Source organism: Prunus persica, chromosome G4, assembly GCF_000346465.2.
Source record: "Prunus persica cultivar Lovell chromosome G4, Prunus_persica_NCBIv2, whole genome shotgun sequence".
Classification (NCBI taxonomy): domain Eukaryota; kingdom Viridiplantae; phylum Streptophyta; class Magnoliopsida; order Rosales; family Rosaceae; genus Prunus; species Prunus persica.
Genome location: NC_034012.1, coordinates 22,284,303 through 22,356,391, shown reverse-complemented (window position 1 = coordinate 22,356,391; position 72,089 = coordinate 22,284,303). Strand labels below are relative to the sequence as shown.

Below are 72,089 nucleotides of genomic sequence, written 5' to 3'. Positions count from 1 at the left end.
TCCTCGTTATAGGTAAATTTTTTTCCTCCTAAGGAAATATTTTAGGTGGACCCGATATAACCAATCCCATCTAAAATTAGAATTAGATAAAATAAATATAGTACTAAATGTAATCCAAACTAGTCCAAATCAAACTTGTATAAAAAACGACCCCCAAGGAATAACCAATGGATACATACACCGAACAAAATCATTATCTTGTCGGGGGTCTAAAAGGGGCGGACATTACGTGAATCACATGATTTTTGGAGGACAGGTGTCATTAATACACGTGGAAGAAAACGAGAAGATAAAATTTGGGATGGGTAGATGATTCAGACTTGACATGGCATAGGCATGGGTGTAACAAAATAATACGAGGATTTTAGTGTCGTGCCAAAACGAAAGGCGTCTTCTGATTTGGCACTACAACTGACAGGCCACTCTCTCTCTCTCTCCTATATCTCTGAGAAACGAGAACCCAGAAACGAACATAGACATTTGTACCATTTTGGTTGGTCTTGTTGAAATGCATCAATGGATGAGGAAATCAGGGACCATTGTCAACCATTTCAAATCTCTGCTCTTGGTTACCAACAATCTCAGCTCTTGGAGGAGTTACTCGTTTGTTAAAAGATCTCAATTTGCTGCTTCATTTGCTCACAATCTCCCAGTCGCTGATAGAGATTTCATCAATTCATCAACCCATTTCTGCCCCCGTCGCTTTGAATCCGTGAAATCAGAAAAGATAGCGAATAATGTTGATGACAATCAGGTATTGTTAAAACCCCAAAGCTCAACTCAATTTCAGCTTCCTATATAACTTTGGAGCCTGCAAATGTGTCTTGAATTTTATTTTCTTTAAATTATTGTAAGTGCTCAATAATTGGTTGGTTAATCATAGAATAGAACCTTAGTTTTGCATAATCCACACACATTACTCTTTCGGTTTGAGTAGGCTTCTACTGTCTGTGGTTATGAACACTGAAGCGTTCTCCTTGTGCTAAAATGCGGCACTGATTTACTGGTATTAGTTTTTTTTTCGATTTTTATTGAATAATTTGACCCCTTTTCCAATTTCTGCAAATTTGGTTTCTACAGTTTTTCAGTATGAGTGCATAAGATGCAGCTTTCGCATCGCACCTCTGGTTTTTCTTACCGAAGCCAAGTTTTCTGTAAAACATAAGCAATTTCATTGAATAAGTTCCAGCAAATTCAGCAAATTCAAAATTAAGGACTTTTTGAACCAAATTATATTTTCCTCTCATCTATTTTGTTACCTTGGCATTTGATTGCCATCACTTTGTGAACATTGTAACCTCAACTTTAATGCGTGCTGCAGAGAACTATAAGCAAGCACCTAAGTTTAATACGAACTAGGTAAAACTAAATATGCACCTTGCAATTTTTTCTCGTTTCTCTGACAAAAGGGTATCACAGCATATGGAAAGAATACTCCAAAAGGTCACTTGATCTGTTGTATACAACCATGAAATAGTTTGCTATTGTACCTACCTGGTGATGACTTTTGGTCTTGTTACTTCTCAGAGATTTACTACTGCACTTTAGGACCTGTTGAAGTGCTATAGGTATCTTGAATGAATTAGAAGATGAGACATTCTTCCATAGTTTCTTGAATTGCTTCAGAGAGGACCCTTGAGCTTTCACAGCACACATATATTCGCTAAAGATCTCTTTTTATGACAGGCTTTAGAGCTTCCAGAAGGAAAGGTGAAATTCACTCCTAAATTGAGGTTCATATCTGAGACGGCCGATGAGAGGGAATGCTGCTATCGGGTCCTTGATGAAAATGGAAACCGAATTTCATCCAGCAACTATGTAGAGGTATTGTACTCCCCCTCTGCCTTGCTTCCAATAAGGAGCTTTTGTGTTCTTCTTGATAAACGTAAATAAAACCCGTAGGAACCTTATGACTTATGGGTTACCAATTTAAATAGGTCAGTAAAGAAGTCGCTATAAAAATGTACACCGACATGGTTACTCTCCAGACAATGGACACCATTTTCTATGAAGCACAAAGGCAAGGAAGGATTTCCTTCTATGTGACCGCAGCTGGAGAAGAGGCCATCAATATTGCATCTGCTGCCGCACTCAAAATTGACGACATTGTCTTTCCTCAGGTTTCCACCGCATATACGCATATAAGAACTTTCTTTACTATGTACATGTGCCACACCTGCAATCCTGCTCATTAAGATTTTAATTCTTTTTGGCTTATCAGATGATTCAGTAGCTTTTCATGTGAGGGGTTGAGAATAATATGAGAGTTTTCTTTGGCATGCATGCAGTACAGGGAGGCCGGAGTGTTATTATGGCGTGGTTTCACCATACAAGAATTTGCAAACCAGTGTTTCAGTAACAAAGCTGATTATGGGAAAGGCCGGCAGATGCCAATCCATTACGGGTCTAACAAGCACAATTATGTCACTGTAGCCTCAACTGTGGCGTAAGATATAAATTTTTTTATCCAGGATTATTTTTTTGGGGCTGAACGTTGTCAATTGTTTCACTAACTCATAAAGATCACACACCACAAATAATTTATTTGGCTTTCCAGTACACAACTACCGCAAGCTGTTGGTGCTGCGTATTCCTTAAAGATGGAAAAACAAGATGCATGTGCAATTGCGTATGTTGGTGATGGTGGCACTAGCGAGGTAAAATACTACTGAACTTTAACCTAAAAACTGCCACCACCTCTTTCCCTTTTTAATATTCCTGAGGTGAAAATATTTGAACGAGTGGAACATGGTTAATTTTTTTTTTTAATGGAAACATTATATTCAAAATAGGGTAACAAAACACAGCAGATGTGGGTAAGGGATCCACATGAGAATGCACAAAACAAGAGAAACTGCTGCCTTGGGAACAAAACACCTAAGGAACAGCTAAAGGCAAAAACAAGAAAATGCCGCACAAGCAAACATCAAATCACGGCCCCTAATAAGTCTCGCATAATAGACGAAACAGCCACATTTCTAAACACTGGAGTGATGGACGCCCACAAGGCCGCCCAGAACTTCACTCTGTCCCACAACTTGCTCGCCTCTACACCTTTATAATCATCAAATATTCTCCTGTTGTGCTCCATCCATAAATTCCAGATCTAACACCATCCATAAATTCAAGTCTAGAGGGAACCAATCTAACACCATCCAGGATATCCAGTAATCTAATCACCTCATCAATCTCCCCCACAATAAGATTCCTTCTCAAGTCGAGATTCCAATTATGAGGGTACAATCCAGTACTCACAAAGGAGGAAATGCTGGACTGTTTCTTCCTAGAGAGAGAGAAAAGTGTAGGGAAAACCTCTTTGAGCACACCTCCCCTGCACCAATATCTCACACTATCCCCGCCACCCACTACAAAAACACACCCTTGAAGGAAAAGGGTACACCCTCTGGAGATGTCCTACCATGGTTTACGGCACGAGCCAGGGGACACAAAGTTTGCTTCCCATCCGTTAGAACTCATCCCATAAATACTCTTAATTACCCTATGCCACAGAGAATTCGGTTCATTTGGGAAACGCCATAGCCACTTGGCACATAAGGCCGCATTCCTGGCTTTCAAAGGAGTCACCCCCAAGCCACCATTAGTTTTTGAACTACCCACCACCTCCCAGTTCACCAAATGTCTTATTTTCCCATCATCCATACCTTCCCACAAGAAGTCTCTCATTAACTTCTCCACAGTTTGCACCACCCAGGCCGGCATCTTATAGATAGGGATACTACTTAAAACCGCCTGAATCAGAGTAAGCCGACCCCTTTAGGATAAACACGCCTTTTTCCATTTCTGCAACCTTTTTTTTCCACATTTTGCACCACCGGATTCCAAAAACTAGCTCTAGGATTCCCGCCAAGAGGAAGACCCAAATACGACATCGGCCAAACTCCAACTTCTCAACCCCAATCTTCAGCCAACCTGGACAGCTCCCTGTCGTTATAGTTGACACCAACTAATGAACATTTCGGTTTATTGATCTTCATCCCTGATGCAAAACAGAATAAGTCCAGCATCTCAAGTAAATTATGCCAGTATTCCAGCTTGTCCCCAATAAGAAATATAGTGTCGTCTGTGAATTGGAGGTGAGACACCTCCACCCTCTCATGGCCAACTACGAGACCATTGAACACATCCAGTTCTTGAGATTTCTCTATGAGCCTACTTAGAGCGTCAATCACCAAGGTGAAAAGGAAAGGGGAAACAGGATCCCCCTGCCTCAAACCTCTAGAAGCTTTGAACAGTGGAACATGGTTATTAACTCCTCCTATGTTTCTGTTATTTGAAATATCATAGTATTTGAATATATGTATCGTATTGATGCCAAACTAAACATCATTTCAATATAGTTGTAAATCCACTTTAGTAACGACTTAGTGTATTTTGCAATAACCCCAGTTGGAGTCTAGTTAGAGGGGAGATGAATTCTTTTGGAGAGATGATAAAACAAAATGGAATGTTTGCAATTCACAGTGACAGGCATCACTTTAATTTATAGGTCATTGGTTTTGGTTATTTTGTTTCTAATATACCAAATAATGTTAGGGCGATTTCCATGCTGCATTGAATTTTGCGGCTGTTACGGAGGCTCCGGTTATATTTTTCTGTCGGAACAATGGATGGGCTATCAGTACACCTACTTCAGACCAGTTTCGGAGTATTCTTCCTCTCTGCTTGCTCATGCTTGTAGTTTTTGATATTTGTATCACAACAAGTCTCTTGGTGACTAGAAGCAAGTAATGTTTTTATCCTTATTTTTGGGTGGGGGGTTTTGGGGTTTCTTCTATTTTCAGGTGATGGTGTTGTTGTCAAAGGTCGGGCTTATGGAGTTCGAAGCATCCGAGTAGATGGTAATGATGCACTTGCCGTGTATAGTGCAGTTCATGCAGCACGTGACATGGCTATCAGAGAACAGAGACCAATCTTAATTGAGGTATAAAAAAAAAAGGATTCTTGTTTGATTTCTGGTCTCGTGAGGCATATTGTTGAAACGTAGATTCTTTAACTTCTGATGTTTGGTTTTGATTTTTTTCCATTGGCAGGCATTAACATATCGAGTGGGACACCATTCCACCTCAGATGATTCGACCAAGTATCGTCCAGTCAAAGAGATTGAATGGTGGAAAATGGAACAAGACCCTGTAACCCGATTTAGAAATTGGATGGAAAACAACAGTTGGTGGAGTGATAAGGCAGAATCAGAGGCTAGAAACAGTGCGAGAAAGCAGGTAAATCCTACTATTATGTCTGGAACAACTTGAAAAACAACAAACAATTAGAAATCAGAAACTCTTCTTCCATTCCTTAGTTCATCATTCTCTCCAGCTCAAAAACTATTAGTGATGCCACAGTTGAGGCAGTGCCTCAAAGCAGGAGGAATGACGAGCTTTATGCTAAAAGTTATGAGAGATTTTTTCCAATATTAAAATAAAGATTTTTTTTGTTAAATATAATAAGCCAGGAATTAGATGAACTCATTGAAATAACACAATAGAATCCAGCACTCAGAGAATATTGACTTTTACACGGAGCTTGAGTTCGTTTTAAACAATTTTTGTGAGGTTCTTCAAAAGTTAGAACGTTCCTTTTTGTATGAGAAAGTTGTTTCCCTGGGTACATTCCGGCTTCCCATTTTCTATTTTCTAACCTTTTTGCAAACTTACCTTCATCAAAATTTCCAATTTTAGGAGCACAGAAGGTAATTATGCAATTTCAAATTCTTTTTTGAAAGCTTTTTCCTCTAAAGCTGGCACAGTCATGCCAAAATGATAAGTTGCCTAGCTCATTTATCTTTAATAGTGTAGCCATGAAGAATTATATTCATCGGAAGATAGACTTATATAAATAATGAGAAATTTATATTGTTTTCCAGTAACTTTTTAAATGTAGTTTCAAGAATTTGTTAAAAAAACCTAAACAAAACAAATTTAGGGTACGGCACCTAAATTAACCATTAGAAATTAGATGAAAGTTCATGCATGCTCCATGTGGTTAGTCCTACTTACACAGAATTCCTGTAAAAATAGAAAATTTTCATTCATTTGGAAGAAACTAAAACAGAAAGTATTTAAATCTTCTAATCCTTCAAAACTTGTTAAATTTGAACAGATTAGAGAATTGTTTATTTCGATTTAAGATCATTCCTTTGTGTTGCAGATATTACATGCAATCCAAGAAGCAGAGAAAGTTGACAAACCTCCAGTTGCTGACATTTTCACAGATGTATATGATTCTCCCCCTTCCCATCTCTGTGAGCAGGAGAAATTGCTAAGAGAGGCGATTAAAAGACACCCCCAGGATTACCCATCTGATGTTCCTCTCTGAATTTATCTCATTATACATATATGTGCATACATCATACATGCATAAATTATTTAATTAAAAACATATTGACTTTGACTTTGGCTGTTTTCCATTGACTTTAAGTCTTGAATATGGATATGATTGCTGAAATATACAGAAAGGGAAGAATATGTATAAAGATTACGTAGGTGTAATTTGATAGAAAACTGAAAATATCTAATGAAAACTACGATTTAATAGAAATACAAAATATTTATATTTACTGTTATGTATTATTTTTTGATAAATTTTGGACAGATAATTGGACTGGGTTGGGGCCTTAGGAAAAGTTCATGGTGAATTTTTTTAGGGTCAAACTTTCATTGTAGGTCAAAGGTGTGGGTTGGGGTAGGGATCTAGTCTTAAATTCTTTTGAGATGCAGATGTTAAATTCTTGGCTATATATATTTGCTGCAGATGTTAAATTCTTTTGAAGTTGAACGTCGAGTCATAGGCTCTCGACCTTAGATTTTGGCATTGTAGTAGAAATTGTTGGTTCTTGATGTATTAGTCTAGAGATCGAGTTTAGCATCAAGATTGAAGCTCTTGGGTAAATGCAGTAGCCTCATGAACAATTCAAGGACATAATTTTCACATCATAATGCAAGTCTTTTCGTAATCCTCCAGCAGAACAACTTTCCAATAGAGGCCAATCATTAAAACTCGGAAAATTTTATGCAAAATCTTCAAATCCGGTCGCTTTGTAATCTCTATTTATACCAATGGTGGTCGATTCAGACCACCTAGCTGAAAACTGGGAAGAGAATCTGAATTCTCAACGAGGAAGGAGAAACCAGTCTAGGATCTCATCATCAAAATGAGGTTGCACCAAGGCAACGAAGCTTTACTATTGTTCTTAAACTGTTGTAGAATCTCTTGAAGAGTTACCTCAACTTGCTGTTGATGTGAGTTAACCTAACAAATCAAGGAGATTTATTTCCTAAGTTAATTAGGTGATTTATTTCTTTTTTATATATATATAGTTGACAATCCTTGTATAATTATGAGATATTCTCCTATTTAATTCATATATTTATTTTCCTTGTAAAGCACACTTGTAAACTCCTATATATTCTTCCTTATGGAGAAGAATACAATCATCCAAAAATATTCAAACCATATTTATATTTTAGCATGGTATCAGAGCGGCCGATCCTAGGTCATCTCTAAAACCTCATGTCCTCAAATTCAAACACAAACCCTAAATCAAATTCCTTAACTCATATCCAATTCTGAAATCAAAATCCCTAAACACATACCCAAATCTCATATCGTTTCGCTTGTAATGGGCTACACACCATTTCCACTCACAGGAGGATCTTCCACCTCCAACCCTCAAATTGTCACTATTCAAAGTGACAACTCCTCGCTCCCTGCTGATGTCATCCTGAATGAGACCAACTATGCCTTATGGTCTCAGGTCATAGAGATGCGGATTGTTGCACGTGAAAATTTGGGATACCTAACCGGTGCCATTCTGAAACCTCATGAGCTCTCTCCAACCTGCAACAAATGGTGTATAGAGAACTTTCGGGTCAATGGATGGCTAATCGACTCTATGTCTCCAGACTTTATGGGTCATTTCATTCGATTAAGTACCACCAAAGAAATCTGGGATGCCATCAAGAATACCTACTATGATAGTGGAGATTACTCTTATCTTTTTTATTTGAACAAATGGGCGTTCACTACCAAATAGAATGGTGCAGCAGTTCATACATACTATAGCGAGTTGCAAGGCATCTTTCAAGAAATTGACTATCATTGCACCGCCAACCTTACTGTACGCCACGCAGAACTCGATCATCTCTGCATTCACCTTTTTCTTGCAGGTCTTGACCTTGAGGTTGATCAAGTCTTAGGGGAAATACTACACAAAGATCCTAAATTAGACATTGATCAAACTTTTGCTTATGTTCATATAGATGCTCCACAAAGAATGTCCGTGATTGGTGCTTAGGAAGCTTCTGTCATGGTGGCTCAAAGTCAAAAGGGGTCTCAGACTTCTACATGTAACTCTTCTCATAATAAGGCCTCGACATCTCGTCCAAAGAAGAAATGCACCCACTGTGGAAGAGACAAACACACTCGTGCTGGCTGTTACGAATTGATTGGGTACCCTTGATTGGTGGGACCACTCTAAAGCTCTACGAAGGAATATGAGCAAATCACTCAACACATCTTCAGAAACAGATCTTGTAAGTCGTGTTGTTTCGGCTATACCGGTTTCTACATTTGCCTATATATCCACGACATGTACCAAAGGTTATGTGTTTTAACTACTTCATCCAAAAAAAAAAACACATGGATTATTGACTCAAGAGTGAATGACCATATGACATTTGATCCTCGACAAATTATCTCTCATACATCATCTCCCCAGTCGGTGGTATCTAATGCTAATGGTATCCCCTTCCCCCGTGATTGCGGAAGGTTCTCTATCTCTCTCTCACTCCCTCAATTTGGATTCTATGTTGATTGTTCCATCCTTTAACCATAATCTACTATTTGTTGCCCAAATTACTATGGCTTTAGATTGTATTGTAACCTTTTGGCTAACTCATTGTCTTTTTCAGGACATCTTTAGCAGCAAGACGATTGGTTGTGGTACTAGGAGGGGCAAACTCTACTACTTTGACTTGGGGCCTGACAGTGAAGCCAAAGTCTGTCAAACTTTCAGGATGGGGGGAGCTAGTGTTGAGAAACAAAAAGACAAAGTGTGGTTATGGCATAGGCATTGGACATGCTTCATTTGGTTATTTACAGAAGGTATTTCCATCCTTATTCTCCAGTTTTGATATTTCCAGTTTTAAGTGTGACATTTGTGACTTGGCCAAGAGTCATCGTGTTCCTTTTCCCTTAAGTTCAAATAAAAGTTTGGTTTCTTTTTCCCTTATTCATTCTGATTTTTGGGGGCTTGCTAAAATTGCCACTTTAGCATGGGCTCGATGGTTTGTCACTTTCACAAATGATTGCACCCACATGACCTGAGTTTCCCTTCTCAAAACCAAAGGGGAAGTCAGTTTAAAGTTTCAATAGTTCCATAAAATGGTGGAGAGACTCAGTTTCATGCCCAAATATAGGTTCTTCGTTCTGACAATGGTGAAGAATTTCTCAACCATGATCTCAACAAGTTCTTACAGGATCATGGCATCTTACATCAACACTAGTGTACACATACTCCCTAACAAAAGAGGGTGGCTGAGCGAAAGAACTAACATTTATTGGAAGTGGTTCATGCCTCCTTCATTGATACCAACATGCCTCGGTCATTTTCGAGAGAGGTCATCCTCTCTGCAGCTTACCTTATCTTGAATTTTCAAACTCCTTTTCAAACACTTCACCACCATATCCAAATACCTCCCACCCCAAAACTTGAACCACAGGTTTTTAGCTGTGTTGTATTTGTACACTTACATGATAACCAACGAAACAAATTGGATCCTCAAGCAGAAAATGTGTTTTCATTGGCTCTCCCCCTCATCAGAAAGGCTACCGATGATATCACCCCCAAGTCAGAAGTTATATACCTCCATGGATGTAATGTTTCGAGAACACAACATATACTTTTCAGAAGTACTGGAGGAGAATCTAGAACCAAAAACCCCGAAGTTTCTGGATTTTTTCAAAGCGGAAGAGTCTCAGCTTAAAAGCGACCAGTCGCCTCCACCCAATTTTGAACATCCTGAGACTCTACCACAAAACGACCAGTCACTAGTGCCAAACGACCAGTCACCTCCATGTTGCCAAAATCAGGAAGACGAAGTTTACCTGTTTTCCGAGATTTTGCCGCGCATGACCCATCTTCAGCTATAGTACCACACCAAACACATGCTGAGGAAGTCATTCAGGTAACATCTCCCCTTAAAATTGATAACACTAATGAAATATATCAGGATAATTTGATTTCAGAAAGCATAAAGGATGCAAATACCCTTATATACCAACTTCCAGATAGGAAGAACCATGGTAAACCTCGATTATAGTACGAAGCAGATCCTAAACCAAAAGGAAAATAGCCTATCAATAATTATATATCTCTAAGCAGATTATTAGAGTCACATGTATACTTTGTAAAGCAGTTGGCTGATATATATGTCCCAAGCAGTGTGAATGAAGCACTAGAAGACTCAAAGTGGAGAAACCATGAAGGAGGAAATGCGACCTCTCCAGAAGAATGCCATATGGGCGCTCATGCCTTTACCTCATTGGAAGAATATTGTAGGATGCAGGTGGATCTATACTATGAAACTGAAAGCATATGGATCCATTGAAAGATATAAAGCCAGATTGGTGGCGAAGGGGTATACACAAAAGTACGGGGTGGACTACAAGGAGACCTTTGCCCCATTAGCCAAAATCAACACTATCAGAGTCTTACTATCTCTAGCAGCAAATCTAGATTGGCCACTACACAAGTTTGATTTAAAAATTCCTTCTTACATAGAGACTTGGAAGAAGAGGTATATATGGATTTACCATCATGATGTAATCTAGCTCCTCACAAGAGAGATCAACTTTGCAAGCTCAAAAACTCATTATATGGATTAAAACTGTCTCTCTGTGTGTGGTATGGAAGATTTACTAAGTCTATAAAGTATTTTGGATACACTCAAAGTAATTCAGACCACACCCTTGCCTATGTGGATGACATTGTTATAACTAGAAATGACGCAGGAGAGAAACAAAAGCTACGAAAGTATTTGTCTTAGGAATTTGAGATGAAGGATCTAGGACCTCTGAAATACTTCCTTGGAATTGATGTAGCAAGGTCAAAGACTGGTATTTTTTTTGTCCCAAAGGAAGTATGTGATGGATCTACTAACTGAAATAAGAATACTAGGATGTAAGCCTGCTGACACACCTATTAAGATGAATCACAAGTTGTGTGAAGACATGGACCACTTGCCAACCAATAAGGAACAATACCATCTCCTTGTTGGAAGGTTGATATACTTGGTACACACATGACCAAATATTGCATATGTTGTGAGTGTATTTAGTCAATCTATGCATTCACCTAGTCTTTCTCATAAGAATGCAGTTGATCGGATCTTAACGTACTTGAGGTCAAAGAATGGAAATCTCAAAGTTATTGGATATATAGATGCAAATTGGGTTGGATACATTACAGATAGTGTCACGCCCAACTCATAGATTTACGTAACCTTGGGTTAAGACGTGATTCACACCTAAATTATAGAATTTAATAAACACTATAACTAACATGTGAAGAAACTTAAATAAATAAAATAAATATTTCACCTAGAATATTCAGCGGAAACGACAACATCTGAAATCTTAAAAATTTTACATTATTTTACAAGTTAGAACTACTCGACAGTTCACTAAAAGAGTAGTTCATTATTCATCCACAAGCTATGTACACAATACGATCTATAGATATGTCAAAATCATCACAAGCTCTAGATTTCAGGTTCGGTACCTGCAAAATCTGTTAGGGGATGAGAGAAACCACAGCTCAGTAGGGACATAAACCTTTTTACAGGAAATTGATATAATTAAATTAAGTGACATACAATCACACAGCCAAATATCACATTATTAATAATAATGCATGAATGCTCTTCATCTAATCCTGTTAATTCATATAACTGAACAAGCAGACTTGCACATCCCATACCATGCTTATACCACTTGGTCTCGAATGCCCACTTATATGAACTAACACCAATTTCAATCATCCCATAATTCCCCTTTTGTTAGTCATCTTGTCTAACTCCCTGTCGCCAGTCCCGAATCACCCAATAAAACTATGTGCACTGTGGGATCCCTGAGACCTGGTACCTGCCAAGAGTTAGACTCAACTACACAAAAGATTATTTCCATTACCCTCTTTTCCATCATTATTTCCTCAATCCAAAAAATCTAACCAATTTCCATGACATGATATAATTATACTTTTTGCATATCCCATGTATCTCACAACAATGTAACCATTTAAAACATCACCAATGTATATACAATTATGCTCACGAAATTTAATTAAATCAATCTTTGTAAAAGGCCCCCAAGAAACCCCCTACCTTGACACCAAAGTTTTTGCTAGAAATGCAAGGTGTTTCCCAATTTTCCACCACATTCACAAATTTAGTCTCCCACTATTTTTCTTGACAATTCTATTTGACAGGACCCGATCCAAATTCCGCTTTGGAATCCGAGTCAGACCCTGTGCGTGTCCGACACCTGGCGAATGTCGGGCACAAATGACCTATTTGCCCTTCAATACCAAACACGATAAAATAATAAGGTTAACGTCTACCGAAAAACCGGCAGAGTTTCCCTTGTAACTGGCTCAATACCAAAATATTTTCACCTGCCAAAACAAGTATAAATATACAACCAACTGCCAGCATACATCTATATACATTCCAACAGTTCAACTCTCAGTCTAGGGCAACATATCAGAGCGACTACTAAGAATTTACAAAGGAGTGAATCCTTTTACAAACAAAAATCCTACATCAGAAGAAAGGCGCGGAAGATGGGAAATGGCCCGGTGGTGGATTCCTGTGCACGTCTACTGCCTGGGGGCGCAAAACAACAATAAGGTTGAGTGGACCCAAAAACAAAGTTTAGAAAATAACATATGAACATACTAACCCCACTGTAAAAACAGTTATACAAACTAGCTTATTTTCTTTATTTCTGAAATCAATGCATGTATATAATTATATACACTTGAAAACAATTTAAACTATCACCTAGGTGTACCCTATTTCCGTCAATTCCTTGTATCCGTCAATTCCTTGCATCACCATGGGTGACGCATACTCGCAGGTCTCAGTGACACAAGGTCAGCCCGAGCCGCAACTCGCAGGATTCAGGGGACCGTAGTCCACCTTTATCCGCATTACTCGCTCCACATGAGTTCGAGTATCAAGGAACTCGTGGGGCAACTGTCAAGCATGCTGACTAAATCGAAGGCAACAAATATAATCCGAAGGCAACATTTAATGGGTACAAGGTGATTTAAGAAAATATAAAGTGTTTCTGCTGCCATTTATCTGATAATTAACGAGAATATCTTTTCCTATATGCTTTAAAGGAACTTTCACTCGGCAGCATGCAACATAAAATATTTTACAGAATAAAACAGCTGATAACTGAAACTAAACTGCTTAAAGTCATTTATGAAAACAAAAAGTCCACTCGCTGATAGTCTGAGCTCGCTGGACCTCTTGAAGGTCCCTTCTGCGGGTCAACTGGTGCCCGGGTGCCTGATTCAATGACCATAATATTCTATTAATACAATATAGTATTAAATTAAAAAACCCTACCCCCGGCTCCTAACAGTACGTGCGTCAATTTAAAGTGATCCCTATGCCCATAACAGCTTTCCTTCCACGTGGGATAGTTTAGCGATATCTTGGGACTCAAAAAGCGCTAAAGTCCAAAAAGTCAATCCGGAACCCCACGGGTCCATAACCTCACAATATGATCCGGAAGCCGCTAGAAGGTCCAATATATTTAGGACACATGTCCTGAGGGTATTGGTGTCGATCGGACGGTCGGATTGATCACAATCCTGTAATCGCATAATTTCTAAACCCTAGCCCTAGGGTTCGCGTTTTCGGAGTATCCGGGACTCTGATTCACGATCCGTCGAATCCTACACGTTTCTAAAATTATCTAGAATAACATATCTGAAATTGATTACGATCCAACGGCTCAACAGTATTGAACCCGATAATCGCACAATATGGAAAATCCGTTCGAGCCTCAAACGGTATCCAAATTGAGATCCGCGAATTCCTACGCGCTCGTGACAACCTAAGGATCGCATCAGGACACAGTGTCACTGCACCACCCTCGCCCACGCGCCGCCGCACGCGCCGACAGCGATGGGTGTCCAAAGAGATTACGCATCGCCGGAAAATCTCAAAACTAAGGCTCCAAACTCCTATCCTAGGTATAACACCATATTTGGAACCACTTTTGTTCTTGGACCAACCCCAGAAACGGACCGGAAGTGGCCGAACACGGAGGTCGAAAACCGGCCAAATTCCAATTTGAAAACTGAGCTAGCTACGGTCCAATTCGATGCAAACCTACCCAACCATCAGCTATAGCATGAAAAATAGGTAGAAATCCATACCTTACTCGACAAATTTGGAGGAGAATTGAAGGAGAACGAACGGGTTGAAGTTTTAACAAAACCGGCGGAATTTCTGCCGTTTCCGGCAACTGGCGAGTGGCTCGCGGGGGGAGTGAGCTGCGACGTGAAGGCGAGGTCGGGCCGGTCAGGTTGGTACCGGTGTTGGGGCTTGTGGTGGCCGGTAGTGGTGGTTCTGAAATCTGGAGGGCGTCGGAAGGAAGAAAAACCAGAGAAGGAGGAGGACTCGCGGGGAGAGAGAAAGAGAGAGAGAGAGAGAGAGAAAGATGAGGTTTTTATAAAAAATCTGATTTTTCAAATTACCATTTTGCCCCTCATGATAATTTAATCGTATTTTCTTCGTTAAAGCTCCGATTCGAGCTCACTTCGTGTCTACGAACTCATGTCGTCGTGCTCTACGCAACGGTGTATGTGAAATTGTCAAATTCCTTTTCGGTCAAAAAGTCAACTTTTCGTTCATAATTTATTCCAAGGGCAAACTTGTCTTTCCGCATAATAAATTACTAATTAAATATGAATTTTAGGTTTGGGTCATTACACTATTTCTTTCTACCTCTATTTCTCTCTCGCTTTCTATTTTATTTCCTCGTTCTATTGCCTCTACACTTTTTTTGAAGAGGGAAATGAGAATTGAAGAAATAAATGTTGTATTTATAGGACTCCGAGGGTAGTAGCTATGAGATAACTTCAATGCTTAAGGATCATCTCCTTATTTCTTAAAGCTCAAGTAGCTTTTCCTTCACTCTAAGTCAATAGAATGATAAGAAGAAATACAATGAAGACACGTATTGATGACTCAACCATCTAATTCATTGACATCTAATTAGTTTGCAAGTAAACCATCTAATGCATATTTGATTGACACATGCTAACTACGTGAAGTATTTAAAATAACTCAATTACACGACCATGCATGAAATTCTAGATAGTTATGGACAAAATCCTACTACCATTAACTAATATTAATATGAAAAGCAAATTTTAAGAAAATCATCAAAACCATTTAATTAACAAGAATGAATTTGCACTAGGAGCAATTAAATAAAACATAGACTTCCACAAAATGATTATAATACTATAATTTATTATAAAAGTATAACAATTATAATTATATTTTAATACTTACCAAAGTAATAAAATTTTAACATTTCTAAGAATAAGGATACTCACAATCTATCCCCCTTAAAGAAATTTCGTCCTCAAAATTGAAACTTATGTATTCCCATGTAACCAAAGAACTTTGACCAATGGTATTGTTTTCATACGTAAAACTTGTTCCTTGTGATCCAAAATCTGTATTGGTCTTTCCTCAAATGATAGTTCTTCATCTAAGTTGAGCTCTCCTCAATCTAGAACATAGGTTGGATCAGGCTCATACCTTCGAAGCATAGAAACATGAAAAACATTATGTATATTCGAAAGTTGAGGTGGTAATGCTAGCTTATAAGCTACTTCCCCAATCCTTTCTAAGATTTCAAATGGTCCAATAAACCTTTGTGCTAATTTTCCAATTTTTCCAAATCTTTTTACTCCTCTTCATGGTGAGATTTTAAGAAGCACATAATCCCCCACATTAAAACTTAATGGTTTCCTTCTTCGGTCAGCGTAGTTCTTTTGTCGACTTTGAGCAGTTAAGAGACATTGCTTGATAAGTTTAACCTTTTCAGTTGTCTCTTGTACCAAATAAGGTCCTAGCAACACAGTTTCTCATACTTCAGTACAACATACAGGTGACCGACAAGGTCTTCCATATAAAGCTTCATAAGGTACCATTTGAATACTAGATTGATAGCTGTTGTTGTAGGCAAATTCTGCCAACACCAAATGATCTTCCCAACTTCCCCTAAAATCTAGAATACATGCTCTCAACATATCCTCTAAAATTTGAATGGTTCTCTCTGACTGTCCATCAATTTGAGGATGAAAAGCAGTACTAAAATTTAGTTGCGTACCCAACGCTTTCTATAAACTTCCCCAGAATTTAGAAGTAAACTTAGAATCTCTATCTGAAATAATCAAAATAGGAATCCCATGTAATCTTACTATCTCCCGAACGTAAAGCTTTCCAAGACTTTTAGTGGAATCTATTGTTTTGACTTGTAAGAAATGTGCAGATTTGGTCAAACGATCCACTATAACCCATACTGCATCTCGTTCCTTTGGAGATTTAGGTAAACCTGTATCAAATTCCATGGTTATATGATCCCATTTCCACTCTGCTACTGGTAATTTCTATAATGGACATGACGGTTTTTTATGTTCAACTTTCACCTGCTGGCATGTAAGACACTTCGCTACAAATTTTTCTATATCTCTCTTCATGCCACTCCACCTAAAGTTATGTTTCAGGTCATGATACATCTTTGTCCCTCCAGGATGAATTGTATAGGATGAATGATGTCCTTCTTTCAGAACTTCCTTTCTCAGACCAGAAATTTCCGATACATACAATCTATTCAAATACCTTAATCCACTGTTTGCGTGGATTTTCCATCCATCTAGTGTCTCTCCAGTTGTAATCTTAGTCCGAATGTCTTTAGACACAGAATCAGATTCTTGTGCCTTAATTATCTTTCCAATCAAAGTGGGGTGAGTTACTAAATTACATAGATATGCACAATCCTCATGCATACCTACGTACAAGTCAAAATCATAGAGAGACTCTACCATCTTCCACCTTTGATCATATAAACTAGCTATGATTTCTTGGGGGTTTCGACTTAAAGCATCTGCCACCGCATTAGCTTTTCCTAGGTGATAATGTAAATCAAAGTCATAATCTTCTAGATATTCCATCCAACGCCTTTGTCTTAAATTCAACTCCTTCGGAGTGAATAAGTACTTCAAACTCTTATGATCCGAGTAAAGTTCAAAACGTTCCCCATATAAATAATGTCTCCACACTTTCAATGCGTGAACAATGGCTGCCAGTTCTAGATTGTGTGTCAGTTAATTCTTCTCATGTAATTCCAATTGACGAGAAGCATAAGCAACAACTCTGTCAGATTGCATCAAAACACATCCTAAATCATGTAATGATGCATCAATATACACTATATAACTTACACCTTTTTCTGGTATAATTAACATTGGAGCTGATGTCAATCGAGTTTTTAACTCGTGAAATGCTTCCTCACATTTATCATTCCAAATAAACTTAACTCCCTTTTGTGTCAACTTGGTCATTGGATTAGCTATCCGAGAAAAATCGTTTATAAACTTTCTATAATAGCCAGCCAAACCAAGAAAACTTCAAATCTAATGAACATTTTTCGGTTCTTTCCAATTCAACACTGCTTCTACTTTTGCAAGATCCATGATGATGCCTTCTTTTGAAATAACATGTCCCAAAAACTTTACTTCTGTCAACTAAAATTCACACTTACTTAGCTTGGCAAATAAATTGTGTTCTCTCAATGTATGTAGAACAATTGATAGGTGTTGTTCATGTTCTTCTTGAGATGATGAATAAATGAGAATATCATCAATGAAGGTCGAAAAACTCGATTCATTAAGTCCATGAAAACGCCGGAGCATTTGTCAATCCAAAAGGCATTACTAGGAATTCATAATGTCCATATCGCATTCAAAATGCAGTTTTCAATACATCTTCTGCTTTTACTCGTAATTGGTGATAACCAGAGCGAAGATCAATCTTTGAGAAGTATCGGGAACCTTGCAATTGATCAAATAGGTCATCAATTCTAGGTAATGGGTACTTGTTCTTGATGGTGACTCTATTCAGTTGATGATAGTCAATACACATCCTCATACTTTGATCACTTTTCTTCACAAAGAGTGCAAGAAAACCTCATGAGGAGGTACTAGGACGAATGAAACCTTTTCTTTCAAGTTCTTGAAGTTGTGTTTTGAGTTCTTTTAACTCTGTTGGTGCCATTCGATGTGGAGGTATAGAGATAGGTGATGTGCCAGGATAAATAACTATAGAAAACTCCACTTCACCTTTCGGGGGTAATCCAGATAACTCTTCCAGGAAAACATCATTGAAATTTTTCACTATAGGAATAAGCTCAAGTTTTGGATCCCCCAGATCCTTATTGGCCATGTGAGCAATTAATCTCAAATAATTACAATTTCTATTATCCAATATTGATTTAGGCTTGCAAGTATTCCTATTTCCATAAAAACTGAATGTTTTCCCTTTGCTGAGAGTCATAGTCACCATCTTTTTACCACAATCAAGAATAGCTTTAAATTGGGTAAGCATGTCCATCCCTAATATTACATCATACACCATGAATTTCAATATCATCAGGTCAACAACAAGTTTATGATCTGATATCTCTATTGTGCAGGATCTACACAACTTATTAACTTCAACACATTTACCCAATGGAGATCCAACCATCAACGAGGATTTCATAAATTCATATTCTAATCCAAGAATAGATGCAAAGGACACAGATATGAACGAATTTGTAGCACCGGGGTCAAACAATATTCTAGCCCACAAGTTGAAAATTAGAAATGTACCTTCCACCACAGTAGGTTCATTCTGCTTTGCCACTTGTCCAACAACATATACTCATCCTTGAGTGAGTTGTTCTAGTCTTCTTGCTGCTCCTTTCGCCCTAGGCCTTTGTTGTGTACATTATCCTCTTGGCCGTTGTGCCTGTTGATTAACAGGACCTCTAAACTGACTCTGTGAAGCTTGGTATGGAGCATGATACTATGTTTGTGGAGCTTGAAGTTGTTGTTGTGATGCATGAAACTATGGTTGTGGTTGTGGTATAACAGGTATCTGATACGATTGTAGGTGAGGACAATCCCTTCGGTAATGTCCTATATGTAGACAATGATAACAAAATCCTGAGTTTTGAGTTGCCTTAAATGATCTTGGATTTTGATACCGGGAACGAGAGGGGAAAAATCTTTTACGTTTACTACTTTGTCTCCCATTAGGATTCTTAGGTTCAAAAACTCTCTTAGAACTAAGTATTAAGGCATGATCAACAACTTCAGCATACTTTTTCAATTTAAAAAGTTCCACTTTCTCCTTGACCTCTAGTCTCAACCCTTCTTCATATTTCTTTACTTTTGCAGACTCATCAGGAATCATGTAAGGAGCAAAAAGCATAAGTTCTTCAAACTTAGCTTGATACTGTCCCACAGTCATATCACCTTGATAAAGATTAGTGAACTCACGTACCTTCATGGTTTTCATAGTTTCAGGAAAATATTTATCCAGAAATATTGTCTCAAATGCAACCCAATTTGCAATCTCAACATCAGGCATAGCCAAGACAAATTCCCACCAATGATAAGCTTGTCCTTCCAAATAGGTAGAACCAATGGTCACTTTCAGGTTTCCAAGAACTCTTTGTTCATTCATCTTTCTCCTTATTTGTCTTAACCTACTGCCATAGGGTCGTGTCTTACGAAATTCTCCTTGAATCCTCTATTTGATCATCTTGTGTTTCCTGATGGGGTTCGTGGTTATGTTGATTTGTCTCACGAATAGCAGAGGCCATATCCTGAATGGCTAACATTATTCTGATACTACACTCACATCCTTCTCATTTTGTCCTTCTACTCCAGCCATCTTAACAATTGAACCTTTACCAAATAATTCCACAAGATTTAAAATATATATATATTCTATAAGAATTATATTAAATAATATTAAATATTTATAAACTATACTAAAAATAAAATTAAAAAAAATCAAACATGCCTATTAAACATTTATAAGTTGTTACAAACCTATTTTACAAAATTTAACAAAACAGTCAAAAACCTATGTTACAAAGAACTCCCTACTCCAAGACCTCCATAAGGCTGCCCACAAAAACTTTACAAATCCACCATACTTAAATCAGCCTGTTAGGTTCACACTATCTATTTTATTAGTCAAAATTTTTGAGAAAATCTATTCATCATCATAACTAATATCTATAATTTCAACGGGAGGGATAACAGGCTTGGGGTATTCATTTTCATCATCAAAACTCAGATTGATGACAGTCGAATCAAACTTTTGTTGTTTAGTGATAACCACTGAAGCAGCTGACGCAATTGACTCAGCAAATAGAGCATCAAGGTCCAAAAGTTCCAAATATGCTTCATCTTCTAGGTCTAAGATATGGGGTAAGTTTAACGCCTGTGATTCTGGAACATATGGTAAGTCTATCCCTGGTGGTGGCCAAATATCAACAGCTATAATTGCAGCATCTTCTAACACCGGGTCGTAAGTGTGTGCTTTAATATTTAACTGATATTGACTCCTAATATTGTTGGCCTGCAATCGATGTCTAACAACTAGTCTCTGCATCTCTGGTATATAAAACATCCTTCTATATCCTGTATCTATAACTTCATTAACTACGTCCACATAAGCTTGATTGTTTAGACGACTGTAGTATACTTCTTCGTCTACTGGGATGAGGCCATCGGGTCCCATTTGGAACCCTATCCATGTATCATTACTCTGATCAAGTTGCATCATAAACATTAATTTAACAGGTCAGTGAATAACAAAACAATTTAATGAAATTGTAAAACTAGGCTCTGATACCAACTTGTCATGCCCCAACCCACGGATTTACGTAACTTTAGGTTAAAACGTGATTCACACCTTAATTATAGAATTTAATAAACACTATAACTTAAATGTAAGAAACATTTAAATAAATAAAATAAATATTTCACCTAGAATATTCAGCGGAAACGACAACATCTGAAATCTTAAAAATTTTACATTATTTTACAAGTTAGAACTACTCGAGAGTTCACTGAAAGAGTAGTTCATTATCCATCCACAAGCTATGTACACAATACACTCTATAGATATGCCAAAATCATCACAAGCTCTAGATTTCATGTTCGGTACCTGCAAAATCTGTTAGGGCGTGAGCGAAACTACAGCTTAGTAGGGACATAAACCTTTGTACAAGAAATTGATATAATTAAATTAAGTGACATACAATCACATAGCCAAATATTACATTATTAATAATAATGCATGAATTCTCTTCATCTAATCCCTTTAATACATATAACTGGACAAGCAGACTCGCACGTCCCATACCATGCTTATACCACTTGGTCCTGAATGCCCATTTATATGAACTAACACTCATTTCAATCATCCCATAATTCCCCTTTTGTTAGTCATCTTGTCTAGCTCCATGTCGCCAGTCCCGAATCACCCAATAAAAATCATGTGCACTGTGGGATCCCTAAGACCTAGTGCCTGCCAAGAGTTAGACTCAACTACACAAAAGACTATTTTCATTACTTTCTTTTCCATCATTATTTTCTCAATCCAACAACTCCAACCAATTTTCATGACATGATATAATTATACCTTTCACATATCTCATGTATCTCACAACAATATAACCATTTAAAACATCACCAATGTAAATTCAATTATGTCAACATTGTTCAAATAGTTAACAACACGTAAACACCCAATAACAAGGAATGTCAACCAAACTGTAATACCATGCATAATATAATGCTCACGAAATTTAATTAAATCAATCTATGTAAAAGGCCCCCAAGAAACCCCCTACCTTGACACCAAAGCTTTTGCTAGAAATGTAAGGTGTTTCCCAATTTTCCACCGCATTCACAAATTCAGTCTCCCACTCTTTTTCTTGACAATTCTACTTCTTTCTACCTCTATTTCTCTCTCGCTTTCTATTTTATTTCCTCGTTCAATTGCCTCTACACTTTTTTTGAAGAGGGAAATGAGAATTGAAGAAATAAATGTTGTATTTATACGACTCCGAGGGCGGTAGCTATGAGATAACTTCAATGCTTAAAGATCATCTCCTTATTTCTTAAAGCTCAAGTAGCTTTTCCTTCACTCTAAGTCAATAGAAGGATAAGAAGAAATACAATGAAGACACGTGTTGATGACACAACCATCTAATTCATTGACATCTAATTAGTTTGCAAGTAAATAAAACAAGTAAACCATCTAATGCATATTTGATTGACTCAATGCTAACTACGTGGAGTATATAAAATAACTCAATTACACAACCATGCATGAAATTCTAGATAGCTATGGACAAAATCCTACTACCATTAACTAATATTAATATTAAAAGCAAATTTTAAGAAAATCATCAAAACCATTTAATTAAAAAGAATGAAGTTGCACTAGGAGCAATTAAATAAAACATAGACTTCCATAAAATGATTATAATACTATAATTTATTATAAAAGTATAACAATTATAATTATATTTTAATACTTACCAAGGTAATAAAATATTAACATTTTTAAGAATAAGGATTCTCACATATTGACGTTCTACATTGGGTTACTTTACATTCGTTGGAGGTAACCTTATCACTTGGTGGAGTAAAAACTAAAATGTGATTGCTCGATCTAGTGCAAAAGCAAAGTATCAAGGTATGGCTCAAGGAATTTGTGAATTATTGTGGATGAAAGGTCTTTTGACAGAATTGGGCTTTAAACGGGATGAGCCTATGCAATTACATTGTGACAACCAATCAGCAATCGATATTGCTCACAATCCAGTTTAACATGATCGAACAAAACATGTTATGGTGGATAGACATTTCATCAAAGAAAATATTGAGAATAAGATCATCTGCCTACCCTTTGTAAACTCAGAAGATCAGTTAGCGGATGTCTTGACAAAGGCTGTCTTTGGACAAGTGTTTCATGACTCAGTTACCAAGTTGGTCATTAGTGATGTGTATGAACCAACTTGAGCAGGAGTGTTGATATGAGTTAACTTAACAAATCAAGGAGATTTATTTTCTAAGTTAATTAGGTGATTTGTTTCCTTTTTTCATAAAGAGCATTTTTGCTTACCACTTTAACCCAATGTGTACCATCACCACCCTTCTCAACACTTGACACGTGTTTATCAGCATAATCATGGTTTCATAAATATAAAAGCAAAGAATTAACTATAGTTAGGCATATTGTTTGAGCCAAAAAGCAACCACACGCCGGCCCACTTCTTAGAAAGGGCCCACGAAACAAAAAAACGGAGGATTGGGCTTTGATTTCAAAACTAAGCGGAAGCCCAAAAGCCAGAACTAGAGGCCCATGATTTTTCTTGCAAATCAACCACTGAAAATAGATAAAAGAAATTGAAAAAAGGTTTGATGGGGCCCAGCTGTTGGTTCACCACTAAAATCTCAAAACCCAGAGCGCAAAGACAGCAAAGATCTTTTTTTGGAAAGCCTATTTTTAGAATTCACGTGACTACCTGACTTGGAAAAGTCAACAATATCAACTGGAAGTGATAAGAGAGTTAAAATTGGGGCAGCTATAGAAAATGACATCTCTGAAACTCTGCCAAACAGAAGGTCAAAATCCCATATATATTTGTTCAAAGGTATTTTTTCTGCTCCAAAGAAAGGCACTGTTTTCAAGAGATAAGTAGACTGCATTTGGGAGATAAGCAGGAAACAGGAAGTTGTTCAAACTAGAGAAGCAAACTGACCATCACGATTGAGCTCTCACAAGGAGCAATTGGGGATTAAAGAAGGATTAACTTTTCTTATAAAAAACAGAGAAGTGATTGACTTAAAGAAACTGACCATCGAGAGCTTATCTGCCAAAATTGATAAAACCCCTCTTTCTTTACATTTTAAAATTGAAAGATCTTTTAAGAAAATCTACCGCCCATTTCTAAAAAATCAGAAACCCTACTCCAAAGCATTTCTTATAAATATAGGAGAGGGTGAACAGAGCAACACACTCAATTCATCAATCAAACAAACAACCAAAAATCAACCAAAGGCAAAAACTCAAAATGATCAATTGATCACTGAGAATCTTCAAACAAATTGGAGCAACCAAAAGCTCATTTGAGCCACAAAAGAAGCCAGCTATAGATCAGAACTTCCAAGTTCGGACTTAGAGAAACAAGACATTCAACACGAGACTTCTCTCGTTACAAATTTTATTCAGCAAAAGCCAAGACAAGCAGAGTTTGAGTTTTCAAAAATATGAAAACCTCAACAAATTTTACAGTGTAGTTCCAGCTTACTAAGTCCTCAAGTCCAGCCACTTCTGCCCCTTTAGACTAAAGAAGCCGTAGTTCTGCCCGCTCAAAAGCCTCCCAAGGCTTGAAGTAGATTAAAGCTCTGCCAAAATTGAACTTTAGTATCAATTTACAACTGAAGCTAAGCAGTTGAAGTTGTTAACAGCTCAGTCCAGCACAGACATACTCAGTCCAGTCCAGATCAGAAGTTTCTACCCATGCAGAAATGGGATTCCAGCTATCTTTTTGTCTTTCTAGAGTTGATTTTTTTCCTTCTTAATTTTGTAAAAGGCAATTCTACCTAAAACAGTCCACTTTATTATCATCTATTCTGGCCAAAACTACCAATTTTATATTGTGATAAATTATGAAGTCCTCACCAGCCTGAGGCAGAAAAAGAACTTACTTGGGAGATATTCCTCACCCAAATTCATAATCGCTTGTTTAGAAATCAGTAACTTGGGGCGCAAGTTATATGTTTCAAAGAAGTCTGCTAGGATTTTTATTGCTAGCAGTGGCACGCTCGCACACCAAAGAAAGTTGGCTTGTTGACTAGTCAATGGTTTTCAAGGCAATGGGGAACTTTGCCCTTCCATCACAGGAGTAAACATAAAACGGGTGAACACATATGGACATATGTCAAGTGTTGAGAACGATGGTGAGGGTACACATTGGGTTAAAGTGGTGAGCAAAAATATTTCCTTTTTCATATCGTTGACAATCTTTGTATAATTAAGAGATATTTTCCTATTTAATTCATGTAGCTATTTCCTTATAAAGCACACTTGTAAACTCCTACATATTCCTCCTTACGGAGAAGAATACAATCATCCAAAAGTATTCAAACCATATTTATATTTTAGCACTTCCTTCGTACCTTGACTTACTATGACAGGCTATTCTTATCGAATCCCCTGATTACAAATGAACAACAGGTGACTTTTCTATGCACAAGGGTTGGTTTATAGGATCCAATGTGCAATACAAACTTACTAATTACAAATGAAGCGAATAACACAATTTTACATAATGAATCCTAATATTCATGTCACCCTTGACTAGGGTTGTTCGGTTAAACCGCAATAACTGAAAATCAATGATTGTCATTGACTAGAAAGTCAATGAGATTGTGGTTGAACAACCGGATAGATCAGTGCCGGTATCGAATACGGTATCCAGAAACCCACATCGTTGGCTACCGCAACCGACTGAGCATATTAAAAATAATATAAATAAATAAATAAAATTGAAAACTCCATAGAAGTTGCAGCAACAAAGAGTGAGAGAGAAAACAGGGAGAATGAGAGACATAGAATAAGGTTCTGCTAAAAAATAACAGAGAAGAGGGAGAGAGAGAAAGTCAAAGACAAAGGAGGAGAGTAAGAGAGAAACATGAGAGAGAAGAAGAAGAAGAAGAAGAAACGACGCTTTGATCTGATGGCAAAGAAGAAGAAAATTAGGGTTATGAAAAAGACCAGCAAGCTTTGGGCTTGCCATCAAGTTTTGGGCCAATGGCCCAATATATTCTTTTATTTTCAACTATAAAAAGGCCCATCACCCAAACTCGTTTTGGCCCAAACCCATAACAATAATAAAACCTAAATCACCCTAACCCCAAACCCATAACAATAATAAAACCTAAATCACCCTAACCAACCCCACCGATGTCTTCTCTTTCCCGTTGTAAATAATAAAAACCTAAATCACCCTAACCAACTTCTTCTTCTTCTTCTTCTTCTTCTCTCTCCCTCTCTCTCTCTCTACTACAACCTCTCAGTCGGTTGCCCGTTCCTTCATTTCGATGCGGTAACCAGACCAAGAACAACCCTACCTTTGACAAGGAGCATTCCTACAATATGACTAATTACCGATAATCTCCTGCATATTGTTCTGACTTTTTAAATCAAACTAATAATATGGCATCTTGGTTAGACAAGATATGCAAATAAATAGGAAATTACCCACTAGTGTAGTGATTTAGAGCAATTGCTCCCTCAGACAAAGTCTAGGTTCGAACCCTAGCATATATTGTGTGTGAGTTTTGAATATTATCGCCCCAAATGAAAAAAGCATTCGATTCCAAAAAAAGAATCGCCTTTAGGCCCAATTTGATTCATGGGAAATGAGATTTTGAGATGAGAAATCAATTACTTTCCCATGTTTGGTAAGTCCAGGCATGGGAAATTGTTGCTTGGCTTATGGAAAAGTAAGGGGAAAGTGAAGCCATCCTCCTAACTTGGGTTTTCTCTTCATGGGAAAGTTCAGGGAAATGAACCAACATTAAATACACATTTTTCATGATCATTTTGTCCTCATTAACAATTTAGAATTACAATATATCATTAAATAAATTCTTTTTTTTTTATTTAATTTAATATTGGTATAATTGAAAATTTATACAAACTTTGTTTGCCATTTCTCCTCAAAACAAACATGAGAAATGAAATAAAATGTTATCTCCCATTTACTTTCCCAGCATTACCAAACATAAGAAAGGAATCTTCAATTTCCCATCACTTAGGAAATGACATAAGAAATTATTTCCCCTCAAATTCATTCCATGAACCAAACAGGAGCTTAGGATTAACTATTATAATAATAATTATTATTATTATCATTATCTTAAAAAAGATTAACTGTTATTTAATTGGTGACTCTCCAATCATTATTGTGGCTGAAACTGTGATAATATAAACATCCGAGTCCCGCTCTGAAAAAGAATCACAAGGATGAAGCTCTCTCTTCCAGAGATTCTTTAACTGCCTTCAAGAGTAATGGCATCAATTTCTGATTGGTAACAATTATGCCTGTTTCAAGATCAAGATATTTCCCTTTTGAAAAATCCAATGGGTTCCCTGCAGCATCTGCCACCACACCCCCAGCTTCTGCAATTTTTTTTTATTGCAAACAAGGTATCAGAAAAGCAGGAGAAAAAAAAGAAAAAAAAAAACGAATACAAATTGCTGCTTTAATCTCTAACACTGCAAACATCTCAACATGTTCTTGAATTATTAGCTCCTGCGCTTACAATACAAGGATAACAATAGTTTGAGTTTCAGAATGATTCCCTAGGAGAGGAATAATTTTGGAAGCTCACTCATGCAATTGTAAAGGGTCTGGATAATCCATACAATCAATGAAGATATTTATAAATCATCTGTTCTTTCCAGAACTAAACACACGCAACAAAACTAACAGAATCCAACACAAGAAAACTTATTTATGGCTTAATCTTCTATCCATGGAGATTTCAAGTAACCATTCATCAACTGTAGCAACTGTCTTGTGCATGCAAGAAAAGTGAAAACAATTTAATCTCTCTTTCTCTCTGGCATATTAAAAACTCCTAGATATGATAACTTGAAAACACTCCTAGGCCTTTTATTACACTTGGGCTTTATGTAATGGATCCATTCCATGTCAAGGAGGCCACTAGGGCTAAGTCTGTCAAATTGCCATAAGACCGTAAACTACATTAATGAAAATAAATTATGTAAATATGAAAGGTATTTCTTTGCAAAATCAATATTCACCAGGATGGGGCACCTTTACTACCCCTTTTTGTGACTCATAGTTGTAGCAGGAAGAGATGCTGTCAAAGCTTAAGAAAGATTTCAACTTGGTGAAATTGGAGGCAGATGACAACATAGCTTGACAGAAGGGATGGAATCCCCTTTTGAGAAATGTCCCTTCTGTTGGGTTCATAGCTGATGTGGGGTTCTATATTATTTTTGGGATTGACCAAACGATGGAAACTGACTCTTATTTGTGCGATTAGCACATTAAACATAAACTAAAATTATTTCATTTTTATGCCATTTTCTAACTTTACTCAATCCATACTATTTATAATGTGTTAACAGAGTGTTTCTATCTGATTGCCTATCCAGCCCTAATTATGAGCTTCAAATGATATGTCTAATCATACCCTCCTCTGGGAATGTGTAATCTTAACATTGTTTTCATCCACTATGTTAACATTATAAACTCATACTCATCACTACCCCTGTAAACTTCATCCCCGTCGTAGGAGTCGGAGTTCACAGCCTACAGGTTATGCTATAAAGCTTGGTCGAAGACCATTCCCACACCACCAATTGAGATGAGATAAGAGAAGAAATAACTATTGGAAATAATAGTTTACCAGTCACGACAATGCACCCAGCAGCATGATCCCATATTTTCTCACGATATCCTTTATGAGGGAAACGAAGATATATCGCTCCATCTCCTCTGGAAAGTGCCCCATACTTTGCCTGGCTGTCAATTCTAACTGGCGGGGCTTTGAAGCCAAGTTTCTGTTCATTAATAATGTTTTTACTAACAATAATTCAATAGATAAACAAACACAGCAGAAATTGTTAAAGAGGAAAGGAGAAAGCAGTACCTTAGCAATGGTGCTAGACAAGTCATGCAAGGAGTGTGCCGCTTCAAAAGATTCAAACAATGAAGCTTCTTCAGGATTCTCAGTAGCGCTGACGTGTACCTTAAGGACAGAAATAATATTACTTAGGTCAAACCTTTTCAGAAAAAGAATGCAATGAACTACCTATACAAGTGCTAACCTTTAGCAGGGAAGAACCATCCAGTGGCTGCATATATGTTCCTGTACCAACTGTAGCAAAGAAAAGACAGCCAAGTTTATCTTGTGAAGACTGCTGATTTTCACCACTAATGGATGTCAGAGGAAGATTCGGACAGGCCAGGACACCCAACACAACTTTTCCTTCATCCAGCAATGCCAATGCTATGGCATATTGATCTCCTCTAAGAAACCTACACCACAATAAGCTATTTATCATGGCAGGCTTAAGAGCGTAGATCAATATGGAATACATGGCTAGCAAGTGAATCGAAGAAAAAAAGTATAAATTAATAGTTAGGTAACGGGTGAACCATAGCAAATAAAATTTCAGCAAATTACAAGAACTCCTCAAAAATGAAAAAGTATATATGGGATCACATCTGGGCCCAACCCTGAATGCAGTCCAATGATCCAAACCATCCACTTGTTAGGTCTCTATTCGAGGATTATCCTTGGAAACAATCAATTAAATCTGAGACCATTTAGTCGTCTGACTATGATCAACTAAATAGACGACCCCGATTTTTCTGATAAAACTGAAGCATGAATGATGATAATTCTCTCTTTCCAACACTGTACAAATTATCAAACTTTTCCCCGCAGAGACTTACTTCATTAATGATAGAACTCAAATAATCTTTGACTCACAGTTTGCTTCACATCCTAATTTTTCCAAATTCAAACTTGAACACAGGAAAAATGTATGAAAGTTGTGCAGAATTAACCTCATAAAAAAAGCAAAAGTGCTTCGAAACACTAACAAAGCTAAAGTACAAAGAATATGAGAAATGACGAATTAATAGAAAAGACCCATGACTTCTACAATGAAATACACAAGTCTGTACCACTCCAAAGGGAAGGATTGCAGCTTAGTTTAAATGAATGCATGGTCGTGTATTGGTAGCAGAAACTTTGGCAAGTGGCAAAAAAGATTAATAGTTTCGAGATAATTCCATACATGTAATGTCCAAAATCTAAGCCCTAGAAGGCTAATATATTTTGGTATCAGATTTACACTCATCAATTCATGTTACATGCATCAGGCATACATGCAAGACATAACAGCATGAGCTGTTCGGCAGGGGTAATCACATAATATGTAAATGAAGAATTCTTCTCAACCTTCAACAAATACTAATGATAGAAGCTTATCAATTGTGTCTAGAAACTTACCCTTTGGTACCATCTATGGGATCTAAAACCCAGTGCTGGCCCCTAGAACCACCTTCAGATTTCCCATTGTCAATAGCCCTAAGAACATCATCAGTGGTTAAATTAGAAACGCTAGAATATTCATTGTTTGCAAGAGTATCATTAACAAGTGTTCTGATGCGCTGTAGTGTCTCCTGGCCACTGTTACCACGAAGATCTCCCGAGTCCTAGGACATTTAAAAGTTGAAAAGAAGATTTACAATTAAAGGAAGAAAATAAAACAGTTTCTGCCTGTCTCTTTATCTGCAAAAATGTACATATTCACCTCCTCAGCCACTAGCGAGAATGATTCAGAAGGAAGTTCCCTTTCCAGTACCAAACTAACAAGAGCCTGTGAACCTGGCAAAAGTAGCCGAGAAAGAAAGGCAGTCATTTAGTTTCTTTCATATTACCCAAATTGCTTAGTTAAGTGTAAAAGAATAGAAATCACAAACAATGTGACTACAGTCCTTGATGTAACGTGAATTTAAACCCTATGTATATAAAGGAATAGGCAGAGAATGGTAAAACATTCAAAATACACAAAATGCCCTTAGTTAAAGAAAATATTAAGAAAGGAACATATTAATTAATTTAGGGTAATATAGTAAATTGATATTTTATATTTTAAAATTTTAAAATAAACAGCAAAATGAGAACATTTTTTTGAATAGAAACAAATTGTATTAAAAGAGGGACAAAATGAGAACATGGGTCCTATTTGCATGGGTCACAACTAGACCCATTCTCTCTTAATTTTAAATTGAATTACTAAAATTTTTTTAAACGAAAAAAAACCAAGCGGCTGGTATAAATGGAAAGAAAATGATTGTTGACAGTGAATTATGAAAATTTACAGTGAGAGTTTCAATTATACGTCCAATGATTTTTTTTTCTTTTCAAGGAATAAAAATTGCACCTATCTGCTTTTATAGTTAGGTGCAGACCAAAATACTGGGGCTTATGTGCAATCCACTTAAAGGACCAAGTGATTTTGATAGAAAGATACATCCTCCATTTGCAGAAGATTAATGGATAGCATAAAAGCATACTGTGAAACAAGAGTGTCTGTCTACTAGGAATTACGACATAGCCAAGAAAATAGTACAATAATGATATAGCAATTCACATGTGCAGTAGAAGATTTATGGACAAGGTCCTCCTAAGACGGAAGCACCTGATAATTTTTAAATCTGGAGTGCATGACAAAACATTTGTCTTTCCTATGACATCAAACCAACCTTCCATCAGCACACATACCATGGAAAGGCAGATTAAGAAATTTTAGAAGTATATAGAGTTTCTTTCAGTGAATAAAAGGGATACAGACTTAATTTACATATTTGCAAACGTTTCATTTACTTATCTATCGTTCTTATTTCATATAAGCACATGTATGTCTAGTATACCATTAATCATTTAACTTCCTTTCATACCAGCTGTTGGCTACATTGGAAACTACTTTTGGGAAATATTTAATGAGACAGGAAGATAGTGTGAGGCAATGCAAGTTTAACAAACATAAAATTATTCTCATCATCTATTAAATATCTAGACATATGAAACTATAGGCCTGAAAGCTCAAGCAAAGACGTCAGTGGTCACTATTGAAAGGGCCAAGCCAAAGAACCAATTATGCAAGCGTAACCTGCAATCCATCATCCTTACATGGCCATAAAGAAAGTATAAGGTACGGGTATTTACTAAAATATTTAAGTTCGTATCGGGTTTATGGGCCTCAAATAGCCATCTAAAGCATTGTATGGTTCTTGACCAGAAATAAAATTTGAGCTCAGGTTAAAATGATGGTCAAAGAAATGCAGCCCCACCAGCATTATACAGAAGGCAGGAAACAACTATTACCATGCCATTGAAGTAGGGAGGGGAATTACCAACTGCCTCGCCTATGATATGATGAACTAGATGCAGATGCAAGCAAATATGAGCACTGTTTCTTTTTTTCTTTTTCTGTTTTGAAAAAATCCAATAGAAACCATATGCAAAAAGCATTTGGACCTACAAGATAGCTTCTACATGTTATTATAATTCTGCCATGCGAACATCACAATGTGGGGTAACAAGATAGTTTCTAAGCTATCTGCAGATACAAATAGAAGTTTCTGTTTAAATGTCAAGATGACTGATTAATTTAAAAACCCCATGAATAACTTGCACGTAATTGAAACGCATTTACACAAGAGTTTGAAAACAAACCGTAATCTGCCACAGTGACTGGACTTTTATCTGATTTGGAATGAATGTCTGACTGCAACAGTGCCTTTTGTACCTTCTGAAGCACAGGAAGGCAATAATTGAAATTGACTTGGGATGACAAAATATATTGGTAAAATTAATACATATGAAAAAAAAAATTATACATATATCATTTCAGTGCTTACTCACAAATCATGTAAAGAGAAAAAATCATATGACACCAGAAATGCTAGGGATTATATGACGGGATTATATATATTTCCCAATGCGCACTTTATATGATTTTCAAAAACAAATGTTTCTGTCCAGAAATTTCTTATAAAAACAAACTAATCTATGGCACTTACAGTCAAACAAAGCTTATGTTAAAGATGCCTTTTTTTGTTCCTTTCATCTTGTACATGCCAGAATTCTATTATGCATAAAGTCAAGTCACACTGTCATACACATAATATATATGTGCACACACACATACACATAAACACATACATTGGCCACCAGGGTTGAGGGATTTGCTTAATGAATAATCAGGATTGAGGGATTTGCACTAAAGTAATGATTTCCAGTCCTAAACAGTGAAAAGTTGTATTTCAAGGAACAAAGCACACTAGGCGAGCACAGAAACACTCTGCACATGCCATGGGAGCAGAAATTTATTTTGGAGAAAGAAGCTTTTCTTGGAGATGGTATACAACCTTGAATTCATAATAGCAGCAAACTATAGACATAAACATAAGGAGTATACTGTATACTGATACTAGATGTCCATATTTGTATCAAAGACAAAGAATGGCAGATTCACGACATGGGTTTTGCCCTAAACAAATATTTTGCATTCTAAATTCCTCTCAAATTGCATTATCACGCATCGTCAATTGACAAATTTTGTTCAAGGTTCTGCTCAACTAACCCTTTCATTCTTTTATATATAAAATTTAAATAAATAAAAAATGAAGCTCGTTCTCAAGCAAAAAGAGAGGGAGAGAAGGAGAGTATTGCCTGGCAGAGGAGAGCAGCGAGAGAGGCAGCCTTTTTGGCAGCAGCGAGTTCCTTTTCGTAAGACATTGAAGAAGATGCAGCTGCTGCGTGTATTGCCCTAGAGGACCTTTTGGTAAATAAGAGAGAGTGAGAGAATGAGTGTGAGATGATGATTTTGTGCTTTGCTGAAGGTGGAAATTTGGGCACTACTCTTAAGCAATTTATACCCATCTCTCTGCTCTTCTCTTGTTATTCTTTTTGTATTATTTACACAAATTATTTTGACTCAGGGGACTAATAGTGGAGAATGCCCCATTTCAACAAATTTGAGTGATAAGAAATGGTGTGGGAGCAGCTGCGCCATCTTAACCTCCAGAGCAAAACTGTGGACATGTAATGAGTTGGGTCAAAACCCATAACCCACTATGGCCATCGAGACCTCTATGTATTGGGAGACCCAAGAGGTTCAAGTCCAATGGGCCTTGAAATACGGTTTCAATTTTAAGGGCACGTGATCAAAAAAAGACCTCCCGCACACGTCGAAGGAAGGCTAATATTCATAAAATAAGGGTAATAAAGTGAATTAACAATATTTATATTTAAAATTCAAATTAACAAAACAAAATGAGAACATGGGTCTTATTTTCATGGGACACAACTAGATCTGTTTCTTGTTTTTTAATTTTAAATTGAATTACTAATATATATATATATATATATAAGTTGGAAAAAAAAAAAAAAAGGAAACTAATTTGCACACATGTGATATTTGGTGACTAGTAATATGGACAAAAAAAATGGATAAGATCTATATATAAAAAGCAAAATGCAGAGAATGGTGAAATATTCAAAATACCAGAAAATGTCTTAGGTTAATGCAAACATTAAAAATAGAAATTATTAATTAAATGAAGATAACTCAAGGAGGCCCCAATCCATTGAAATCGATGGCCCCAATCCTCTTAGCCTGATCTGCATAACTCAAGGAGGGATCTTTGGACTGCCCAGTCCTGGCCAGAGCCTGGGTCAACATCTCTAACGTTTGCTGGAAGTGGGGATCTGCCGGCAATATGGGTATCTCTGTCGCGGCCCCTGTTGGGCCTCCATCAGCAAACTGCCCCACCGGTTCTGGTACCGATGCGGGAATAGGAAATCCCTCTGATCCAGTCTGGGGATTCTGGCCCTGGAGTCGGGACGACCGTCTAACCCCTTTACTAGTGCCATCACGCTTAGGGCCCATGATTTTGTCACAAGAAACAGATATTCATTAAAACTAGAATGCACAAAGTGCGGAGTCTACAGGAAGTTAAACCTAATGCTCTGATACCAAGTTGACAAGACTCGACTCAAATTCTACTTTGGAATCTGAGGCAAACCCTGTGCGTGTCCGACACCTGGTGGGTGCCGAGTACAAATGAACTAATTGCCCTTCTAACAAAATTTCAGTTTAATAACAAGCTTGACTTCTACCGAAAATTCGGCAAAGTCTACCCTGTAATTTGATCAATCCATACACCTGTCAAAATAAGCATATATATACAATCTAACTGCCAGCATGCGTACATATATACATTCCAACACTTAAATCTAAGTTCTAGGGCAGGTTATCAGAGCAACACTAAGAATTTACAAAAGAAGTCAGCTCAATATCATAAGAGCCCTACATCAGAATAGAGGAAGCGCGGAAAGTGGGAAATGGCCCTGTGGTGGATCACTGTGCACGCCTACTGCCTGGGGAAGCAAAACATGAAAAACGTGAGTGGACCAAAAATAAGGTTTTGAAAATAGCATATGAACATACTAACCTCACTTGTAAAAACAGTTATAAAAACTGAATCAATATCCTCATATATACTCATACTGAACTCATGCATTCATATTTATACATATAACACCAAACAATATTTCTGCTAGAAGATATTAAAGTAAAACTCAACGTATCATAAAGGCATACTTATTTATTCTCGCCAAAACCCTAACTTACTATTTATACCTTGTGTCACCGTGGTGACACACCCTTGCAGGACTCAGGGTAGCCTAATCCGCCCTCCTCGCAAGACTCAATGGACACTAAGCCCACCTGAGTTGCATTTCTCACTCCCACAGTTCGGATATCCCTAAGTCTCGTGGAGCAAAAGCCAAACATGCTGACTTAATTAAAGACTCTACTTAAAAATAAATAAAACTATCTCCTCTCATCTTAAAACACTGCCGCCATCCTAACCGATTTCTAAAGTTCTTATCTTTACTATACTCAGGTACTCTCATCTCGGCAGCAAGTAAGTAAAATACTCAACCTTAGCAATACATGCCAGAAAGCCCTCGATCTAAAGCATACTTCTATAGATCACATAATAAATATAAATTGCATAAAATTATTTTAAAAGCAAAGGTCCACTCACCCCTGATCCGAGCTAGTTGGACCTCTAGAAGGTCCTTCTTGCGGGTCAGTCCGTACCTGTGTGTCTAATTAAAACATCATGAATATCTAATTATTAAAACTGCTCGGAATAAGCATTTAAATAAAACCCTGACCCCCGACTCCTAGAAGTGCGTGCACTAACTTAAAAACATTTTCTAAGGCCACAAAAGCTTTCCTTACATTTGGGATGGTTGAGAAGTATCGCGGGACTCAGAAAGCGCTAAAGTCCCAAAAAGTCAACCCGGGACCTTGCGGGTCCATGACCTCTAATTTTTTATCTGGAAGCTTCTAGAGGTCCCAATATACCTAGGACGCACGTCCCGTGAGTTTGGTCTCGATCGGACGATCGGATTGATCACGATCGCACGATCAAACGGTTCTTATAACCCTAACCCTAGGGTTCGCAATTTCGAAGTATCTGAGACTCCAATTCCCGATCCATCGAATCCTAAATGATTCTGGGATTGTCTAGATTAACATATCTAAAACTGACAACGATCTGATGGCTCAAATGTAATGAACTTGGAAATCACACAATATGCGAGATCCGTTCGGGGTTTAAACATTACCCAAATTGAGATCCGCGAATTCCTACGTGCTCGTGACAACATGAGGATCGTTCTAGGACTAAATGTGGTCCCCACTAAATTGCCCACGCGGAGACAGTTGATAGATTTCTGGCGGTGGGAAAAACTCCAAACCGCCAGCCCAAACTCCTACCCTAGGTAAAACACCATATTTGGAACCACTATTGTTCTTGGACCTACCCCAAAAATTGGCCGGAAGTGGCTGGAATTTCTATCTCAAAACCAGCCGAACCCTAACTCTAAAATCGAACTCTCTACGCTTCGAATCGATGAAAACCTATCCAACAAACAGCTAGAGCACGAAAAATAGCTAGAAATCCATACCTCACTCGATTGATTTGGTGGCTGGAGGAGAGAGAAAAGCACGGCCAAAGTTTTGCTAAAAACCAGCCGAAATTTTTGTCTTTTCCGATGATCTGCAGCGGCCAATGGCGGGGAAACGGGTGGGCTGAGGTGGCGGCGTGATGCTGGTTCGGTCCTGAGGGTTGGGATGAGGCGTGGCGGTGGCTAGGGGAAATGAGGGTGACAGCTGGAGGGAGAAGTCGACAGGGGAGGGGGTTTATCACAAGCTGGAAGAGAGAGAGAAAGTGAACAAGAGAGAGAGAAAAAAAAAAATCTGATTTTTAAAATATAATTTTCTGACAAATTACGGTTTTGCCCCCTTAATGTAATTTAATCGTATTTCCTTCATTATAACTCCAATTCGAGCCCACTACGTGTCTATGGACTTGTTTCGTCACACTCCATGCAACGGTGCAAGCGAAAAATCCCAAATTCCCTCCCGGTCAAAAAGTCAACTTTTTCCTTACTAATTTATTTTAGGGGCAAAATTGTCTTTCTCCCTAATAAATTAATAATTAAATATTATTTTAAGGGTCGGGTTGTTACAATCTACCCCCTTTATAAATATTTCATCCTTGAAATTGCGTACCTATCACTCGAAGAGGTAAGGGTACTGCTCCCTCATTTGATCCTCGATTTCCCATGTAGCCGCTTCAACATTATGACTCCTCCACAAGACTTTCACAAGTGGAATCTCTCTCGTACGCAGAACCTGCGTCTTCCAATCTAGAATCTGAACTGGCTGCTCTACATAAGTCAAGTCCTCCTCCAATTCTACTGGTTGTTCCTCTAAGATATGGGAAGGATCGAAGATATACTTCCGGAGCATAGAAACATGGAACACGTCATGCAATCGGGAAAGGTCTGAAGGCAATGCAAGTCTATAAGCTACTGGGCTTACACGCTCCAAAATCTCATATAGCCCAATATAACGAGGACTTAACTTTCCCCGTTTTCCAAATCTCATAACACCCTTCCAAGGCGATAACTTTAAAAATACCCAGTCACCAACCTCAAATTAAAGATCCTTCCTCTTGTTATCTGCATAACTTTTCTGTCGATCCTGGGCTACTTTGAGTCTTTCTCTAATTAATCTAACCCGTTTCTTGGTCTCCTCTACATCTTCAAACACCTCTAGCATGTGCTCACCCACTTCATCCCAATACAAGGGTGTTCTACCTACTTCCCATACAGAGCATCGAATGGAGACATTCTGATACTCCCCTGGTAACTGTTGTTATAAGCAAACTCCATGAGCGGCAACTTCTCATCCCAATCACCTCGAAACTGAAGTGCACATGCTCTCAACATATCTTCCAGGGTCTGGATCGTCCTTTCTGACTGACCATCAGTCTAAGGATGAAATGCAGTACTAAATCGCAGCTGGGTCCCAAAAGCTTCCTGTAACTTCATCCAAAAACGAGACATAAACCGTGGATCTCTGTTTGAGACAATGGATACCGGCACTCCATGCAATCTTACAAATTCATCTATAAAAATCTGAGCCAAGTTATTCAAAGTGTAATTCGCTCTTTCTGGAAGAAAATGGGCGGACTTGGTGAGTCGATCCATAATTACCCAAACTCCATCATGCTTGTTCAGTGTCCAAGGAAGCTTGAACACAAAATCCATGGTTATGTGCTCCCACTTCCACTCAGGAATCGGAAGTGGTTGCAACAACCCTGATGGTTTGTCGCTCTGCCTTAACTTGCTGGCATACCAAGCACCTCCTGACATACTCTGCTATTTCTGTCTTCATAAAAGGCCACCAGTAGTGTTCCCTCAAAGTATGATACGTTTTAGTACTGCAAGAGTGCATAGCAAAAGCTGAACAATGAGCCTCCTCTAGAATTTCTCTTTTTAAGGCTTCATTATTAGGGACATATAACCGGTTATCCACCATTAAAGCTCCATCATTTCTTACTAAACAATCAGTCCTGTCGCCATTCTCCACCTCCGATCGTAGCGTGCAAATCAAAGAATCATGTGACTGAGCTGTGAGTATTCGCTCACATGGAGAGTAGCTAACAGTGCTCCCTGATCATCCATACCTAGCCCCACTCTGAGCTTCCTCATTTCTACCATCAAGGGCACATACCTCCCTCGAAAAAAAGCTACATATCCAGAGAATTTTTTGCCGAGTGCATCAGCTACCATATTAGCTCTTCCCGGGTGATGCTCAATGGTACAGTCATAATCTTTAATCAACTCTAGCCACCTTCTTTGCCTCAAATTCAGTTACTTCTGGGTGAACAGATACTTCAAACTCTTATGATCTGTAAAAATCTGGCATGTTTCTCCGTAAAGATAGTGCCTCCAAATCTTTAAGGCAAAAACCACCGCAGCAAGTTCTAAATCATGAATAGGATAATTCAACTCATATTTCTTGAGCTGTCTAGAAGCATAAGCGATTACCCTACTATGCTGCATTAGCACACAACTAAGTCCTTGTTGGGATGCATCACTGTAGATAACAAAGTTCCCACTATCATCCGGAAAGGCTAACACCAGAGCAATGGTCAACCTGGTCTTGAGTTAAATGAAGCTCTTATCACATTCATCTGACCATTTGAACTTGACGTCTTTTCTTGTCAAATGAGTGAGAGGCGTCGCTATGGTGGAGAAACCTTCCACGAACGGCGGTAATACTCGGCTAACTCAAGGAAACTCCGTATCTCAGTAACACTGGTTGGTCGTGGCCAATTCACTACTGCCTCAATCTTCTGGGGATCCACAAACATACCTTCTGCATAGATCACGTGTCCCAAGAAACTTACTCTGTCCAACCAGAACTGGCATTTGCTAAACTTGGCATACAGCTGCCTCTTCCTCAAAGTCTTCAACATAATTTCTAAATGCTTCATATGTGCCTTCTGACTCTTTGAATACACCAAGATGTCGTCTATGAACACAATCACAAAGCGATCCAAATAACGTCGGAACACCCTGTTCATGAGATCCATAAACGTAGTTGGCGCATTAGTCAACCCAAATGGCATCACCGGGAACTCATAATGCTTATACCTCGTCCTAAAAGTTGTCTTAGGCACTTCTCCTTCTCTAATCCACAACTCATGATACCATACCTCAAGTCGATCTTCGAAAATACCTTGGCACCCTTTAACTGATCAAATAGATCATCAATACGCAGTAACGGATACCGATTCCGCACCGTAACCTTATTCAGCTGCCTGTAATCGATGCATAACCTCATGGTGCCATCCTTCTTCATCACAAACAATACTGGAGCATCCCATGGTGAAAAACTAGGTCAGATAAAACCCTTATCTACCAGCTCCTGCAACTGTGTCTTCAATTCCCTTAACTTAGCTGGTGCCATTCTATACGATGCTTGAGAAATCGGATTTATTCTTGGAACAAGCTCAATAGTGAACTCAATCTCCCGGTGAGGAGGTAACCTAGGAAGATCCTCAGGGAAAACATCTGGAAATTCCTGTACTACTGGTATATTCTCCAATCTTAACCCATTATCTCGGGTGTCAATAACATGAACTATATATCCTAAACACCCCTTCCTGAGCAACTGTCTTGCAGTCATGGCTGAAATAAGGCAAGATGGTAGAACTTTACATTCACCATAAACTGTCGCCTCAAGTCGTCCTGGACTATAGAGTACAACCTCCTTCTTAAAGCAATCCACTGAGGCATGATGCTTGGCCAACCAATCCACACCTAAAATGACATCCAAGTCCACCATCTCCAGGGGAATAAGATCTACCTCCAAAAATACCTCCCCCACTAACACCAAACTATCCCGATACATTATACCTACCATAAAGACCTCTCCTGTAGGTATTGAAATCACCATCTCATTCCAGAGAATTGAAAGTCTCACATTTGCATTATGGGCAAAACTAGGTGTAACAAACGAATGTGTAGCCATAGGGTCAATCAATACTCTAACAGGAATCCCAAAAACTGGCAACATACCTATAATTACATCTGGGGACGCCTGCGCCTCTTACTGTGACATATTATAAACTCTCCCTGTAGCTCTGGAACGTCTACCATGTCCCCTCTGCTGGTTGACATTCCTGCCAGCTGTACTAGTTTGGGCTCTACCACTAAATGAAGCCCCTACAAACTGTGGTGCCCCCTGAGATCCACCCTGAGCGCCAGTTCCCTAAGTTGGTACAGCTGTCACGTCTCCACCCTGAAGAAGCATCGTGCACTCCCTCAGGAAATGTCCGGGCTGTCCACAATGATAGCATCCAGTAGAACCATGTCGGCAAGGCCCAGAATGGTACCTGCCACACTTTGTGCACTGGGGACAACCCCTCCTACTACTAGTTGTCTGCAACTATCTCCCGGTACCTCTAGCTACACCCCTTCCAGAGCGGTTCCTAGAACTACCCCTCTGGTTAGAGCCTCCATTGGAACTAAATACGTGGCAGGACCCGACTCAAATTCCCCTTTGGAATCCGAGCCAAACCCTGTGCATGATCGACACCTGGCGGGTGCCAAGCACAAATGACTTGGTTGCCCTTCTGGTTTTCATTTTAGCCTTAACTTCTACCGAAAATTCGGCAGAGTCTCCCCTATAATTTGTTCAATCCCCAAAATTACACTTGTCAAGACAAGTATATATACACAACCCAACTTCCAGCATGCATATATATATATACAATCAACAGTAAAGTTCGAGCCCAGGGGCAATATCAGAGCATCTATACAGATTAATTTACAAGAGGAACATTTGGAGGGTCAAGGACCCTACACTAAGCTGAAGAGATGCAGGAAGCGGAAATTGCCCTGTGGTGGCTTTCAGATGCACATCTACGGCCTGGGGGCGCAAAACATTTAAAAGGTGAGTGGACCCAAAAACAAAGTTTTAAGAAAAAATAGCATAAGAACATACTAACCCCACTGTAAAAACAGTTATACAAAACTACTTCATTCTTTTAATCATATACATACTGAAATCAATGCACTCATATATATATAAATATATGTCAAGCATACTCATATCATCTTTAAACTCTTAAAAGCACTGAAATCAGTTTTAAACTACCACCTAGGTCTACCCCTTAAATTCTTTCAATTCCTGATATCCGTCAATACCTGATAATCCGTCAATTCCCCTGGCAGGTATTGATGACACAAAGTCAACCCAAGCCGCAAACTGGCAGGATTCAGGGGACCATAGTTAGCCTGATCCGCATTCCTGGCTCTCACGGTCCCGGCGTCCCCGAAACTGGTGAGGCAAATGTCAAGCTGCTGACAAAACTGAAGGCAACCTAGATGTCCGTGGACATCGTCATATCCGAAGGCAACATATACCGAAGCCAACCTGTTTCTATAACTGGGTACCTAAGGTGGCTTAAGAAAATCTAAAAATCTTTGAAAAATATGAAAAATAACTGAATTTCTGTTAAATCTAGAACTTTGCTGCCATTTATATGTTATTTAGCTAAAATTTCCTTTTCCTATATCCATAACGGATATCTCACTCGGTAGCATGTGAATTCAAAATATTTAAAAGCATATATCAACTAATAAAACACTAATCTTTGAATAAAACTTATTCAAGATCAAATACTGTAACTGAATAGCATAAATTCATTTATGAAAACAAAGAATCCACTCACAGCTGGTTCGAGCTCGCTGGACCTTTTAAAGGTCCCTCCTGCGGGTTAACTGGTGCCCGGGTGCCTGATTCAATTACCATAATAATATATATATTAATAAAACTACTCGATATAAATATGTAAATAAAACCCAGACTCCCGGCTCCTAGAAGTGTGTGCATCCAATTAAAGTTACTCATATGCCTACATTAACGTTTCTTTAAACCTAGGACACAAGTCCCACGAGTTTGGTCTCAATCGGACGGTTGGTTTGGTCACAAACGCACGATCAATGGCTCGAAACCATTGAACCCGAAAATCAAACAAGATGCGAGATCCGTTCGGGGTTCAAACGTTATCCAAATTAAGATCCACGAATTCCTACGCGCTCGTGACAATTCTAGGACAAAAATCTAACATCGACACCCTGGTGACGCACTGCCACGGGCCGCCACCGCCGGCGGGTGCATTGAGCAATTTTCCGGCGATCAGAAAACTCCAAATCGCCGGCCAATAATCACACCTACGGATTAAGCACATCAAGGGGAGTAACTTTATACCTTGGCTCGACGATCAATTCAAACTTTAAAGCCCTCGAACGAAGCTTTCTGTCTCTTGAAAAACTTAAAAAAATTTAGTTTCAAAATCAAAGGAATTGGAATGGATTCATGTTGTGTTTTCAAGGAATAACACAAAGGGAAGGTAGGAGAGTAGTTTGGGTGCAATTACCTGAGCTATGGCGGCTGGAATCCGCCGAAAAATACCTCGAAATTTCTAGGTTCGAAGCTGCCAGTTTTTGGGCTCAATTTTGGCTCGATTTTCTGGTTGATTCACTTAGAATCAAGGCTAGATATGGGTATGTATGGGAAGAGGAGAGAGAGGCGAAGAGTTTGCAAGTTGTGGCACTCGATTTGGTGGCCAGACGGAGGAGAAATGGTTGTCTGAAAATGGCTGTTCGAAACATTCCCGAGAGGAGGAAGAAATATGGATTTAAAAATTCTGAACTTCGAAAAATTTATGATTGTGCCACTGAACTTCTTTTGATCGTAACTTCTTCGTTACAACTTCGATTCGAGTCCACTTCATGCCTACGGGCACATTTCGTCGCGCTCTACGCAACAATGTAAGTGGAATAGTCAAATTCTTTCTCGGTCAAAAAGTCAACTTTTCCTTTACTAGAATATTCTAAGGGCAAAAGTGTCCTTTCCTCTTAATAGTTTAATAGTTAAATATTAATTAAGGTTTGGGTTGTTACAATCCAGGTCAAAAACCTCCATGGCTGCGGCAACTAGATGATCCGGAACTATAACTGCCCCTCTTAGATGGCCCCTGACTGGGACCACCCATATCAAACTGTCGCCTACGGGGATCACCCATCATCTGACTGCACTCTACCAACAAGGCAGACATCACCAAATCTGCAAAGTTCGTCAGCCGCTCACTAATCACAATGTCCCTGATGGAAGTCTTCAACCCCCTTGTAAATAATTGGCACTTCTTCCTTTCATCATGTACTAGTGGAACACAATATTTGGACAACTCATTAAACTTCTTTTCATATTCCAACACAGTCATCACCCCCTGCTCTAACTACAAAAATTCTTCCATCTTCATGTTCTGGTACGCTTGCAGATAGTACTGGCTGTCAAATGCTGCTCTGAAAACTGGCCACGTGATGACCGATGGGCCCTAATACCTCCTCCTGATTGCCTCCCACCAGTGCCTAGCATTTGTAACCAAAAAGAAAGCGGCCAAGTTCACTCTGCGGTCCTATGATACAGCCATCACATCCATGATTCGCTCTTTCCTCTCTATCCACTCCTCGGCTACTACTGGGTCACCATCACCATTGAAATCGGTGGCCCCAATCCTCTTAGCTTGATCTGCATAACTCAAGGAGGGATATATGGGCTGCCCAGTCCTTGCCAGAGCCTGGGTCAACATCTCTACCGTTTGCTGGAAGTGGGGATCTCCCGGCAATATAGGTATCTCTGTCGCGGTCCCTGTTGGGCCTCCATCAGCAAATTGCCCCATCGGTTCTGGTACCGATGCGGGAATAGGAAATCCCTCTAATCCAGTATGGGATCCTGCCCCTGGAGTCGGGACGACTGTCTAACCCCTCTACTAGTGCTACCACGCTTAAGGCCTATGATTCTGTCACAAGAAACAGATATTCATTAAAACTGGAATGCACAAAGTGCGGAGTCTACAGGAAGTTAAACCTAATGCTCTGATATCAAGTTGACAGGACCTGACCCAAATTCCACTTTTGAATCCGAACTGAACCCTGTGCGTGTTCGACACCTAGTAGGTGCAGAGCACAAATGACCTAATTGCTCTTCTAACAAAATTTCAGTTTAATAACAAGTTTGACTTCTACCGAAAATTTTGCAGAGTCTCCCCTGTAATTTGATCAATCCCCAAATTTACACCTGTCAAAATAAGCATAAATATACAATCCAACTGCCAGCATGCGTAAATATATACATTCCAATAATTAAATCTAAGTTCTAAGGCAGGTTATCAGAGCAACACTAAGAATTTACAAAAGAAGTCAGCTCAATATCATAAAAGCCCTACATCAGAATAGGAGAAGGGCGAAAAGTGGGAAACGGCCTTGTGGTGGATCGCATTCATATTTATATACCAAACAATATTTATGCTGGAAGATATTAAAGTAAAACTCAACCTATCATAAAGGCATACTTATTTATTCTCGCCAAAACCCTAACTTAATATTTATACCTCGTGTCACCATGGTGACACACCCTCGCAGGACTCAGGATAGCCTGATTCGCCTTCCTCGCAAGACTCAAGGGACACTAAGCCCACCTGAGTTGCATTTCTCGCTCCCACAGTTCGGATATCCCTAAGTCTCTTGGGGCAAAAGCCAAGCATGCTGACTTAACTAAAGACTCTACTTTAAAATAAATAAAACTATCTCCTCTCATCTTAAAACATTGCCGCCATCCTAACCGATTTCTAAAGTTCTTACCTTTACTATACTCAGGTACTCTCATCTCGGCAGCAAGTAAATAAAATACTCAACCTTAGCAATACCAGAAAGCCCATGATCTAAAGCATTCCTCTATAGATCACATAATGAATATAAATTGCATAAAATCATTTTAAAAGCAAAGGTCCACTCATCCCTGATCCGAGCTAGCTAGACCTCTTGAAGGTCCTTCCTGCGGGTCGATCTGTGCGCCTAATTAAAACATCCTGCGTATCTCAGTATTAAAACCACTCGGTATAAGCATTTAAACAAAACCTTGACCCCCATCTCTTAGAAGTGCGTGCACTAACTTAAAAACATTTCCAAAGCCCACAAAAGCTTTCCTTACATTTGGTATGGTTGAGAAGTACCTCGGGTGTAATAACCCAAACCTAAATTAATATTTAATTAGTAATTTATTAAGAGGAAAAGACAATTTTGCCCTTGGACTAATTTATTAACGAAAGGTTGACTTTTTGATCGAGAAGGAATTTGACAATGCCACACACACCGTTGCGTAGAGCACGACGAAACGAGTACGTAGACACGAAGTGGGCTCGAATCGGAGCTTTAACGAAGGAAATACGATTAAAATACTACGAGGGGCAAAACGGTAATTTGAAAAATCAGATTAAAAACCTCACTTCTCTCTCTTCTCCCTCAATTTCTTTCTCTCTCTCTCTCTCTCTCTCTCTCTCTCCCGTCGCGAGCACACCTGCGCCTCCGTCCATTTCGCGCAGCCACCAGTTCCGCCACCACAGGCCACGGCACTGGTATTGACCTGACCGGCCCGACCCCGCCGTCACGCCTCAGCCCGCTTCCGTCGTGAGCAGCTCGCCAGTCGCCAGAATCTGCGAAAAATCACGCCGATTTTTTCAAAACTTCAAACCACTCGTTCTCCCCCATTTCTTCTCCAAATTTGACGAGTAAGGTATGGATTTCTACTTATTTACATGCTCTAGCTGATGGTTGGGTAGGATTGCATCGATTTTGAACGTAGGTGATTGATTTTCGAATTGGAAATTCTACCAGTTTTCGGCCTCCGAGTTCGGCCATTTCTGCTCAGTTTTTTGGGTAGGTCCAAGAACAAAAGTGGCTCCAAATAGGGTGTTATACCTAGGGTAGGAGTTTGGAGCCGTGGTTTTAAGATTTTCTGGTGATACGTAATCGCTTTGGACACCCAGCGCTGCCGGCGCCTGCGGCGGCGTGTGGGCGAGAGTAGTGAAGTGGCACTGTGCCTCATTAAGATCCTTAAGTTGTCACGAGCATGTAGGAATTCGCAGATCTCAATTTGGATACCGTTTGAGCCTCGAACGGATTTTACATATTGTGCGATTTCTGGGTTCAATATTGTTGAGCCGTTGGATCGTAATCAGTTTCAGATATGTTACTCTAGACAATTTCAGAATCGTGTAGAATTCGACGGATCGTGAATCGGAGTCCCGGATACTCCGAAATCGCAAACCCTAGGGTTATGGTTTAGAAATCGTGGGATTGTACGATCGTGATCAATCCGACCGTCCGATCAAGATCAAACCCTTGGGACATGTGTCCTAGATATATTGGAACTTCTAAAGGCTTCCGGATCTGTTCACCCGTTTTCGTGTTTACTCCTGAAGTGGAAGGGCGAAGTTCCCCACTGGCTTGGAGACCACTTGTTGGTCGACAAGTCAGCTTTCTTTGGTGTGTGAGCGTGCCACTGCTAGCAATGTAAATTCTAGCAGACTTATTTTTAGAGTGGATAACTTGCGCCTCAAGTTACTGACTTCTAAAACAAATGATTGTGAATTTGGGTGAGGAATATCTCCCAAGTAAGTTCTTTTCTTGCCTCAGACTGGTGAGGACTTTCATAATTTATCTCAGTATCAAATGGTTGTTCTGGCCAGAATAGATAATAATAAAGTACTGTTTCAGGCAGAACTGCCTTTTACAAAATTAAGAAGGGAGAAATCAACTCTAGAGAGGCAAAAAGATGACTGGAATCCCATTTCTGCCTGGGTAGAAACTTCTGATCCGGGCTGGACTAGGTATGTCTGTGCTGGACTGTGCTGTCAACAACTTTAGCTGCTTGGCTTCAGCTGTAAATCGATACCAAAGTTCAATTTTGGCAGAGCTTCAATCTACTTCGAGCCTTGGGAGACTTTTGAGCGGGCAGAACTGCAGTTTCTTCAGTTTGAAGGGACAGAAGTGGCTATTCTCGCGGATTTAGCAAGCTGGAACTATGCTGTAAAATTTGTTGAGGTTTTCATATTTGTGAAAACTCGAACTATGTTTGTCTTGGCTTTTGCTGAACCAAATTTGTAACGAGAGGGATGAAGACTTATTTTCTAAGTCTGAACTTTGGAATTCTGATCTAAAGCTGTTTTTCTCTTGGGATCCAAGTGAGCTTTTGATTGTTTTCTTGTTTGGTTTTTTTGATTGATTGATGAATTGAGTGTCCTTTGTTTCCTTGCCTTCTTTCGTTTTTATAAGAGATCCTCCTAAGGAGGTAATTTTTAATCCTAAATAATGGGCGGCAAAAAGATCTCTTATAATGTAAAGTAAGAAGGGTTTCTTATCAATCAAGGCAGATAGGTTCTGAGCAGTCACCTCCTAAAACAGTCCCTTCCCTGGTTTCCTGGGTGGCAGCTTTCTAATTTAACCAACGCCACCGTCTGTGTGGGCTTTTTATGGCGGTTTGGCTCTCTTTCTTTTGTATTTTCTGAGTGGTTCTCTGTTTCCCGTTCTAATTTAGAAAGCGTGATCCGTGAATTCCTTGGGAGATGGTGTATTGATTTGGAGCAAAATCTCGAACACAGATGGGTTTTTGATCTTCAATTGGCAGTGTTTCAGAGACGTCCTTCTCACATTTTTAAACTTTAGTTGGAATTGCTGACTTTTCCAAAGTTGAGGCAATCACGTGGATGTGTCTTTGATCCCTTGGGTTTTGAACCTAACAAAAATTACGGGCTGATCTTTGAAGCCTATTTCGAAAGTTTCCGCATTTGGGCTTTCTTTGGGCTGAGGCTTTATTTCCAACATTCTTGGTGTGAAGCCCAATCTGTCTGGATCCTATTTTTGTTTTTCTCAAGTCCTTAGGCTGGGCAAACAATTTTATCATGGGCCTGTCTTTTGGACTTGGGCGTGCCGAATTTGGGCCCAAACAGGATCATAATTGCGAGATCATGGACCCGTGGGGTCCCGAGTTGACTTTTTGGGACTTTAGCGCTTTTTGAGTCCCAAGATACTGCTAAACTATTCCAAGTGGAAGGAAAGCTTTTATGGCCATAGGACCAATTTTAATTTGACGCACGTACTTCTAGGAGCCGGGGGTCAGGGTTTTTAAATTAATACTATATTGTATTAATAGAATATTATAGTCATTGAATCAGGCACCCGGGCACCAGTTGACCCGCAGGAGGGGCCTTCAAGAGGTCCAGCGAGCACGGACTACCAGTAAGTGGACTCTTTGTTTTTATAAATGAATTTAAGCAGTTCAGTTACAACATTTGATCTTGAATAAGTTTTATTCAAAGTTGTTATATGCTTTTAAATATTTTATTTTGCATGCTGCCGAGTAAAATCTCCTTTAAAGGATATAGGAAAAGAAATTCTAGTTAATTATCAGATAAATGGCAGCATAATTTGAAAGGTTACAGAAACTTTATATTTTCCTAAACCACCTTGTACCCAGATATTAAATGTTGCCTTCGGTAAATAAGTTGCCTTCAAATCAAATGTTGCCTTCAGATTTTATTGGTAGCCTTCGGTTTAGTCAGCATGCTTGACAGTTGCCCCACAAGTTCTTTGGTACTCGAACTCGTGTGGAGCGAGTAATGCGGATCAGGTGGACTACGGTCCCCTGAATCCTGCGAGTTGTGGCTCGAACTGACCTCTTGTCACTGAGACCTGCGAGTACGTGTCACCTATGGTGATGTAAGGAATTGACGGATATAAGAAATTGACGGAAATAAAGGGTATGCCTAGGTGGTAGTTTTAAACTGTTTTCAATGCCTTAAGAAATTGATGTTGACCATGAGTATGCTTGGCTTATATACATGTATCATTATATGAGTGCATTGATTTCAGAAATAAAGAGAAGAATTTAGTTTGTATAACTGTTTTTACAATGGGGTTAGTATGTTCATATGCTATTTTCTAAACTTTATTTTTGGGTCCATTCACCCTTTTTAATGTTTTGCGCCCCCAGGCAGTAGGCGTGCACAGGAATCCACCACTGGGCCGTTTTCCATCTTCCGCACCTTCCTTTTGATGTAGGACTTTTTGTTTTGTAAAAGGATTAACTCCTTTGTAAATTCTTAGTAGTCGCTCTGATATTTTGCCCTAGACTTAGAATGTAACTGTTGGAATGTATATATATGTATACTGGCAGTTGGTTGTATATATACATACTTGTTTGGCAGGTGTAAATGTTTTGGTATTGAGCCAGTTACAAGGGAAACTCTGCCGGTTTTTGGGTAGAAGTCAACCTTGTTATTTTATCGTGCTTTGCATAGAAGGGCAATTAGGTCATTTGTGCTCGACATCCGCCAAGTATCGGACACACACAGGGTCCGGCTCGGATTCCAAAGCGGAATTTGGGTCGGGTCCTGTCATCGGGACTCAAAAAGCACTAAAGTTCCAAAAAAGTCAACTCGGGACCCCGCGGGTCTACGGCCTCTAATTTCTGATCCGGAAGCTTCTAGAGGTCCCAATATACCTAGGACGCACGTCCCGTGAGTTTGGTCTCGATCGGCCGATTGGATTGATCACGATCGCAAGATCGAACGATTCCTATAACCCTAACCCTAGGGTTCGCGAGTTCAGAGTATCCAGGACTACGATTCCCTATCCATCGAATCCTAAACGATCCTGGGATTGTCTAGATTAACATATCTGAAACTGACTACGATCCGATTGCTCAAATGTATTGAACTCGAAAATCACACAATATGCGAGATCCGTTCGGGGTTCAAACGTTACCCAAATTGAGATCCGTGAATTCCTACATGCTCGTGACAACATGAGGATCATTCTAGGACTAAATGTGGCCCCCGCTAAATTTCCCACTCCCCACCACATGTGCCGGCACTGTGTGGGTGACTTGATAAATTTCTGGCGGTCGGAAAAACTCCAAACTGCCTGCCCAAACACCTACTCTAGGTAAAACACCATATTTGGAACCACTTTTGCTCTTGGACGTACCCCAAAAACTGGCCGGAAGTGGCCGGAATTTCTATCTCAAAACCGGCCGAACCCTAAATCTAAAATCGAACTCTCTACGCTTCGAATCGATGAAAACTTATCCAACAAACAACTAGAGCACGAAAAATAGCTAGAAATCCAATACATACCTCACTCGATGGTGGCCGGAGGAGAGAGAAACGCACGCCAAAGTTTTGCTAAAAACTAGCCGGAATTCTTGTCTTTTCCGACGATCTGCGGCGGCCAGTGACAAGGAAACGGGTGGGCTGAGGTGGCGACGTGACGCTGGTTCGGTCCTGAGGGTTGGGATGAGGTGTGGCGGTGGCTAGGGGAAAGGAGGGTGACGGCTGGAGGGAGAAGTCGACAGGGGGGTGTTTGTCGCTAGCTGGAAGAGAGAGAGAAAAAACAAATAGAGTCAGATTTTTAAAATCTCATTTTCTGGCAAATTACAGTTTTGCCCATGAATGTAATTTAATCATATTTCCTTCATTATAACTCCAATTCGAGCCCACTACGTGTCTATGGACTCGTTTCGTCGCGCTCCACGCAACGGTACAAGTGAAAATCCCAAATTCCCTCCCGGTCAAAAAGTCAACTTTTTCCTTACTAATTTATTCTAGGGGCAAAATTGTCATTCTCCCTAATAAATTAATAAATAAATATTATTTTAAGGACCGGGTTGTTACATTTGTTTTATGTTTCTTAATTTTAAATTGAATTGCTAATATATATATATATATATAAGTTGAAAAAAAAAAAAAGGAAACTAATTTGCACACGTGTGATATTTGGTGACTAGTAATATGGACAAAAAAATTTGATAAAATCTATATATAAAAGCAAAAGGCAGAGAATGGTGAAACATTCAAAATACCATAAAATACCTTAGGTTAATGCAAACATTAAAAATAGAAATTATTAATTAAATGAAGATTATATGGTAAATTCACTTTTTTTTTTATTAAAAAAAATTTTAATTAAAAACAAAATCAGATAATGAATCCTATTTTTATATAACATAAATACCCATATTTTTTTAAATTCTAAAAAAGAGAAAGAAAAAAAAAAGTAAACTAATTGACTTGAGCGTGTACCAAAAGACTAGTATTTGATCATTTACGACATATTATTGTCGAATACTAATGTGGAGCAAAGAAGTGGTGCTAAATTGTAAAGTAAAAATGAAAAACCAAAAATTCATGCTTGTTAATTAAAGATGTAGGATGACATGAAATTCTTAAAATAGGTAGATACCAATTAACTGTGAACCACAGGCCACAGATAAAAGAAGCCCCCAAATGGGGCGGTCAACCACCAAAAGCTAACACGGCTTCCCTCCTTCTCCCCTATCATTCCAACATCATTTCCTTACAGAAACTTTTGTAAATTTCTCTCTGTCGAGCTAAGAAGCAAGAGCCCCATTCTTAATTTCTAGCTATTTACCTCGTAAATAAAAGAAGAAAGAAGAAAAAAACAAGAGAGACTTGTATGGTGTTGTAATTCCATGACATAAATTTAAGGAAGAGGTAGAAGCTAGATATGTCCGTAGCATAGCAGTTTTTTATTTGTTATTATTTTCGTCGTGGCTGTGGTGGTGACGGTGACATCGATCTCAAGGTGGTAGGAAATTAATTCAAGATGGCAGCAGCAGTAGCTGCGGTGAAAGCTGCGGCGAATAATTCGTCAGATGGTTCAATAGTATGTTATGCGCCAACCATGATCACCACAAACGGTATATGGCAGGGTGACAATCCTTTGGACTACTCCCTCCCGCTCTTCATTTTGCAGTTAACTATGGTTGTCGTTACTACTCGTATCCTCGTTATCATTCTCAAACCCTTTCGTCAACCTCGTGTCATCTCAGAAATTTTGGTACATTACCTAATTTACGACCTATAATAATTTCTCATTATAACTACTTATTAGTTGAAAGCATTCAAGTTCTTTTTGTTTCTATATCCATCTCTATATGTTCATCGATCGTGTAGAATAAGTTCACATTTATTCATTTAGTCGAAAATTAATGTAACCATGCACATATATATATGATTCATTTAAATTCCAAATTCTGATAATGTTTTCGGAATTTAAATTTGTATAAACTAAACTAATTAATTGATGATTTTGATTGCATATGAATATATACAGGGTGGAGTATTATTGGGGCCATCGGTGCTTGGAAAGAGTGATAAATTCGCCACCACAATATTCCCTCTAAGAAGTGTGATGGTCTTGGAGACAATGGCAAATGTGGGTCTCCTCTACTTCCTCTTCCTTGTTGGATTGGAGATGGATATTTCCGTAATTCGGCGCATGGGCAAGAGGGCCATCGTCATTGCCATTGCCGGCATGATCCTCCCCTTTCTCATCGGCGCCGCCTTCTCCTTCCTCCTCCACAAGCGAGAGCAACCCATGAACCAAGGGACTTTCATTCTCTTCCTCGGCGTCGCCCTCTCCGTCACCGCCTTCCCTGTACTCGCCCGTATACTAGCCGAGCTCAAGCTCGTCAACACCGAGCTAGGCAGGATCGCCCTCTCCTCCGCCCTCGTCAACGACATGTGCGCCTGGGCCCTCTTAGCCTTGGCCATTGCCCTTGCGGAAAACGACACCACCTCGTTGGCTTCCCTTTATGTCGTCCTCTCCAGCGCAGCCTTTGTCCTCATCTGCATCTTCATCGTCCGCCCTGCCGTGTGCTGGATCATCCGAAGAACCCCCGAGGGAGAGAGCTTCAGCGACTTCTACATCTGCCTCATCCTCACCGGTGTCATGATCTCGGGCTTCATTACCGACGCCATCGGGACCCACTCCGTTTTCGGGGCCTTCGTGTTCGGTTTAGTCATCCCCAACGGGCCTCTGGGCGCCACCCTGATCGAGAAGCTGGAGGACTTTGTCTCGGGGCTTTTGCTTCCTCTTTTCTTCGCAATTAGCGGTCTCAGAACCAACGTAGGCAGCATCCAGGGACCTGGCACGTGGGGGATTTTGTTACTGGTCATATTTCTGGCATGTGTGGGGAAAATTGCAGGCACTGTCATCGTCTGCCTCTTCTACCAGATGCCCTTCGACGAAGGCTTCACTCTAGGCCTGCTCATGAACACCAAAGGCCTGGTCGAGCTCATTGTGCTCAATGTCGGAAGGGACCAGAAAGTTTTGGACGACGAGGCGTTTGCCATTATGGTGATTGTGGCGGTCGTGATGACCGGAATCATCACCCCCATCGTCACCACCGTTTACAAGCCGGCCAGAAGGTTTATACCTTACAAACGACGTAGCATTCAGAGATCCAAGCCTGACGCGGAGTTGCGAGTACTTGTCTGCATCCACACCCCTCGAAATGTGCCCACTATGATCAATCTCCTTGAAGCTTCCCACCCCACTAAAAGATCCCCGCTCTGCATCTACGTCCTCCACCTGGTGGAGTTGAGCGGGCGGGCTTCCGCCATGCTCATTGTCCACAACACTAGAAAATCCGGCAGACCTGCGCTCAACAGAACTCAGGCCCAGTCGGATCACATCATCAACGCTTTTGAGAACTATGAGCAGCACGCCGGCTGCGTCTCCGTGCAGCCTCTCACAGCCATCTCTCCCTACTCCACAATGCACGAGGACATCTGCAACTTGGCGGAGGACAAGCGCGTCGCCTTCTTAATCATTCCTTTTCACAAGCAGCAAACAGTGGACGGAGGGATGGAGGCCATGAACCCCGCGTTTCGAACAATGAACCAGAACGTTCTTGCAAACGCTCCTTGCTCAGTTGGGATTCTCGTTGACCGAGGACTCAACGGCTCCAACCGCTTGGCTGCCAACCAAGTGTCTCATCACGTGGTCGTTCTCTTCTTCGGGGGACCCGATGATAGAGAGGCGCTGTCCTACGCGTGGAGGATGTCAGAGCATCCGGGGATAAGCCTGACCGTGATGCGGTTTGTTCCTGGGGATGGCGCTGAAGGAGCGAAAAGCGCTTCTGCTTCTGCTGCTGCTTCCGCCACTACCGCTACTGATGCGGAGGGGAACAATTCAAGGATACTGTCGGTGGAGACGGACTTAGGGTGGGAGAAGCAACTGGACGAGGAGTTGATCAATGATTTTAGAATGAAGAATGCCAACGACGAGTCCATTCTTTACACTGAGAAGTTTGTGAATAACGGAGAGGAGACGGTGGCGGCGATTAGGTCAATGGACAACGTTCATGACCTGTTTATTGTAGGGAGAGGGCAAGGCATGATATCGCCTTTAACGGCGGGACTGACGGACTGGAGTGAGTGCCCGGAACTTGGGGCCATTGGGGATTTGTTAGCTTCTTCAGATTTTGCAGCGACGGCATCAGTTTTGGTGATGCACCAATATGTTGGGGATCAAGATCAAGGCCCTGCGGAAGACGTAGACACCCTTCAAACTCCAAACAGCCCAGACGAACAAAACGCACAGTTTAACAATGTCGACCAGATCAACCGCAGGTCTACACCACCCAGGCCCCAAGATGGTTTTAACCCCTAATTGTCAATTTTTGTTTTCACCATTGTTCATATTTCAATTTTTGATTGTTTATTGCAAAGAAAGAAAGAAAGAAAAAACACAACAATAACAATGATGCTGTTAATTACATCCATGGCTTTTGTAATTAAACAACTAGTTCTTTTGCTGTAACTTATCTTTTTGCCTTTGATCAGACATCTCTATTATATAATTTGCTTCAATCTTCTAGTGTTCAATCAATAAGCTCAAAACAGTTTAGTCCGCATTGAGAGTCGTTGGCTCCTCCCCACCGGCTTAAAATCCTCCTCAATTTAGTTTTCCTTAAGTCCGAAGCTTAAAATCCTAATCCACACGTACTCCCCCATCCACCATCACTGTTTTCTAGCCTCCAACTCTCACTTCTACACTCCTTTTATCCCCTCTCTATTATAGTATCCTCCACCACATGAGACTACTTCCATCAACTCTCTTCGGCGGCACAACCTGGTGTTGGGAGGCTTTTGAAGTGCAATGTGTGCACTCTTTGCTTGGATTATACCCTCCTTGGGCTTGCTGTGGGTGGTGTGGTGTTGTGCTATGGCAGTGGGCTTTACTTTGATAAAAATAAAAACAGAAACAAATATTCATTGGAAAAGCCCACTTCTTAAAACTGGACTGCAAGAGGGAGACCCAACAAACTAGGATTGGTTAGAAATTACACACGCCTATTGCAAAGAGAGTATTTTTGCTCATCACTTTAATCCAAAGTGTACCCTCATCACAATTTTCAATATTTGAAATGTGTTCACGAGCATAACTATGGTTCCATAAATACAAAGTAAATGTATTTGTTATTTTACTTTTATTTATTTTTATATTACTCTATTTACTTAAGTTTACAATGTAAATAAAGAAGTACCCCCATTTGGATTCAAATAAAAATACTAGAAAATCAAATTCCCACCCAATCAAAGTATGAAAAATCAGTTTTAGTGCAAAATACGATTTAGGCTAAAAATGATGGCTCATTAAGTCAATATATACTTCATACTAAAATCTCATAAAATCAAGTTTTCTTATTTGATGTGTGAGGAATAAAAGCTGCCAAAAATTATCTTGAGAAAATGATTCTTCTGAAAACCCATTTTTTCATACTTAGTCAATATTTTTACATAAAACAACTTTTCATGTGTGATATGAATGCATGAGGGAACTTAAGGTCAATCTAGGTAAAAAGCTTTAGATGTTCAATCTACTATAGTGTTAAACCTTATTTGGTTTATGTTAAAACTTATTGAAAATTAGTCTATGTAGCTATGAACTAGCTTGATTTATACGATTTAATGTTTACTTTTATTTCTAGAAAGACTATAGAAATTGTAAGTACTAAAAAAAATAATCATTAAATTTTAAGCTAATAACTTTAGCTAGCTTACTCGTTGAAAAATTCCTAGTTCCGCCCTTACCTATAGACACATGTTAAATATTGAAAATGATAGTGAAAATACACCTTAAATTAAAGCGGTCAGCAAAACAAATAACAAGACAACAAAATAAGAAAACAAACCAAACGCACAGAAGACGACAGCAAAAGTCACAATCCAGCTCCACCAATTCCACAGTCAAGTCAATAAAGCTCAACAAGGAACCAAACGAACCAGCAAGATGAATAAATAATCATTGAAGCTATAATTAATTAATTAATTAATTAATTAATCAATGGTTAATAATGCCCAGTTCCATAGATTGCGTGTGCCCCTCAACTACTTTGCTAATTTAATCTTTTCTTTGACGGTTCAGATTGTTTCAATTGACCAAAATCTTTTTTTTAAATTATAAATATCATGGATATATTTGAATGTTCTACTGGCAGACAAGATAGGGTTCAAATTCCAAATTGTTCTAATGTCTCTTTCTAGTTTGGCTCTCTCTATCTCTCTCTCTCTCTCTAAAACTTCTTCTATCTAATACCTCACCTATTGGTGGGGGGACAATTAATTTTGTTTTGTTGCCTGTTCTGCTCATTTTAAAATGACCAAAATAAGTTGCTTGTCTTTTCTCTCACACTTAGCATATGGGCCCACCCACATTGTTTAATTGTTTATAGGCAATGTTAATTGCCTCTCTGTTAAGCATGCAAGCTGATAGAATCCCACCTGCAATGCAATGCCTAAAAACTCCACTATCAATCAAATCAAACTTCAACTAGTCATCTTTTATGTCTATTGTAGTCTTAAAGCACGCCTAATTCCCCAACACAGCCTTGGGGTTTTTTTTTTGGTGTAAGGGGTTCGTAGTTCAAGGGATTAAGAATATTTACTTATACATTCGAGATTCGAGGTTTGATAACTCCCTCCTCTAATATCGTTTATATAAAAGAAAATCTTTGGTTTTTCATTATAAGGGTCTTGTACCTCGAATGATTAAGAGTATTTATTTATTCACTCAAGGTCCTAAATTCGTTTCCCCCTCTTTCAATATCACTTATATATAAAATAAAAAATCTTTGATTTTCCATTACAAGTAATAACAAAATTAAAAGAAACTAATGTCTTTTAATGGCTTTCATCATACTCTATCAATTGTCCTTTCTCCTAAATATCTTCTCACTCGTGACTTTGGAATTTATCATCATGCTATAAATTTCTTTTTTGGTCTCACTCGTGACTTTGGAATTGATCATCATGCTACAATGGTTAGGAATTCATGGACGAAAGTGTTCAAATTTGGCACTTCTTCCAACATTAAAAACAAAAATACTCCTAAAGCACTTTTGTTAGTATTGAGTAAAATTATTATAAACTAACTTGAGATATTTAGTCATATACCCATTTTTAGCACTAAAATTATAAATAAACTATACACCATTTTATTTATATAAACAAACCCAAAAAATGACATCTGGCCCTATTGAATTTAATTTTGATTATTAAATTACTTTGATGCCCTATTGAGTGTTTTGGGTTTTTTTTTAATGAAGTTTTGGGGTTAGGTTTGTTTTAATAAATCAGTGGCAGTTTTGTATTTAAAAGAAGTTAAAAGTCTTTTTGTTATGTTGTAAATAGGCTTTGGGTGTGTTTAAAAAGTCTATTTCTGATAATTTTTTTTTATTAATAATTTGAGCTCCTATATTAAGTATAATAGTAAATCTCCCTGCAAACTATCATTGTGTTGTTCCTGTATGATAGAGTGAAAAGGGAAAAGTGTTGAGGTACATAGGTTGGAAAAATATTAATTCATAAAAGTAAAATTTTTCAAAACTACCCTTTGTTTCCATTATTTTCCCACACTTGGTATATATGTATACTTTCCTTGAATTGTGCAAGGTAGATCACCGTTGGATCATGACAAGGGGGAAAGGGCCCTACCAGCTGCAATAAATTGACTAATAAGAAGTAGAATTTGGTCTGAAAGTTTGGCCAGTCAAAAATCAAAGCATTGAGCAACTCTCCACTATAACAAATGGATTCCATTTCGCATTCTTGTATAAGGAATCGAGTCATAATAAGAATAATTTGAATTGAATGCATGCACATGCTTAATTTAAGCTAACTTACCCTTCATTTTCTATTGCATCAGTGTTAAAGTTCTTACAAATTATTTCTTTTTTGTCTTCTATATCAGTATTACCTTACCGAAAGGCGAATATTTAGTTGAAAAGTTTCTTCACTTTGAACAATAGTTGAAAAAATTTCTTCCCTTTGAAGATGGAGAAATTGTGTGGGAGAGATGATGTAAAATTTGAATAGTTTTTTTAGGTTGTTTGTTGCTAAGTAGTCGATATCTAGGTGTGGGATGCAAAGAAATTATTAATGATGATGACAATAAAAACCTACCAATGCCCATAAAATAATAAATTAATTTTAAAAGGTTTGGTTCAATTTAGGCGGTTTTCAAAAAAGTTAAACAAGACTAAACCAAACTAATTGCAATTTGGTTCAATTTGGTCCAGATTATAATTTTATACTATAAGAACCGAACTAAAGCACTCAAATTGATTTTATTTGTTTAACCGGTCCGAGTAATTTTTTTTTTTTTCCCACCTCTAAACTCCATATTCATAATAATGTATGATGATGTCAATATACATAATGGTGGCATATTTAATTTAATTATAGAATTTCACTTATAAATATTATAGTTTTATTTTTCTTATACTTAAGTTATTCTTGAATCTTCAAATATCATGAAGGATAATTCACTTGATATAATTTTTTTTCCTGCTCGAAAAAAGGAAATTTCATTAGCTGGAAACATTGTTACAATAAGGTCATCAACATTACAATTCATAAAAACAAAAGAAAACCTTAGCCGCTTTCTCCCTATGTGAGTCCTAAAGGAAAACTTCACAGAGGGGGGAGGAGGAAGAAGCGTCACTGCCCCGCCTCCCCCTCTTCTCTTCTCGTCTTTTCCTTTTAGGTTAGTGAATAAGTCCACTAGGACGTTTTGAATAAAAAGTCTTTTGTGTTGGTTTCTTCTGAGCCATGGTTAGATTGAAGTTCCCCATCACCACTTTTAGTCTATGTTCTCAATCAAATCCTACTTCCAAAACCCGCTTTCTAATGCCGCTCATGTTCTCTAAATTTGATTCTACATCGTCTTTGACGGAGGTTGCTGCAAATCGCCCAATTGTTCTTTGGCAAGACTGTTGTTTTCATTTATTTGTTCGCTCTTATGAGCAAGTAGATCGCTGAAAATCATATTTTTCTTAGATTTGTTACGGATGCGGTGGTGGGTGTGGCCGCGACGGTACTTCTTTTGGTGGTGGTGATAGGGTTCGTTTAGGCTCATGGGTTACTTTAGGGTTTTGGTTATGTTGGGTTTGTGGGCTTTGTTTGGGTTTATGGTTAATTTTGGTGATGTGGGCTAGTTGTTTTAGTGCTGCTTTTGTCCGTGTTAGTTTTGCTTTTAGCACGTTAGTTTGTTGCCCTCTTGGGATTGGTATTTTAGATATCTTGTTGATGTATTTAATTGTACCATTAAAGTTTATCTAATGAAGTTTCTATTTGATTAAAAAAAAACACACAATACACACAAGGCCTTCTTCTAACCAATAATAAGGACCTTGTTCGTGTAAAGCAAAATTGGCAAGCATGAAATCTTAATCTTGCAACTCCCAAAGATGATTACCCCATACCTATAACCGACCTCCTAGTAGATAGGGCGGCCAAGCATGAAATCTTGTCCTTCATGGATGGACACTCTGATTATAACCAAATTTTCATAGCCAAGAAGGATGTCCACAAGACAGCTTTCATATGTCTGGGTAATCATCGAGTGTATCCCTTTAATTTTGGTAATTATCAATTTAATAACGATTTTCTTGATATTGGCCACCGAATGGGCCGAATATTCAATTAACATCAAAGCCCGAGCCAGGATTTGGCCCAATATGACCTTAAAATTAGTTATGTAAAAGTCAAGCCCAAACATGAATATAGTGATTTGTCTAACTCATACATAATTCTGATCGTCTTTTTACCATTGACTAAATTACAAAAGGTTAGAAAGCCAAGTGATAAAGCAGAGCTTGTTCTGTTCATGAACAATAGTTTTGTCGATGTGATTCTTTTATAATTGCCATTCTATATCTCTCTCTAACTTTCTCACACACGCATGATTAGTTTCTCTCAAGGTCGTATTGGTGGGATTCAAACTTCAACGACATTAAATATTCAAACGGTGGGTCAGTTTGACTGAACGAATAAATGAGGAGAGACGTGGGGGGACCATTTGCCTCCAATTATTCTACTATATTGTTAGTTGAAATCTCACTCTTTTTCTTTCTTCTTCACTGGGCTGGCTAGGATAAGATACAGAGTGCCCTGTATCATGTGAATGTTGGCTTGGCCCTCTCTTCAGTTTGTTTGCTGTTGTTCTCTTCTCATGCCTCCCACTGATTGATTGCACTCAAATTTCCTACTTCTCTCCTCCTCTTTCTTTCTCATTCTCATGTGTTACTTTGTGAACTCCAAGCTCACAAAGTAGTCTCTCCTCTGAGGCTTTTCTTGTATGCATCTGCATCTGCACATTCTCTCTCTTTCTCCTCATGTCTGCACTTTTAATATCTCACATCTCATACATTCTGCATTTTGTAATTTTGCTTCACTTGGGTTTTGCTTTCATATGAGAGAAGTTGATGAGATGACCATTCCCCACTTGTTCAGATGCCCAATTAGCCTGGACTTGTTCAAAGATCCAGTCACTCTATGCACAGGTCAAACTTATGACAGGCCAAGCATAGAAAAATGGCTGGCTGCAGGCAATCTCACATGTCCAGTCACAATGCAGAAACTTGATGATCCAGCCCTTGTGCCTAATCACACTCTTCGCCATTTCATCAATCAGTGGCTGCAAATGGGCAACCAATTTGATCCTGATTACTTGGAAACAATTGGTTCTTTAGCTTCACTCAAACACACCCTTGAATCCCATGAGGTTACCTTAAAAAGCAAGGTTCAAGCACTCGAAAAGATTCGAGCTTTGTCCCAATCAGAATCACCGTACACAAGTAATTTGTTCCTGCAGTTGGGATTCTTGCCTCTACTTCTAGAACTTGTGTTTGGAGGAGAAGAAGCCATACACAAACAGAAACTGAAACAGCAACTCCCTCAAGAGTGCTACTATATGAAGTTTGTGGAGGATGCACTTTCTTGCACTCTAATTCTGCTACCTCACGGCAAATTGGAGTCTCTGAATATGCTCAGAGAAGAGAGCAAATTAGCATCCTTCCAAGCTTTATTTGCTCACGGCACCGCCTTGATCAGGATGAGTTTGTGCCGTCTCATAGAGGTAACATCAACATCCCCGGAGACAAAAGAACTCTGTTATATGTTTGGAAAGAACCATCAGCTCTTGCATCGGATATCGGTTCAGTTGCTTCAACAGAATTCAAATTCAGAGACTGCAGATGCTGGAATCAAAGCCATATCAACATTAACTTCCTTGGAAGAAAACAGAGAGATTCTGGTCCGACAAGGCGTGGTAAACGGACTCATAACATATATCAATTCAAGCACAGAGAGACGCGAAAGAAGCTTGGCACCATTGGCAATGGCCACACTTGAGAAGCTTCTAGGATTAGAGAGTGCAAAAGAGGCAGTGATTAATTATAACAATAACAATAATAATAATAATAATTTGAATGGCGTTCATGCTCTTGTAAAGATGGTTTTCAGGGTTTCGGATGATCACCAAGGCAGTGAGAGTGCCGTTGGGTGTCTAATAATTCTATGCAATGACTCTTTATTGGCACGAGAAGAAGCCATCAGGGGTGGAGTGTTGACTCAGTTGCTATTGCTGCTGCAGAGCCAGTGCAGTGGCCGGACCAAAACAAAGGCAAGAATGCTGCTCAAGCTCCTCAGAAGAACCAACTAGTCGTCTCAGTCATCAAAAGCTTCTGTGTAGGTTTAGTTTATAAAGTTTTTGAGTAATTAATTAATGTCTATACAAGTCCTATCTGGTTTCTAAGGGCTTCTGTGTTTATTTGGTCCCCATGTGGAGACAAACATCAAACTATCAGTATGTGTGTAGTTCATGACTCATTGAGAATCCAGGCCAACAAATAATTGCTAAACAAGATACTTTTACAAACTTTGCTCATGTGACCAAATAATGCACTAACCCAAGACACAAGATCTAAGAAACCAGAATTACATCCGCTCAATTTTTTTGATGTTCTTATCTGTGAATTACACCATGCTACTATAAATTATACTATCGTATATATAAATATATCTGACTTAGAAAAGAATAATAAATATTTAAAAAAACATAAGGTTTGCCGATAGATAGGCAGAATAACCGATCGATCGCCCTTAAAAATAGAGTAGAAACACATCAAACGCGTGCATTTTTTTCTGTCACAAATTTGTTAGTGTTCTATAAACTAATAACCTATTAGAAACATTGTTCCAGTGGTTCCAAATATGAGAGTTGATCCCGTCATTGAGTTTTGTGGATATTCCTTTCAGGTCACCCTAAAGTCTAAATCAACCAATATAGGCTGATTCCTTTGCAAGATGTTTTACATAAGAAACCCTTTTGGGTTACTCATCTCAAGCATGCCAAACTAAATAAAAACGAGTAGTTGGCAAACAACTATGCGATGTTTTCCTTATAATGAATGCGGACATGAAGAAAATAAATGATTTGAAAAGCCATGGTCAAACACTTAAAGGTGATAAAAGTCCACATTTTCGATGAGGAAGTGCACCAACGTTATGAGATGGTGCACCTTTTGGCTCAAAAGCAAGGTGAAAGGTGAAAGCATATGCTCCTCCATAAACAAAAGCAATGCTACATTACCAAACAGCATTCCATACTTCAAAAGTGGAGCGCCTCCAGTTTGTGCATTTCTGACTTTGACACTTGCATTGAAAGAAGACGGAATGATGGCCAAATCACAGTTTTGATTACGGGGCTAAAGTTTAAATTTTGGGAATTATCATCTTCTAGTTCGCTTGCTTTCGTAATTTTGGTCTCAATCATTAACTCCATCAAAATTGAAGACAATACATGACGAGGCAGCACGTGCATGTCTTGAGTGTAGAACTTCTCTAGTGCCCGACTTTATAAGAAAGTGTGTCCATGTTCTCAATTGGAGAAGTTATGGAAATTAGGTTCGTAAATTGGGGTTTTAGGGTTCTTGGTGAATTTGAAATGTCATTTTATGGACGTTCTCAAAATATCGCCGCACTATAAATGTCAAAAATGCCATGCACAAGACATGCAAGTACTGCCTTATCCAATTTCCATTAAATTTTAAGGGTTTTTAGGTCTAATGGTCCCTCAACTTACACTCTAGTTGCATTTTTGTCCCTCAATTCGCAAAATAGCTGTGGCGGTCCCTCAACTCCACTTCCGTTAGCACCATTAGTCCTATATTAGATTTTCTGTCAAATTTGAGGCCAAAATAGTATTTTTCATGTTCTTTCTCATGGACAAAACCGTATTTTCATCCGTATCAGTCATCTTCTCCCTTCCTTCCTCTGTTAATTTTGTGTTGAATCTCTAAGATACACATGGAAGAACAGCAGCCACCAAAATCCTCCATACACCCAACCCACCAATACCCACCCCTCCTACCACCTCCTCCGTCTCTCTCCAACCTCCCCTTGTATTGGAGAAGTCATGGAGGAATTGAATGGTCTTAAGGGAGTGGGGTGTGGGAATTTGAAGGATTGGGGCAGCTGCGGGAGGTCGTTTTAGGGGGTGGTTGGTGGCAGAGTTGAGGCTGATTGAGGTAAGGGAAGGAAGAATGAAGGAGGTCGTGCGGGTTGTGATTGTTGCGGACTTGTACAAATCTAACGTAGGACTAATGGTGCTAACGGAAGTGGAGTTTAGGGACTGCCCCAACTATTTTGTTTATTGAGCGACGAAAATGCAACTCGAGTGTAAGTTGGGGGACCATTGGACCTAAAAACCCTTATTTTAATGACATCAATGATTGTGATCAAAATTGCATAAGTAAGCAAACTACAAGACTAAAATTTGCCAAAACTACGTACTAGAGTGGGAAAACTGCTAAAACTACACTGACCAACAGTGCAATTTGGCCTAAAAGAACTGTTAAAATACAGTCTCAAACAACTTCATATGATGAGTTTATACATGAACTGTACACCGTCAGAATGATGATTTTTCATATCATTAGGCAGGCTTTACCCTTTTTTTTTCCTTTCAATTTTTGCTATGGCATCTTTTATGCTTATGCATATAATCAATCATATATAAAACATAGACAAAAGAGCAACAATATAAAACCATGGGCGGCTGGAAAGACTCAGGCTCCAATGGAAATGAAGTGTCAGGTATCTTCAATAGTAAATCTATGAATGAGACTACCTACAGGAACTTTTAACTTTTTCACGTTTTCTTGTTAGCCTGACGACGGCAACATCTTTCACAATTGCGTTACAAATCTTTGCACTCTCTACACTAACAAAGGTGTATAACAATAATTACGGGTACATAATGAAGCGTTAAGATTATGATATAATGGAAAAGAAATGAGAATACTAATAAAAAGGAATAAGTTGTCTTTAATCACTGAGATAGCCATGATATTAGACAGAATGGTAGCCAAACAAAAAGGAGAAGCATTATATAAGAAAGCTGTAATTACAATGAAAACATATCTTAGTGTAAATATTGACAATTTGCAAGTTACCAAAAGATTTCAAACATGACCATGACTGTTTGGTTCATAATAGAATTACATCAAACATAATTCTACTATACCAGTCTCTAGGAAAGTGTGATGAAGTGATACAATGAACTAACCAAACTTGGAGGCCAATGTTTTGTTTCTTTTACATATGAGAGGTCCGTATAGTGAGGATCAAGAAGAGTTGCAATTGTGAACTGGTTTTCTGCGAGGAGTGGGGCATGTTTGTCTGCATACAAGGCTGCTGCTAGAGCTGCATGCACTTCTGCAGTAAACCAAACAAAACTGATTTCACTAAGAATTGATGAGAATTTCCTTTGCTTAGCTCAGGAATGCAATATATACTGAAGTACCTGGATATCCCTTCAAAGATATAGAAACATCCTCCATTTCTGCAATTGCTTCTTCTCTGTTGCCCACCTCGTACAAAATCAATGATCTGCCTACTCTTGCATAGTCTGAAAATGCAAAGTCATCGTATTTCTCAATCACCTGAAAAGATATACAGGCAACTTCGATGATATAAAGGCTAAGCTTTTTGGGGCAAGTCAAGCAGAAACTACACATGTGATGCATGAAATAAGAAATAATTCAGGTCTACCGGTATTATGGTTGACACAAAGAACCACATCATCCTATACCTGGCTTGATCGACAATTTGCTGCTAGTATGCTTGTGGGCTTTCATTAATCACTGTTTCTTGATTAAACTCAGCTTATATACGTCTCTTAACCTTTGCTGGTTCTGCCCACTAACCACTAGGTGCAAAATGGTTCCTTACTGAAAGGTCTCATAGAGAATTTAAACAATGCACCGAAAAAGAAAACACACAGCATAATTTGGACTTTTATAGAGATCAAAAAACCAAATGTCTTCCTATTGCACACTTATGTCACAACATGTGACTATACAACAATCATGATGAATGAATTCTATAAAGGAATTGGTTTCCGTATAGAGTTCAATTTGGGAGGGGAAGAAAAAGGGGGATTGAAATAATTGGACAGGCAGAGAGTAGAAGGTGGCATTATCAAAATACTGAAACATGACATATGCACATTTCAAGAGGTCAAGACAATCCATAAAGATTACAAAATAGAAGACCAGAATACGAAATAGGAAATAAAAACGGGTGAACTACATTTAAGCCATGCCTTGTGCTTGTCTAAGTTGGATCTTCTATTTACTTATTTCTTTGTTTCTTCCAAGTAGGTCCGGCTTTGCCAAGCACGTGACATGGAGCCAAAGGAAATATCAGTTCAAAATCTGAAAACTACTTTGATAAAAACGCGATGGCAGGTCGTCCTGTATCCTATCCAGCTCAGACCAAAGGGAAATATGGCCATCCACACACCTCCACGGACATATATGAACTAATTGGATTAAGCTTTATTTGATTCTTAAATAGAATATGAACTAAGAAATCATTGTCCTATTATTGACCCAAAAAACGGCACAGAAATCACAGGAATAACACGTCTTATGTACAAATATTTGAGAAGGCACATACGGCTTGACACTTGACCTGCATCTTCCTAGCCTAACGTTAAGTGGGTCACATGACAATCTGACATTGAAACCATTGGCTTCATTCGATGGACACTGTTCCTTTATCATTCAGAGTCATTTGATTTCTGTATGATTAATAAAATTCTAACTACAGAATCAGGTAAATGGTACCAATGGCAGCTGCTTTAAGCTAAATAATAATTGCCATTTTTAACTTCCAACAGAGAGCTTAAAAATAGCTACCCAATTATTAGTCAATGCCCATGTTTCCAAAGAAACTAAATATTAGCCAAAGCCCTTGTTTCGAAAGAACACAAATTAATCATACAAAGAATTCCGAACCCAGAATTGAGGCAAAATCTATAGTGAGTACCTGAGTAAAACAGAGAAGAGCTTGGTTAAAATCACCGAGAGCCTGCAATTCCCTCCCTTTCTCCAACAACTCCAAGGCATCAGATATTCTCCTAGAAATCGCATCACTTGCGTCTCTCTCAGAAGCGCTTATCGGGTCGAAGTTTGACAGAGCAGAAGAAGAACCGGAAGGGGTTGAATTTACATCAATACTGTTGCTGCTGATGTCACCACAACTACCTTTTCTTGGAAGCAGAAAAGTAGCTAGAGGGAGAGTGAAGAGGACCAATCGCCTGCTCAGTAATGGGGTTTTGGAAAAGGGGTTTAGGGATTTTAGGTTTGGAGGTTGAGCTAATGAAGAAGAACAGGTCATGAGAAGATGGGGAATAGGTGCTTTACATGCGCCCATAATGTGGTTGAGTTTGGTGCCAATGCTTTTGCAAGCTTATATCTAAGGGTGATTTTATTCGCACCCAACAATCCTATTTTTTAACCCAACTAAGCTTACATATGATTATGAATAATCTATTTTACCCTTATCTATATATATAAAGCAAAAGGCAGAGAATGGTGAAACATTTAAAATATCAGAAAATGCCCTTGATTAATTCAAACATTAAGAATTAAAATTACTAATTAAATAGGGATAATATGGTAAATTCACTTTTTTATATTAATAAAATAAAATTAAAACAAATTCAGATAATAAGTCCTACTTTTATGGAACATAACCACCCATGTTATCTTTTCTTAATTTTAAAAACAAAAGAAAAAAGAAAACCAATTGGCACATGCGTGAGCATGTGCCAAGGGGCTAGTACATAATTATCGTTAAAGATAAATATGTTGTAAAACTAAATAGAGAAAGTATATAAAAGGTAAGAGTAGTTCTCAATAGCTCAATGCTCAAGTGTCTTATTCATCTTTAGTACCTACTATTTATAGGCATAGGAAATACATCACCATTTACCGCCCTTAAGTAATGGGTTACAAAACATAATAACCAATGATAAATATGATATTTAGTGCATAGGTTACAACCCTATAATGATAGGTATAATGATGGGTATAATGGAGGAATCACAATGGACTTATGGTGCGCATCCATAACCTTTGAGGTTACAACACTCCTTCTTGAATGTCCACCATGCATGGAGTATGCCTCGTTAAAATCTTGCCAGTAAAAATCCGGTGGGACAAAATCTAGGCGAAGGGAAAAGAGTACATATCCATGTGTAATATAGAACGTGTGACACTGCCTCATTAAAACCTTGCCTGGAAAAACCCAGTGGGATAAAAACCCGAACGAAGGAAAAAGAGTACATTGTGAAGGTCTCAATTATGACACACTCCCCCTGATGCTGACAAAAGATCCTTGAGTTGACGTATTCCAATATGGTTGACCATCTTTCTTAATGTTGTAGTTGGCAGTGCTTTCGTGAATAAATCTACAAAGTTGTTGCTGGATTGTATTTGTTGAACATCTATGTCACCATTCTTCTGAAGTTCATGCGTGTAGAAAATTTTTGGGGAAATGTGCTTGGTTTTGTCACCTTTGATGTATCCATTTGTGATTTGAGCGATACAAGCAGCGTTATCTTCATATAGCAATGTTGAGGAATCTTTGATTGAAGACAACCCACTTGTTTCTCGAATATGTTGTATCATAAATCTTAGCTATATACATTCCAGGCTTGCTTCATGCAATGCTAATATTTTAGAATGGTTTGAAAAAGTGGCGGCTAATGTTTGCTTTACAGACTGCCATGATATAGCAGCACCACCACAAATGAACACATACCCTGTTTATGATCTAGCTCTATGTGGATCAAAAAGATAACCAGCATCAGCATAGCCAACTATTTGGGATTTTGACCCTTTTGAATAAAATAAACCGATGTCAGTTGTTCCACGAAGATACCGTAGTGTATGTTTAACACCATTCCAATGTCTCTTAGTTGGTGCAGAACTATACCTTGCTAATAAGTTGACAGAAAAAGCTATATCAGGTTTGTACAATTTGCAAGATACATTAAAGCTCCAATTGCACTAAGGTATGGTACTTCAGGACCAAGTAATTCTTCGTTATCTTCTCGTGGGCGTAAAGGATCTTTCTTTACATCAAGTGATTGAACAACCATGGGGCTACTTAATGGATGGGCTTTATCTATATAAAATCGTTTTAAAACTTTTTATGTATATGTTGATTGATGGATAAAGATTCCAGTTGGTAAATGCTCGATGTGCAAAGCGAGACAAAAGTTAGTCTTCCCAAGATTTTTCATTACAAATTCCTTCATTAAATAAGTAGCAGTCTTTGTAAGCTCTTCAGGAGTTCCAACAAGGTTCAAATCATCCACATATGTTGCAATAATAGCAAATCCACTTCTAGATCTTTTAATAAAAACACATGGACAAATGTTGGATTATTTACATATCCTTCTTGTATAAGATATTGACTAAGGCGGTTATACCACATTCTTCTAGATTGCTTTAATCCATAGAAGGACTGTTGTAACTTAATTGAATACATATCATGACATTTTGGATTATTTGCTTCCGGCAATTTAAATCCTTCTGGGATCTTCATATAGATATCATTCTCAAGTGATCCGTATAGGTGTGCAGTAACTACATCCATGAGTTTCATATCAAGTCTTTCTGTGACAACCAAACTAATCAAGAAACGTAATGTGATTGCATCAATCACAGGGGAATATGTCTCCTCGTAATTGATTCCAGGTCTCTGCGAGAAACCTTGTGCTACAAGCCGTGCTTTGTATCTTACAATTTCATTTTTCTCATTACATTTCCTTACAAACACCCATTTGTATCCAACCGGTTTCACACCTGCAGGTGTTCGGACTACTGGTCCAAATACTTTAAGATTTTCCAAAGAATTTAATTATGCTTGGATCGCATCTTTCCATTTTGGCCAATCCTCTCTATGTTGACATTCTTCAATAGTTTTTGGTTCAAGATCCTCATTATCTTTTATAATTTCTACAGCAACCACGTATGCAAAGACATCATCAACAATAGTTTTCTTTCTATCCCAGTTTTCTCTTGTACTCATATAATTTAAAGAGATCTCTTCTAATGTATGTGCCTCTTCAGGGGCTATATCTTCATCAATTTTAAACTGGTTAGTTTTCGGCTCATCAAGGGTACTAATTTGTTTTGGATTTTTATCTTCTTATGGAACAGGCACTTCTTGTGTCCTTTTCTTTCGGGGATTTTTATCTTTAGCACTAACAAGAAGACCACTCTTCAAGCGTGCCCTTAATGTACTATCATATTGACATTCAGGGACATCAATCAGTGTTGGAGTATTTACAGCTGCTATATGAGATTTTGTTACTTTCTTTATGTCAGTAAAGCATCTGGTAATTGATTTGCTATACTTTGCAAATGGATGATCCTTTGAACTTCACGTTCACTTTGATTTGTATGTGGATCTAGATGAGACAATGATGATGCATTCCATGTAATTTCACGCCGTTCTTCAGGAAGCGGCACCTTTTCTCCTCCTAACAGCGGGAAAATTGTCCTCATTATCTTTTATAACTTCTATAGCAACCACGTATGCAAAGACATCATCAACAATAGTTTTCTTTCTGTCCCAGCTTTCTCTTGTACTCATATAATTCAAAGAGATCTCTTCTGATGTATGTACTTTTTCTGGTGTACGTGCCTCTTCAGGGGCTATATCTTCATCAATTTTAAACTGGTTAGTTTTCTTCTCATCAAGGGTACTAATTTGTTTTGAATTTTTATCTTCTTCTAGAATAGGCACTTCTTGTGTCCTTTTCTTTCGGGGATTTTTATCTTTAGCACCAACAGGACGACCACACTTCAAGCGTGCCTTTAATGTACTATCATATTGACCTTCAGGGACATCAATCCGTGCTGGAGTATTTACAGTTGGTATATCAGATTTTATTAATTTCTTTATGTCAGTAAAAGCATCTTGTAATTGATTTGCTATACTTTGCAAATAGATGATCCTTTGAACTTCACGTTCACTTTGATTTGTATGTGGATCCAAATGAGACAATGATGATGCATTCCATGTAATTTCACGCCGTTCTTCAGGAAGCGGCACCTTTTCTCCCCCCTAACGGCGGGAAAATTGTCTCATCAAAATGGCAATCCGCAAAGCGTGCTGTAAACATATCACCTCTCAGGGGTTCAAGATATCTAATTATGGATGAAGAATAAAATCCAATGTAAATTCCAAGATGTCTTTGAGGGCCCATCTTAGTTCGCTTTGGTGGAGAAATGGGAACATATACAGCACAACCAAAAAATTTTAAATGAGAAATATTAGGTTGTTATCCCAAAACAAGTTGTTGTGGAGAATATCGATGATAAGCAGTTGGTCGGATGCGAACCAAAGATGCAGCATGCAATATAGCATGTCTCCAAGCAGAAGTAGGTAATTTTGACCTTAAAAGTAAAGGCCGAGCAATCATTTGAAGGCATTTGATAAAGGACTCTGCTAATCCATTTTAAGTATATATATGTGCAACCAGATGTTCAACACCAATGCCAATGGACATGCAATAATCATCAAATGCTTGAGATGTAAACTCACCAACATTATCAAGACGAATTGTCTTAATTGGATAGTCAGGAAATTGTGCCCTCAATTTGATTATTTGAGCAAGAAGCTTAGCAAATGCAATAGAAAGAGTAGAAAGTAGGCAAACATGTGACCATCTTGATGAAGCGTCTATTAAAACCATAAAATAATGAAATGGCCCACATGGTGGATGAATAGGTCCACATATATCCCCTTGGATTCGTTGTAAAAACTTGAGGATTCACTAGCAACTTTCAAGGGAGATGGTTTAATAACCAATTTTCCTTGTGAGCAAGCCTGACATGGCAATTACTAGATAAAAGAATCCTCTGGTTCTTTAATGGATGACCATGTGAATTTTCAATTATTTGACGCATCATTGTTGACCTCGGATGGCCAAGTCGTTGTTGACCCCGGATGGCCAAGTTGTTGTTGACCTCGGATGGCCAAGT

The 72,089-nt window shown here is 38.6% G+C and overlaps 5 protein-coding genes and 1 pseudogene across 5 annotated transcripts; 3 read left to right on the top strand and 3 right to left on the bottom strand.

Moving 5' to 3' along the window:
- Positions 309–6,574, top strand: LOC18780924 (2-oxoisovalerate dehydrogenase subunit alpha 2, mitochondrial). The gene is made up of 9 exons (XM_007212032.2): positions 309–754; positions 1,687–1,824; positions 1,938–2,120; positions 2,289–2,446; positions 2,558–2,657; positions 4,555–4,666; positions 4,803–4,942; positions 5,052–5,237; positions 6,166–6,574. The coding sequence occupies exons 1-9, from the start codon at positions 509–511 to the stop codon at positions 6,331–6,333; spliced, it is 1,431 nt and encodes a 476-aa protein (XP_007212094.1). The 5' UTR covers positions 309–508; the 3' UTR covers positions 6,334–6,574.
- Positions 26,931–33,784, bottom strand: LOC18779780 (SAL1 phosphatase). The gene is made up of 8 exons (XM_007211451.2): positions 33,479–33,784; positions 32,480–32,555; positions 30,552–30,625; positions 30,248–30,453; positions 29,055–29,265; positions 28,877–28,975; positions 28,634–28,787; positions 26,931–27,374 (listed from the first exon to the last, which is right to left on the bottom strand). Exons 1-8 carry the CDS (start codon positions 33,686–33,688, stop codon positions 27,211–27,213), a joined length of 1,194 nt encoding a protein of 397 aa, XP_007211513.2. The 5' UTR covers positions 33,689–33,784; the 3' UTR covers positions 26,931–27,210.
- Positions 37,401–37,949, bottom strand: LOC109948719 (annotated as a pseudogene).
- Positions 52,214–55,066, top strand: LOC18778733 (cation/H(+) antiporter 15). The gene is made up of 2 exons (XM_020562422.1): positions 52,214–52,447; positions 52,724–55,066. The coding sequence occupies exons 1-2, from the start codon at positions 52,214–52,216 to the stop codon at positions 55,064–55,066; spliced, it is 2,577 nt and encodes an 858-aa protein (XP_020418011.1).
- LOC18778720 (U-box domain-containing protein 26) lies at positions 60,685–62,613 on the top strand. The gene has a single exon (XM_007211894.2). It carries the CDS (start codon positions 61,037–61,039, stop codon positions 62,399–62,401), a length of 1,365 nt encoding a protein of 454 aa, XP_007211956.2. The 5' UTR covers positions 60,685–61,036; the 3' UTR covers positions 62,402–62,613.
- Positions 65,102–67,506, bottom strand: LOC18778822. Its single transcript, XM_007211881.2, has 3 exons — positions 67,075–67,506; positions 65,546–65,684; positions 65,102–65,457 (listed from the first exon to the last, which is right to left on the bottom strand). Exons 1-3 carry the CDS (start codon positions 67,459–67,461, stop codon positions 65,273–65,275), a joined length of 711 nt encoding a protein of 236 aa, XP_007211943.1. The 5' UTR covers positions 67,462–67,506; the 3' UTR covers positions 65,102–65,272.

Bases quoted from the DNA above. Each gene is read 5' to 3' on its own strand.
- LOC18778822 (XM_007211881.2), bottom strand. From the start codon at position 67,461: ATGGGCGCATGTAAAGCACCTATTCCCCATCTTCTCATGACCTGTTCT. The intron at 65,685-67,074 runs GTACTCACTATA...ATATCTTTTCAG, and splicing joins CTCTTCTCTGTTTTACTCAG to GTGATTGAGAAATACGATGA. The intron at 65,458-65,545 runs GTACTTCAGTAT...GGTTTACTGCAG, and splicing joins ATCTTTGAAGGGATATCCAG to AAGTGCATGCAGCTCTAGCA.
- LOC18780924 (XM_007212032.2), top strand. From the start codon at position 509: ATGCATCAATGGATGAGGAAATCAGGGACCATTGTCAACCATTTCAAA. The intron at 2,447-2,557 runs GTAAGATATAAA...TTGGCTTTCCAG, and splicing joins ACTGTAGCCTCAACTGTGGC to TACACAACTACCGCAAGCTG. The intron at 2,658-4,554 runs GTAAAATACTAC...AAATAATGTTAG, and splicing joins GTGATGGTGGCACTAGCGAG to GGCGATTTCCATGCTGCATT.
- LOC18779780 (XM_007211451.2), bottom strand. From the start codon at position 33,688: ATGGGTATAAATTGCTTAAGAGTAGTGCCCAAATTTCCACCTTCAGCA. The intron at 32,556-33,478 runs GCAATACTCTCC...CCTGTGCTTCAG, and splicing joins TCGCTGCTCTCCTCTGCCAG to AAGGTACAAAAGGCACTGTT. The intron at 27,375-28,633 runs GTAAACTATTAT...AAAAAATTGCAG, and splicing joins TGGGTGCATTGTCGTGACTG to AAGCTGGGGGTGTGGTGGCA.
- LOC18778733 (XM_020562422.1), top strand. From the start codon at position 52,214: ATGGCAGCAGCAGTAGCTGCGGTGAAAGCTGCGGCGAATAATTCGTCA. The intron at 52,448-52,723 runs GTACATTACCTA...GAATATATACAG, and splicing joins GTGTCATCTCAGAAATTTTG to GGTGGAGTATTATTGGGGCC.
- LOC18778720 (XM_007211894.2), top strand. From the start codon at position 61,037: ATGCATCTGCATCTGCACATTCTCTCTCTTTCTCCTCATGTCTGCACT.